A 72,089-nucleotide genomic window follows, 5' to 3' on the forward strand; every position below is an offset into this window, starting at 1 on the left:
GACAGTGTGTGTGTATGAGTGCTGACTGGTTAGTGACAGTGTGTGTGTATGAGTGCTGACTGGTTAGTGACAGAGTGTGTGTGTTAGTGCTGACAGGTTATTGACAGTGTCTGTATTAGTGCTGACAGGTTAGTGACAGTGTCTGTATTAGTGCTGACAGGTTAGTGACAGTGTGTGTGTATGAGTGCTGACAGGTTAGTGACAGTGTGTGTGTGTGTATGAGTGCTGACAGGTTAGTGACTGTGTGTGTGTGTGAGTGCTGACAGGTTAGTGACAGTGTGTGTGTGAGTGCTGACAGGTTAGTGACTGTGTGTGTATTAGTGCTGACAGGTTAGTGACAGTGTGTGTGTATGAGTGCTGACAGGTTAGTGACAGTGTGTGTGTGAGTGCTGACAGGTTAGTGACAGTGTGTGTGTGAGTGCTGACAGGTTAGTGACTGTGTGTGTATTAGTGCTGACAGGTTAGTGACAGTGTGTGTGTGTATTAGTGCTGACAGGTTAGTGACAGTGTGTGGTTGTGAGTGCTGACAGGATAGTGACAGTGTGTGTATGAGTGCTGACAGGTTAGTGACAGTGTGTGTGTATGAGTGCTGACAGGTTAGTGACAGTGTGTGTGTATGAGTGCTGACTGGTTAGTGACAGTGTGTGTATGAGTGCTGACAGATTAGTGACAGTGTGTGTGTATTAGTGCTGACTGGTTAGTGACAGTGTGTGTATGAGTGCTGACAGGTTAGTGACAGTGTGTGTGTGTGTATGAGTACTGACAGGTTAGTGACAGTGTGTGTCTGAGTGCTGACAGGTTAGTGACAGTGTGTGTATGAGTGCTGACAGGTTAGTGACAGTGTGTGTGTATGAATGCTGACAGGTTAGTGACAGTGTGTGGTTGTGAGTGCTGACAGGTTAGTGACAGTGTGTGTGTATGAGTGCTGACTGGTTAGTGACAGTGTGTGTGTGTATTAGTGCTGACAGGTTAGTGACAGTGTGTGTGTATTAGTGCTGACAGGTTAGTGACAGTGTATGTATTAGTGCTGCCAGGTTAGTGACAGTGTGTGTGTATGAGTGCTGACAGGTTAGTGACAGTGTGTGTGTGTATGAGTGCTGACAGGTTAGTGACTGTGTGTGTGTGAGTGCTGACAGGTTAGTGACAGTGTGTGTGTGAGTGCTGACAGGTTAGTGACAGTGTGTGTGTGAGTGCTGACAGGCTAGTGACAGTGTGTGTGTATGAGTGCTGACAGATTAGTGACTGTGTGTGTATGAGTGCTGACAGGTTAGTGACAGTGTGTGTGTGAGTGCTGACAGGTTAGTGACAGTGTGTGTGTGTGAGTGCTGACAGGTTAGTGACAGTGTGTGTGTATGAGTGCTGACAGGTTAGTGACAGTGTGTGTGTGAGTGCTGACAGGTTAGTGACAGTGTGTGTGTATGAGTGCTGACAGGTTAGTGACAGTGTGTGTGTATGAGTACTGACAGGTTAGTGACTGTGTGTGTATTAGTGCTGACAGGTTAGTGACAGTGTGTGTGTATTAGTGCTGACAGGTTAGTGACAGTGTGTGTGTATGAGTACTGACAGGTTAGTGACAGTGTGTGTATGAGTGCTGACAGGTTAGTGACAGTGTGTGTGTGTATTAGTGCTGACAGGTTAGTGACAGTGTGTGTGTGTTTGAGTGCTGACAGGTTAGGGACAGTGTGTGTGTATGAGTGCTGACAGGTTAGTGACAGTGTGTGTGTGTGAGTGCTGACAGGTTAGTGACAGTGTGTGTGTATGAGTGCTGACAGGTTAGTGACAGTGTGTGTGTGTGAGTGCTGACAGGTTAGTGACAGTGTGTGTGTATTAGTGCTGACAGGTTAGTGACAGTGTGTGTGTATGAGTACTGACAGGTTAGTGACAGTGTGTGTGTATGAGTACTGACTGGTTAGTGACAGTGTGTGTGTATGAGTACTGACAGGTTAGTGACAGTGTGTGTGTATGAGTGCTGACAGGTTAGTGACAGTGTGTGTGTATGAATGCTGGCAGGTTAGTGACAGTGTGTGTGTGTGTGTGTGTATGAGTGCTGGCAGGTTAGTGACAGTGTGTGTGTGTGTGTGTATGAGTGCTGGCAGGTTAGTGACAGTGTGTGTGTGTGTGTGTGTATGAATGCTGGCAGGTTAGTGACAGTGTGTGTGTGTGTGTGTGTGTATGAGTGCTGGCAGGTTAGTGACAGTGTGTGTGTATGAGTACTGACTGGTTAGTGACAGTGTGTGTGTATGAGTACTGACAGGTTAGTGACAGTGTGTGTGTATGAGTGCTGGCAGGTTAGTGACAGTGTGTGTATGTATGAGTGCTGGCAGGTTAGTGACAGTGTGTGTGTATGAGTGCTGACAGGTTAGTGACAGTGTGTGTGTATGAGTGCTGGCAGGTTAGTGACAGTGTGTGTATGTATGAGTGCTGGCAGGTTAGTGACAGTGTGTGTGTGTGTGTGTATGAGTGCTGGCAGGTTAGTGACAGTATGTGTGTGTGTGTGTATGAGTGCTGGCAGGTTAGTGACAGTGTGTGTGTGTGTATGAATGCTGGCAGGTTAGTGACAGTGTGTGTGTGTGTGTGTGTGTGTGTATGAGTGCTGGCAGGTTAGTAACCATTGCGAGTATATGAGTGCTGGCAGGTTAGTCACAGTGTGTGTGTATGAGTACTAACAGGGTTAGTGTGTGTGTGTGTGTGCTATCAGGGTTAGTTTGTGTATGTATAATCATGAGTGGCTGACAGGTTTGTGTTCCATAACAAAAAGAAAACTGCCCACCGTTTGTGACACACTGTGCAATTAATATTAAGGTTTTGACCCTTCACCTTCTGATCATTACTGTTAATCTCACAGTAACATGGCCTGAAGGGTTTTTTTTTTTCAAAAAAACCTTTTTAACAAAAAACCCTGCCCACTGACTGTGACACACTGCACAGATAATATTAAAGTGGTTGCCCTTTACATACTAACTGATGGTGGCCCAGTGCGCATGCGCTTGCGTGAGCCCCGGAGCGAGGGCTTTTTGTGGATTACTACAAAAGGGGCAGCTGTTGATGTTGATCGACAGCTCGCCCCGTTTTGTAGGCGTGGCCTTGGGGGAGGCTTCACAAATGGAGGCGTTCCCAAGCGACCGCCTGCCATTTGTGGGCGGCCCCACTGACATCACTAGTGATGTTAGTGAGAGAGCTTCTGGCTTTATTAGAGCCAGAAGCTCTCTGGGGCTTGCGGCCACGAGACTCTACCATAAGGGTCTCGTCGCAAGCCCTATGGTCGCGATGGACTTGACCATCGCGACCATCATCCTGGCCACTCGCAATAGCTGTGGGTGGTCACCCACAGCTATGCGAGCGACAGGAGGCCGCAACTAAAAAAAAACAGCGCCCGACCTGATTCAGAGCAAGCGCTCGCATTTTGCGAACGCATCTGAATCAGGCCCAGTGCTGGTAAAGTGACTGTGTGTAGGTGCACACTGCACGCTGATGTATGCTGCACTATACTCTGGTGATTATGTGCTGTGTCCAGACTCACAAGTGGCTGTGCTGGTAACGTGACTGTGTATAGGGGGCACACTGCACGCTGATGTATGCTGTGCTATACTCTGGTGATTAAGTGGCTGTGTCCAGAGACTCACAAGTGGTTGTGCTGGTAAAGTGACTCTGTATAGGGGGAACACTGCACGCTGATGTATGCTGCACTATACTCTGCTGATTAAGTGGCTGTGCTGGTAATGTGACTGTATACGGGGCACACTGCACGCTGATGTATGCTGCACTATACTCTGGTGATTAAGTGGCTGTATCCAGAGACTCACAAGTGGCTGTGCTGGTAAAGTGACTGTATACGGGGCACACTGCACACTGATGTATGCTGCACTATACTCTGGTAATTAAGTGGCTGTATCCAGAGACTCACAAGTGGCTGTGCTGGTAAAGTGACTGTATACGGGGCACACTGCACACTGATGTATGCTGCACTATACTCTGCTGATTAAGTGGCTGTGTCCAGAGACTCACAAGTGGCTGTGCTGGTAATGTGACTGTGTATAGGGGGCACACTGCATGCTGATGTATGCTGCACTATACTCTGCTGATTAACTGGCTGTGTCCAGAGACTCACAAGTGGTTGTGCTTGTAAAGTGACTGTATACGGGGCACACTGCACACTGTTGTATGCTGCACTATACTCTGGTAATTAAGTGGCTGTATCCAGAGACTCACAAGTGGCTGTGCTGGTAAAGTGACTGTATACGGGGCACACTGCACACTGATGTATGCTGCACTATACTCTGCTGATTAAGTGGCTGTGTCCAGAGACTCACAAGTGGCTGTGCTGGTAATGTGACTGTGTATACGGGGCACACTGCACACTGATGTATGCTGCTCTATACTCTGCTGATTAAGTGGCTGTGTCCAGACTCACAAGTGGCTGTGCTGGTAATGTGACTGTATAGGGGGCACACTGCACACTGATGTATGCTGCACTATACTCTGGTGATTAAGTGGCTCTGTCCAAAGACTCACAAGTGGCTGTGCTGGTAAAGTGACTGTGTATAGGGGGACACTGCATACTGATGTATGCTGCACTATACTCTGCTGATTAAAGTGGCTGTATACAGAGATTTACAATTGGCTGTGCTGGTAATGTGACTGTGTATAGGGGTCACACTGCATGCTGATGTATGCTGTGCTATACTCTGATGATTAAGTGGCTGTGCTGGTAATGTGACTGTGTATAGGGGGCACAATGCATGCTGATGTATGCTGTGCTATACTCTGATGATTAAGTGGCTGTATCCAGAGACTCACAAGTGGCTGTGCTGGTAATGTGACTGTGTATAGGGGGCACACTGCACGCTGATGTATGCTGCACTATACTCTGCTGATTAAGTGGCTGTGTCCAGAGACTCACAACTGGCTGTGCTGGTAATGTGACTGTGTATAGGGGACACACTGCACTCTGATGTATGCTGCGCTATACTCTGCTGATTAAGTGCTGTGTCCAGAGACTCACAAGTGGCTGTGCTGGTAATGTGACTGTGTATAGGGGGCGCACTGCACGCTGATGTATGCTGCACTATACTCTGCTGATTATGTGCTGTGTCCAGAGACTCACAAGTGGCTGTGCTGGTAATGTGACTGTATATAGGGGGCACAGTGCACACTGATGTTTGCTGCACTATACTGTGCTGATTAAGTGGCTGTGTCCAGAGACTCACAAGTGGCTGTGCTGGTAATGTGACTGTGTATAGGGGACACACTGCACTCTGATGTATGCTGCACTATACTCTCCTGAATAAGTGGCTGTGTCCAGAGACTCACAAGTGGCTGTGCTGGTAATGTGACTGTGTATAGGGGGCACACTGCACGCTGATGTATGCTGCACTATACTCTGCTGATTATGTGCTGTGTCCAGAGACTCAGAAGTGGCTGTGCTGGTAAAGTGACTGTGTAAGGGGGTACACTGCACTCTGATGTATGCTGCACTATACTCTCCTGAATAAGTGGCTGTGTCCAGAGACTCACAAGTGGCTGTGCTGGTAATGTGACTGTGTATAGGGGGCACACTGCACTCTGATGTATGCTGCACTATACTCTGCTGATTATGTGCTGTGTCCAGAGACTCAGAAGTGGCTGTGCTGGTAAAGTGACTGTGTAAGGGGGCACACTGACTACACTCTGATGTATGCTGCACTATACTCTGCTGATTAAGTGGCTGTGTCCAGAGACTCACAAGTGGCTGTGTGTACAAAAAAAAATAGTAAAAAAAAGAAAGTTTTAAGTTTTAAAAGAAAAAAATAATAATTATTATTTTTTGGTGCTGTTCCCCACTGTGTATATAGGCACAGTGACTCCTTGAACTAAGCCCTCTGTGTATAAAAGCACCATGACTCCATGGGCCTCAGCCCGATGTGTATACAAGCCCTGTGACTCCATGGGCCTTAGCCCTCTGTGTATAAAATGAATTAAAAGCACCATGACTCCGTGGACCTTAGCCCTCTGTGTATACAAGCACCAGGACTCTTTGGGCAATAGCCCTCTGTGAATACTAACACTGTGACTCGTAGGGCCTTAGCCCTCTGTATCCATAACACACAAGTACTGTGACTCAGTAGTGAGTGGCAGTGAGTGGTAATGTTTCATAGATGTTCTTTAAACTGTGGTATCTTTGTAGCTGCTCTGTCGCTTAGTAGCCAGCCAGCTCACTGCGGACTTTGGCCAATAATGGTGAAAATAATATTGTGAGCTGTGAGGTGGTCTAAATTGACTGTAAATTACTGGTAATTAATGTTATTGCGGTTAAAAATACTCTTGGAACAAAAAAAAACAAATTATGTGATTTTAGCTATTTTTAGCAATTTTTGTAAAAAAAAATCCAAATCCAATAGAAGTCACGGCAGGTTTGGCAAATCCAAATCCAAAGCTGATGACGAATCAGAGCCAAATCCAAATCCAGCAAAAATGGTCCGGTGCACATCCCTAGTTAGATGGTGATAGCCTGGGGAGAGGCAATGACCCATAAATGTAACCCTTTTGTAGATTAGGCCACGGAAACAGGCAGCTGAAAGGGAGCAGGTGAGACATGCACCAAAAATAGGGTAATCTCAGTGTTTAAATAGACCCAGGCTCTTTATACACAGTCCCAATCTCCTGCCCCACTTCAGGCTTGCCAACTATGTGGCTACCTCTTCCTGGAGAGGCAGCCAGCTCGGCACAGCTGGGGGTATCACAGTCTTCAGGGGGGGATGGGGCTGTGACCTCATGATCACATAATTGTGGCCCCACCCCTGGCAACATAATGCCTCTAATATCGGTATTGTGTTCCTGCTGTAGGTATATATTTTTTTCTAATATGTCCAGCGGGCGAGACGGAGGGAAAATTACCCACCAAGTGCCAACTTTTCTGGGAATTCAGGTGTGGCACTCAATTTTTGGGAGGCTTCCTGCCGAACCGGGAAAGTAGGCATGTATGCCCCACTTTTAAGCCCTGAGAGTCAGAACCACTTGTCTCATATACCCCAGGTGTATCCCCCCACCCCCGTGTTAAGGAAGGTGTTTCTACAGCACTCTTACGGCGCATCTAGATTTTCACAGTATAGCATTTTACCAATAGTACTACATCTAGATTTTCTTTTCCAAGTCTGCCCCAAAGAGTGAGGAGAATTTGAAATTCAGAATGGCCACGGCGAGCATCATTGCTCCATCACCCGCTTTTCTATTTTTAAAATGGTGCCACATTGCCATTTTTAAAATTACAAATCGATGGTGCAGTCAAAGGGATAGTGAGGCGGCAGGACATTGATGTTTTTCTTAGAGAAAACTTTGGCCAGGTCATGATATGGAGCCAGAACTGATGAGGTGAAATTATCCGCTGCACCACTATTGACAAATGTAGAGACGGAGACCTGCATGTTTGGTAATTGAATAACTGCGGTTATCAGGAAAGAATTTTCTGGGGAGACAGATGCAAGGCCTGGATGAACCTCCCCTAGTTCACCTAGAATCTGCCTTTCCCGACTTCAGAGGACAGAGGGCCTGATTCAGAGCCGGACGCTCTGACAGAACGCTCGTTCTGAATCAGGGCCGTCCTTCTGTTTTTTCAGAGCGGCCTCCTGGCCGCTCGCATAGCTGTGGGTAACCACCCACAGCTATAGCGAGCGGCCAGGAAGATGGTCGCGATGGTCAAGACCATCATGACCATCGGGCTTGTGATGAGACCCTTGTGGTAGGGTCTCGTTGCCGCAAGCCCCAGAGTGCTTTCGGCTTTAACATAGCCAAAAGCACTCCCACTGACATCACTTGTGATATCAGTGGGTCCGGCCCCAGACAGTAGGTGTTCTCATGGGAACCATCTGGGCAGCCATGCCCCCGGCCCACCCCCCAAAGGGGGCGTGCTGTCACTCAACATCGACAGCACGCCCCCTTTGGTACGAGACCCGGAGCAATGGAATGCCCATCGCTATCCGGATCTCGTGCATCGTATTTTGATGCCCAGGCAGGCCTGTGTTTGCAGCACCACCACCCCCCGAACCACCCCCTTTCACAAGCACATTCCTGTGTTACCACCCACAAACGGCACATTCTGTCACTGAAAGTAGCACTCAGTCTGTGTAGTACGAGTGCACAATTCCTGATCGCAGTGAATGGTTCGCGCATGCATATTTTGCAGCATAGGCATGTGCAGACAGGCGACAATTGCCCATAGCATGCGTCCGCGGCTTAGCGAATGGGTCTGAATCAGGCTGTAATGCAATGTTCTGGTAGCAACTAAGACTGTGAACTGCAACCAAGATGATCTGCTAACCACATATCCTAACACTGTCCCATTAAGTCACTTTCAATGTATCATATCCCACCTATTTAACTTTTCAAACCACTTTGCAATACAAGACCTCTTTGTTGTAGCACCTCATTTTGTGTATGTTTTTAGAAGACCATATTCATTTTATACAGCCAACACATTTCTTCATGTAGCACTACAATAACTAGCAATAATCAAATATCTGTCTCTTTACTTGGGCTTATACAGACTAACACAGATACACCTTTCCTTAGTAGCCTGTGCTTAGATATCTGTACCACACCCAACTTAACAAGACCAGAGAAAATACATTTGGTACATTTTTGCCAGATAAAGACCTTTTTTAATCTGCAACAAATTCAGTAACAGTTATGTTTGCTTGGATATAATCACACCGTGTATACACTTTATACATTCACTACCAGAAAAACTTTTTCCACATGTGCAAATAAACCAATTTTTAAAGGCTGGTTAACCTCACTCACCAAGTCAACAAGACAGCACCTGGTCACTGCCACGTGGATCGTGGCTAGCAGAAGGCTCCCCCGAATGACACCACTTTGTAAGATTATCCTTACAAAGAAACATGTATGATAGCAGTTGTAGATGGCTTTTACTGATGGAAATGTTATATCATCACATTTTCCAAACAGCATATGGCTCCTTAACACAAAGTTAACATTACCAGCTCTCTGTCATCTGGCCAACTAACTCAGTGTCAGGAGCACCTTCCCCCTGAATCCCACAATCCTTTATGCTTCACACAACATATATATATATATATACTCTGAGACATTAATGCAGTAGATCAACCACTAAGGCAGTAGATCGAACTGTGCATTCAGAGATACAAATGTCACAAATCCCTGAGGAGAGTCTAAGTGTGTCCACAAGTGCTATGTGTGAGCCTGACTTCTCAGAGAAGCCACCTTCAACAGTTTCTGCTCCCTCTATATTTGTAGGGATGAGAAGCATAAGTATTGCAGATGACATAGAAATTGAGGAAGCCAACATGGAATTGCAAGAGGATGAGGGGGATATTTGTGTACAAGTTGCTGATGCTGGCACTAATGAGGATATTGAGGATGAGGATGTTGTTTGTGTAAGTAAGGCAACAGCGAAAGCAGCTCTTGGCCAGGATAAGAAAAAGGCCATTGTCATGCCTGGGCATATGACCAACATATCCACCTCTTAACAACAAGCAGTTCAGCATCAGCTAACTCCATTCTCTCTACTAGATCAGCAATGATGTATCCAGGTTTGGTTTGAGTGTTGTATTGTGGGAAAGGAGGGGCAAGTGACAGCCAAATGACACACAAGAGGAACTGTAAAACAAAACAAATAAAAATTATCATGTAGGACACTAGAGGTGTGGTCCATCTCCTCAAGCTGCTGCCCGGTCTGGTGGCCATGAATGCAAATTCCACCATGATTGTTTTTGCCAAAATACAAGAGACACAAAGAGCAAACACCAGTCCAAAAGCGACTTGGCGTAGGAGACAATTCTCAGATTGAGGATATCCAATGAAAACTAAAGAGCAGAGGAAACACAAAGATAAGGACACCAGCAGAAGGCAGCTTAGAGAATAATTGTTAGCTTTTACTATAGGTGTGTCCTTAGAGTAGATAAAAAGAGTTAAAATACAAACAACAAAGACAGAGGACAGTATGCTTGTCACAGCCAATGCTGCTCCTAAGGGATCTTCATAGTGCAGATACTCTGTTGTCTTCTGTAGACATTCAGTTTTCTGGAGATTTGACCACTGGTCCCACGGACACTTCAGACAAACAACCGAATCTGAGAGATAAAATAGCTACATTATTACATGTTGCTTTTTTATGTTTTGTAAGTGAATAATGCAATAAAATTATTATAGTGAAATACTTTGGACATGGAAATATCTATATCTATTTATGCAAAAATTTGCCTTGATCATCTTATATATTTAATTACTAAAAATAGGAAAAAAAAAGTTGTACACAAGTATCTACAGTATTAATGGTCTATGTCAATTTTATTGAGTTGTCTGAATTATAAGTTTGGTCAAATCATTTTAAATTATTACAACTATGGCGTAAATGTAAATGGGTGCGGATTTCTGACTTCGGCGAACCCCGTGCGAGCCTGATGTTTTAAAGTACTGTAGCAGTTATTTAACAGGCAAAATCAACTTTAAAACATCGAGCAATCTCGCACAGGACTCGCCGAGGTCAGAACTCCGCACTATATTACATTTACCCTAATGGGGCATATTCAATTAAGTGCGAGAATAGCAAAAATACCACAGCTGTGGGGTTTTTCCTACAAGTGCAGGATTTTTGCTATTAAATTAGGTGCACTGTTTTTGCTATTTTGAGAGCCAGAAGGTTTTTATTTTTTTAGCACCTCCAGAGAAAGTTTGATTTTTCCAAAAATCATTAATTTCAGAAAATATCAGTGGGACTTGCTCTGGGACCCTGGCGACACGCCCCCTGAGGACTAATTAAGCAATTGGAAGTTACAATTAGCTTAATTAGTCCTTAATTACTCGCCTTCCGAAGCTGCATCTTCGCCATCCAGCATCGGGACCCGGTCTCCTGAAGCAGGTGAGTGTGTATGAGTGAGTGAGTTTGTATATGTGTGCGTGTGCCCCCTCCACCCATGTGTGCCCCCTCCTCCCTGTAATGGGCCTGAAGAACTGCATCTCCCAGCAGACCTTGCTACTCCCATCAGCCCCTGGAGCCTCAGAGCAGCCCCCTCCCCAGTGACAAGATGGAGGGGAGCCACGGAGACCCCCAAGCGGGTTAGTGTAATTATTATTATGCGGCGCAGGGTTTCAGAGCTGAAAACCCTGCAACCATATTTTTTTATTGGATACTGCGGGTATTGGGAGTAATCCAAAATTGGGCACGAGGGGTGCAAGGTTTATTACATCACTAAACCTCACGTCCAATTGGATATGCCCCAATGTCTTTCTGTGATGGTTTCACCCTACAACTGGTAGGATTTATGTTCAGACTCATGTCAGAACAAGTTATTTGTAGAACAAAATCTGTAAATAGCCCAGTAATTGATGTGCCTCTTTTTAATTCATTATTTTAAAGAAATACAGCAAAACCCATGAACATATAATAAATAAACCTGAACAAGGAAATGTAGAAATTGTACTACAGTCCAAAAGAACAGTGTCACCAGTAAATTCATTATCATGACATTGATGGAAAAACTTGGATTTGATTAGATATTAGTTTTGGAATAAATATAAAATCCCATTAAAATATACTGTAAAACACTGTATTTCCTTGAGCAAGTTTTCACCCACTGGTTGGCTGATGGTTAATCTAGCCCCGTGCATGGTCAAGACTAATTAACTAATAAGCTATAAATTAATTGTTATCCTGGAATGGTCAAACTCTGAATATTCCATAGCGTTGTAATATTAATAATGCATGATTTACTTCATCACAATTCTAGACCTATAAATGTCCATTCATTTATTAAGAACAGCATAAGATATATCCAGATCCAGAACAGCAACTTTACTGTCTTCAGTATCTCAGGAAGTATCAGCATGTCCTTCACTCACCTGTCTGGTTAGATATTTCTCCTTGTAGACAGGGGACACATTCAAAGCAACACACAGGTTGTCCTCTTATAGTCGCCTTCCTGGTACCTGGGAGACAGCTCTCACTGCAGACTGAGCGAGGGACCTGGTGATAGGACACAATGGTTAGAATTTTTTATTTTTTAATTAAACATAATTATAATTACAATTATCCTTAATTTCTATTACACCACATGGATTCTGTAGTACTTTACCTAGGAGTTAAAAATTTAACAATCTATCTAAGACTAATACAGACAAGTTATAAATGTAGACTTTCAAAATGTGAATGTCAGGGCTCAGCCGGGGATCGGCTCCCGCTTACCGCGCCGCCGGCTTCCCCTGTCATCCTGGGTGGTCGGGCAGCTTGCGTGACGGCGGGGGAGAAGCTGAGTATTCTCCCCGCATGCAGTGGCTTCCTGGTGGGCTGGTGTCCGGCATCGCAAGTCCGGACATGGGCGCCGCCATGACAGTCGGCCCATGTGACTGTATCCTTCTCCCTGATAGGTCCGTGATCAGCTGATGCTGTGCACCTGTCTAAGGGTTCCCCTGGGTATAAAACTGTTCCACAGGTTCCAGGAAATTACCTGAACATCGGTTGTCTAATAGCGTGCTTTAGTGAGTTCCCGGTCCAGGTTCCTATTTTCCTTACAGCAGCAGTGTTACCATCTTTACCTGTGTACCTTAAACGAATCTGGTGAATACCCGTGCAGCAGTGTTACCATCTTTACCTGTGTGCCTTAAACGTCTCTGGTGAATACCCGTGCAGCAGCGTTACCATCTTTACCTGTGTGCCTTAAACGTCTCTGGTGAATACCCGTGCAGCAGCGTTACCACCTTTACCTGTGTGCCGTAAACGTCTCTGGTGAATACCCGTGCAGCAGTGTTACCATCTTTACCTGTGTGCCTTTACGTTCCTGGTGAATACCCGTGCAGCAGCGTTATCATCTCCACCTGTGTGCCTTTACATCTCCAGTGAACATCCGTGCTACAGCGTATCCCACCTCTACCTGTGTGCCTTCTATCTCTGGTGAATTCTCAAGTAACTGTGAGTCGCTCCCCACTTGTAATCCTAATTATTGATCCTTGTGTCAAGGTGTATTACTGTACAGTGTTTTAAGGAATTGCTTTGTGCCTAAGCAGGCATAACCTCTCTGGGCCACGGGTGTAGTGTCTCTATCCCTGCAGGGCTTGGGTACCTGGTCAAAGGACCGCGACCTGCTCACGGGGTGCAGCTAAGCCCAAATCCCAATTGGGGGGGTCACTGGCGAACACCATCCTGTGGGTAAGACTCCGCACCTTTGCCCAGGTCTCGCCAACACTCAAGACCCGTGGATGAGGAGAACTTATATCCAGGCCCCTCGTCTCCGCTTCCTTCCCCAACTTAGGCCCACCACGTCCTCTCCTCCAGTCTCAGACGTGACAGTGAACAGGTGACATGTAGATTGATCATGGAGATTTTCATTGGTGAGGAAAGGATGCCTAATAGGGTGGGTAGAAAAAAAAATTTCTGCATCTATTGCGAGGGTCAAAAACAATTTGTGAGACCACTCGAGAAGATGATTGCGGTTTAGTTTTTCAACTAAGGAGGAGCCAGGGCCAGTACAGCTCGGAGGATTAACGATAGAGTCAACCATCGGAACACCATTGAATAATTTCCATTATTAGGATGGATTTGGATAAGGCTCTCGCTGATTCCAGTAGAAAGAAAACAACTCCCCCTCCTCCCCAACCTCCTAACTGTCCTATTTTTGGGACCCCTCAGGAGTTTGATGACATATGAAAAAGTAGTTTTTCAATTCCATGTCATTCAACACAACATTCTCTTAGATACACATCATAACCCGTCAACTGCAGAGGTCGCTAGGGCTGTTGCTAACAGAATTATAGCTGTATGGACAAAGCATCGTTACCTACTGTCACCCTGCAAACCATAGAAGCATGCGCTCAAACATGGCAACCTACTACTGCATTTTAGATGATATGGTTATGTTGAGCGCACTTACTATATGACCCTATATGGCGAACAGGGCGTGTATTATGCATCAAAACTATTATATTCTGCTACTTAACAACAAATAGCCTGAAAATAAGAGCTACTAGAGCACTCTGCGGTGGTGTTCTGCGATCATGCCTATAGGGCGTAAATACAAAATCTTTAGGCGATTTTGAAAAACTAAACGGCAATCATCTTCTCAAGTGGTCCCACAATTTTCTTTTTCGACCCTGGCAATTGACGCAGAAATATTTTCTCTTTTGACCCATATTGACATTCTGAATATCGACATTCTCTGTCAAATATAAAAGAGAGTCCTGATCACATGAGCTTATATTTTATAGGGAACATGGATCACACAAAGAGGGAGAGTGTACGGAGCTGTGTAATGCAGAACCTGATGAGCTAGGGGTGGTAGGCTTGAGTGAATAAATTAATCTTAAAGGCCATGTTGAAAAGCTGGTACAGTAAGTTAAAGTCAAGTCTGATTGAGATATTAGGGCATTCCATAATTTGGGGTAGACCATGTGAAATCCTAAAGATGAGAGTGAAAGGTTATGATCAAGGAGGAAGAGATGAGGTGGTCATAGGCAGACTGAAGTGTGGGTCAAAATTTGGCTGGAGTTTAGAAATGAGAAGAATTGTTAGGGACTTTCTTGGTGAGTAAGAGGAGCTGTGTATTATGGGGAGCCAGCCGAGCAGGAGAGTAGGGCAATAAAGGTAGAGTGACTAGGAAAATCAGGCATGTAGCAGTTCAGGGTATAAGTAAGGGGGCAAGGTGAGTTCCAGAAGCCTAGAGAGCAGTAGATTACAGTAATCGTAGGATGTATATTTTTCTAGGATGAGATACTGTAGTAGAGATCTGAGGAGAGAAAATGGGAGTGCCAGGTGGAGAAATTGTTGAGGTATTGGGAGACTTATGTTAACATTGTAACTACTGTACTGTTTGAAAAATATTGAAGAGGTGGATTGGTGGACCTTCAAGGAATAGAAGGAGAGAGACAATTCAGGGTAAATGACCTGAAAGGTGCAGCAATAGGAACGAAGGATCCGGGCCCTATCATGGCCAAATGTGAGTATGCCATAGGAGAGGGCTGTAGTAAATATGCTGTCAACAATAGATAGCCAGGTCTTGGTGATTGCTAGGAGGTTGAGAAAGTTAGAGATGAACGGTTATGTAGGTATATTTATTGCAATCTTACCTTGCATTCCAGAGGGTGTGTGAGTGGGAGAGGGAAAGGCATGGAGATATGTGTGTGTATTGTGTGTTTTTTTATACATTTCTCTATAGGTGAACTACAGGTACCAGTGGGCCTATAATGCCTGCATGCTGGTACTTGTGGTTCTCCAAGTACCATCATGCGGAGGAGTCTTGCTGGGACCTGTAGTTCCACTGTAAAGACAATGTTGTTACATATTTTTTTTACACACTACATACACTATCAACCTAGGGTGGTGGGGATATCAGCCTAGGCCAGGGGTGTCCTGGATAGGGGCACCCCTTCATTTGGGGGGTCCCCAATTCCAGAGGGCTCCCTGGCCTGGGCAGACTAGCGGTCAGGACTGACGATGTGGCTGGGGGCCCCAGTGAAAGAGCTCCCCTGGCTGTGGCATCAGCCCCCACTAGAAAGGGCTCCCCTGGCTGTGGCATCAGCCCCCCACTAGAAATGCTGTGGCTGGGGGACCCAGTGAAAGAGCTCCCCTGGCTGTGGCATCAGCCCCCCACTAGAAAGGGTCCAATGCTGGTATTTATTATAGGGGGACCCCTGCACAATTTTTTTCTCCCTATAATTAAAACCAGGGCTGGCCCTGCAGCCTGGTGCTGGTACCTAATATATGGTGGAACCCTACATGTTTTGTTCCCCATAATTTTAGGTACCAGGACAGGCTGGCAAGTCCGGGGCTGATTAGCTTTTTGGGGGGAGACCTCACTGAATTTTTTTATAAAAAATTTACCCTAAAAATAAAAAAAATTAAAAAACAGTCTGCACATATTTCACTGATACAGATTGTGCAGGCTGCTTGTTCGGGAGACAAATTCAGCGGTTTATATCGGGACTTCAAAACAGACAGGATTGACCAATTACACCATCAACCGTTTTTGATCGATCCTATCCGAATTTAAAAATTGGAAAAATTGGGACCAAATCGAATCTTAGTAAATTTTCCCCTGACAGTTAATTTCTATTTCAGATTACATGATTTGTGTGTGACAAATAACATTTAAGAAACTACTATGAGAATAATTAGGACTTAGGGTCTGATTCAGAGCCAGACGCTCTGACCAGAGCGCTCGCTCTGAATCAGTGCCCTCCTCCATGAAAAAGGAGCGGCCTCCTGGCTGCGCGCATAGCTGTGGGTGACAACCCACAGCATATGCGAGCGGCCATGATGATAGTCGCGATGGTCTTGACCATCGCGACCATCGGACTTGCGACGGAGATCCTGCGGTAGGGTCTCCCTGCCACAAGCCCTGGAGTGATTTTGGCTCTATCAGAGCCAAAATCACTCCCCATGACATCACTAGTGATGTCAGTGGGGCCGGCTTCAGACGGTAGGCGTTCCCATGGGAACGCCTCTGTCTGGCAGGCACGCCCCCGGCACGCCCACCAAAGGGGGCGTGCTGTCAATCAACATCGACAGCACGCCCCCTTTGGTGCGAGACCCGGAGCGATGGAAAGCCCGTCGCTCCCCGGGTCTCGCGCCTACGCAGTGTGGAACATCGACCCGCTTGCGAGGGTACTGCCGCTCACGAGCGGGTCTGAATGACCCCCTTAGCTCACGTTATTATTATCATATTGTGCATTGTTATATACATGTAATAAAGTTTAGTCTTATGTACTGTAGATATATGCTGTGTAGTAGAACAAAATGTAGTACTGTACTTTGTATTGCAAATTATTTTTAAAAAGGCTTATTGTAAAATGTCATTCATCTTCTCCTCAATATTACACTTTATAAATAAAAATGACAATCTTTACATGGTCCCACCTCTTTGTCCCCCATAGACCAGAACAGCTGACTTGAGTTGATGTTGATAAAATGACCAGAAGATGCAGCGGTGTCATAACGGCCGACCTTGACCGGTCCGATAGTCCCTTCTGGGGTCAGCTGCCAGTTCACAATGTCATGGACTGCTGGGATGTCCCCATTATCATCAAAATAAATATAACTTCCGCTGCTCAGGGTAACCCTCACATTCCTTATATAGTGCAGGAGCTGTAAGGAAGATTTTGTTTAAAATCCCCCCAAAAAACACTAAAACATATTAAAAAGATTGTACTTTATAAATGTGTATCTGCGTATATGCCTGTGTGTCTCTCTGTATGTGTATCGGACTATCTATGTCTCTATGCATCTATGTGTCTGTGTATGTATGTATGTATGTATGTATGTGTGTCTGTGCATATTTGTGTGTCTATATATCTGTGTGTCTGTGTATGTATGTGTGTCTGTGCATGTTTGTGTGTCTATGTATCTGTGTGTCTGTGTATGTATGTGTGTCTGTGCATGTTTGTGTGTCTATGTATATGTGTGTCTGTGTATGTATGCGTGTCTGTGCATGTTTGTATGTTTATGTATCTGTGTGTCTGTGTATGTATGCATGTCTGTGCATGTTTGTGTGTCTATGTATCTGTGTGTCTGTGTATGTAGGTGTGTCTGTACATGTTTGTGTGTCTATGTATCTGTGTGTCTGTATGCATGTCTGTGCTTGTTTGTGTGTCTATGTATCTGTGTGTCTGTGTATGTGTGTCTGTGCATGTTTGTGTGTCTATGTATCTGTGTGTCTGTGGGCCTGATTCAGTAAGGATCACAATTGCAAAGGTATATGCAGGTGGTCGATGGTCGCGATGGTAGATGGCTCAGGGCGGCTGGACAGCAGGATGGTTGGCTTGCAAGCCCAGAAGACAGTACGTACACACAATCTCAGTGCTGGCCACTCCCAGAAAACGGGGCGGATACGCCATGTTTCCGGGAACGCCGGCCACCCCCCGCCCTCTACCTTAAATGCCTAAGCCTGTCAATCAGGCAGAGGCATTCAAGGGCTTGCGTGCGATTGAGCAGGATTCATTCTTCACACTCACAGAATGGGTCCTGCGCACGTGCAGATTCCCAATAATCTGGAATCTGCATTCAGCATGCACTGCTGAATCAAGCCCTGTGTATGCTAATGTGCCTATGTATCTGTCGGGTCTATTTACTAAGCCTAGAGACAAAGTGAACAGAGATAAAGTACCAGCCAATCAGCTCCTAACTGCCATGTCACAGGCTGGGTTTAAAAAAATGAAAGTTAGGAGCTGGTTGGCAGGAACTTTATATCTGTCCACATTATCTCCATCCAAGGCTTAGTAAATACACCCCTGTGTGTCTGTGTATGTATGTGTCTGTGCATGCTTGTGTCTGTTATAAGTGTGTCTGTGTATGTATGTGTGTCTGTGCATGCTTGTGTTCTGTTATCTGTGTATCTGTGTATGTATTGTGTGTCTGTGCATGCTTGTTTTTCTGTTATCTGTGTATCTGTGTATGTATGTGTCTGTGCATGCTTGTATTTCTGTTATATGTGTGTCTGTGTATGTATGTGTCTGTGCATGCTTGTGTTTCTGTTATCTGTATGTCTGTGTATGTATGTGTCTGTGCATGCTTGTGTTCTATTATCTGTGTATCTGTGTATGTATGTGTGTCTGTGCATTCTTGTTTTTCTGTTATCTGTGTATCTGTGTATGTATGTGTCTGTGCATGCTTGTGTTTCTGTTATATGTGTGTCTGTGTATGTATGTGTCTGTGCATGCTTGTGTTTCTGTTATCTGTATGTCTGTGTATGTGTTTGTGCATGCTTGTGTTTCTGTTATCTGTGTGTTTGTGTGTGTATGTGTCTGTGTATGCTTGTATTTCTGTTATATGTGTGTCTGTGTATGTATGTGTGTCTGTGCTTGCTTGTGTTTCTGTTATCTGTGTGTCTGTGTAAGTATGTGTCTGTGCATGCTTGTGTTTCTGTTATCTGTGTATCTATGTATGTATGTGTGTCTGTGCATGCTTGTTTTGCTGTTATATGTGTGTCTGTGTATGTATGTGTCTGTGCATGCTTGTTTTTCTGTTATCTGTATGTCTGTGTATGTATGTGTTTGTGCATTCTTGTGTTTCTGTTATCTGTGTGTTTGTGTATGTATGTGTCTGTGTATGCTGGTATTTCTGTTATATGTGTGTCTGTGTATGTATGTGTGTCTGTGCATGCTTGTGTTTCTGTTATCTGTGTATCTGTGTATGTATGTGTCTGTGCATGCTTGTGTTTTTGTTATCTGTGTGTTTGTGTATGTCTGTGCATGCTTGTGTTTCTGTGTATGTATGTGTCTGTGTATGTATGTGTCTGTGCATGCTTGTGTTTCTGTTATCTGTGTATCTATGTATGTATGTGTCTGTGCATGCTTGTGTTTCTGTTATATGTGTGTCTGTGTATGTATGTGTTTGTGCATGCTTGTGTTTCTGTTATCTGTGTGTCTGTGTATGTATGTGTCTGTGCATGCTTGTGTTTCTGTTATCTGTGTAACTGTGTATGTATGTGTGTCTGTGCGTGCTTGTTTTTCTGTTATCTGTGTATCTTTGTATGTATGTGTCTGTGCATGCTTGTGTTTCTGTTATCTGTGAATGTGTGTATGTATGTGTGTCTGTGCATGCTTGTGTTTCTGTGTATGTATGTGTCTGTGTATGTATGTGTCTGTGCATGCTTGTGTTTCTGTTATCTGTGTATCTGTGTATGTATGTGTGTCTGTGCATGCTTGTTTTTCTGTTATCTGTGTATCTATGCATGTATGTGTCTGTGCATGCTTGTGTTTCTGTTATATGTGTGTCTGTGTATGTATGTGTTTGTGCATGCTTGTGTTTCTGTTATCTGTGTGTCTGTGTATGTATGTGTGTCTGTGCATGCTAGTTTTTCTGTTATCTGTGTATCTATGTATGTATGTGTCTGTGCATGCTTGTGTTTCTGTTATATGTGTGTCTGTGTATGTATGTGTTTGTGCATGCTTGTGTTTCTGCTATCTGTGTGTCTGTGTATGTATGTATCTGTGCATTCTTGTGTTTCTGTTATCTGTGTGACTGTGTTTGCTTGTGTTTCTGTTATCTGTATGTCTGTGTATGTATGTGTCTGTGCATGCTTGTGTTTCTGTTGTCTGTGTATCTGTGTATGTATGTGTCTGTGCATGCTTGTTTCTGTTATCTGTGTGTTTGCGTATGTATGTATCTGTGCATGCTTGTGTTTCTCTTATCTGTGTGTTTGTGTATGTATGTGTCTGTGCATGCTTGTGTTTCTGTTATCTGTGTAACTGTGTATGTATGTGTGTCTGTGCGTGCTTGTTTTTCTGTTATCTGTGTATCTTTGTATGTATGTGTCTGTGCATGCTTGTGTTTCTGTTATCTGTGAATGTGTGTATGTATGTGTGTCTGTGCATGCTTGTGTTTCTGTTATCTGTGTATCTGTGTATGTATGTGTGTCTGTGCATGCTTGTTTTTCTGTTATCTGTGTATCTATGTATGTATGTATGTGTTTGTGCATGCTTGTGTTTCTGTTATATGTGAATGTGTGTATGTATGTGTGTCTGTGCATGCTTGTTTTTCTGTCATCTGTGTATATGTGTATGTATGTGTCTGTACATGCTTGTGTTTCTGTTATATGTATGTCTGTGTATGTATGTGTCTGTGCATGCTTGTGTTTTTGTCATCTGTATGTCTGTGTCTGTGCATGCTTGTGTTTCTGTTATCTGTGTATCTGTGTATGTATGTGTATCTGTGTATGTATGTGTCTGTGCATGCTTGTGTTTCTGTTATCTGTATGTCTGGGAATGTATGTGTGTCTGTGCATGCTTGTGTTTCTGTTATCTGTGTATCTGTGTATGTATGTGTCTGTGCATGCTTGTGTTTCTGTTATCTGTGTATGTATGTGTGTCTGTGTATGTATGTGTGTCTGTGCATGCTTGTGTTTCTGTTATCTGTGTATCTATATATGTGTGTTTCTGTGCATGCTTGTTTTTCTGTTATCTCTATGTCTGGGTATGTATGTGTGTCTGTGCATGCTTGTGTTTCTGTTACCTGTTTATCTGGGTATGTATGTGTGTCTGTGCATGCTTGTGTTTCTGTTACCTGTTTATCTGGGTATGTATGTGTGTCCGTGCATGCTTGTGTTTCTGTTATCTCTATGTCTCGGTATGTATGTGTGTCTGTGCATGCTTGTGTTTCTGTTATCTCTATGTCTGGGTATGTATGTGTGTCTGTGCATGCTTGTGTTTCTGTTACCTGTTTATCTGGGTATGTATGTGTGTCTGTGCATGCTTGTGTTTCTGTTATCTGTATATCATGGTATGTATGTGTCTGTGCATGCTTGTGTTTCTGTTACCTGTTTATCTGGGTATGTATGTGTGTCTGTGCATGCTTGTGTTTATGTTACCTGTATGTCTGGGTGTATATGTGTGTCTGTGCATCTGTGTATATCTCTGTGAAACGTATGTTTAACTGTGTATCACTACGGGCCTGAGTCATTACGGATCGCAACTGCAACAGTGTAGGCTGATCTGCCAATGGTGCGAACTGCACATGTGTAGATGATCGCAGTGTGCGTGCATGAGTTGACTTTGCGCTCGCACTGCGATCACCTACACAGATACAAAGCCATCACAGATCAAGGGATGGAACGTCAGCATTTGGGGGTGGGGACAGGGGAGTGGTCAGAGAAACACAGGTGTGGCTGTCCATTTCACTGCTGTTGCATGGTTGTGCATAAATTTGCCAATGTGTGATGAGGTTAGCTATTTCTGAGTAAGGTCAGACCTGCTGTAATTCTGTGTGAGGGTCGGATGTTACTCAATGTTCCCGATGTATACGCAGGACTGCAAAGTATTACGGATGTGAAATAGCGGCAGTGGGCGTCTCGATTTTAGAGGCTGTGCGATTTAATTCATTAGCATATTTTCGCAGCAGATCTGCCTGCATAATCGCAGCCATGATCGTAATAGCAAAACGCCCTATATCTCTGTATCGCTATATCTATGTGTTTCTGTATCGCTATATCTATGTGTCTCTGTATCTTTGCATTTCTGTGTTATATCAGTGTATCTGTGTGGGTTTGTGTATTCTTGTGAGTCTGTGTAACTGTGCCTGTTTATATGTGTATATGTGTCTGTGTATCTGCGTACTGTATATCTGTCTCTGTGCGTCTGTTTGTGTATCTCTGTGTATCTATGTATGTCTGTGTGTCTATGTATGTCTGTGTATCTGTGTATGTCTGTGTATCTGTGTATCTGTGTATGTCTGTGTATCTATGTATGTCTGTGTATCTGTGTATGTCTGTGTGTCTATGTATGTCTGTGTATCTGCGTATGTCTGTGTATCTCTGTATGTCTGTGTATCTATGTATGTCTGTGTATCTGTGTATGTCTGTGTATCTATGTATGTCTGTGTATCTGTGTATCTGTGTATCTGCATATGTCTGCGTATCTGTGTATCTGTGTATCTATGTATGTCTGTGTATCTGTGTATCTCTGTATGTCTGTGTATCTGTGTATCTGTGTATCTGTGTATGTCTGTGTATCTCTGTATGTCTGTGTATCTGTGTATGTCTGTGTATCTGTGTATGTCTGTGTATCTGTGTATCTCTGTATGTCTGTGTATCTGTGTATCTATGTATGTCTGTGTATCTGTGTATCTCTGTATGTCTGTGTATCTGTGTATCTGTGTATCTGTGTATGTCTGTGTATCTCTGTATGTCTGTGTATCTGTGTATGTCTGTGTATCTGTGTATGTCTGTGTATCTGTGTCTGTAAGGCTGCATAGCCTGTGGCTGCATTAGTCAGTGTTAGATTCAAAGTATTAGATTCTAAGTGTAATTACAAGATGATAACTAAAATGGAGTTACGCCGGAAATCTTATTAGCAATATGTGCACCATGCAATGACTGATGTGACTTCTCTTTCCCTGAATTTCAGGTAAATTGTCACTACTGTCCAATCAGATGCTGTTATATTGATTGCAAAGCACAGCTTTGGACATTTATTTTAGGTAAATTGTCACTACTTTTATATTAGGAGCAATTTCTATAAAGGAAGTTTTTTTTTTTTATTGTGTATCTGATGGTCTCTCCCCCTTCTCACAAATTGTTTATCTTAGACTTTATTGCATCCCAATTTAGTGTGTGTTGAGCTCTGGGGGTGTGGTGGGTTCCCAATCAGTGAGCATGCAGACACATGTTTGTAACTATAGTTATTAGTGATCAGTAAGGCTGCATAGACGTAGGCTGCCATAGTCCATGTTAGATTCAAAGTGTAATTACAATTTGATAACTAAGATGGAGTTACGCTAGAGTTAAACTGGAGGAAAACTGAGGGAAAACATCCTCAAAGCCAGAACACTTTCTGAGTGACATCTAGCAACATACTTATGTGAGTTACCGAATTCACCATCTGTTGCTGTATGTATATCCAGGAAACTCCTTACTGCTCTCACTGCTTGGACATTGCAAGTTCTCCCCTATCTGCTGCTGCTCTTGTTGATTGATCTTTGTTGTTCAAAACACCTCGGACTGGATGGTCTCTGTACATTGTAATTATTACCTTCATACTGTAGAAAATCTTGTTTGCATTGTCTTTTTCCATTGCATCACATCCATCCTCATTAATCATTCTTTTAATAACTAATTCCTTCACCCACTGCTCACATACCTATCTTTATATTTCACTTTCGAAGCTGCGCTCATACATTAGCAGCATTATTCTTGTACCTGTATTTTTGAACATTTAACAACTTTTATCCACACTGTCTCTACATCACACTTTCTCTACATCACACTGTCTCTACATCACACTGTCTCTACATCACACTGCCTCCACTCCAGTTTTCATCTCACTTATTACCTCATCCACAGCATGAACAGCCTTTCTTCAAACACCCCCCATATTCAGTGTCCACATAATCCTCTACTTTATCCACCCCAATCCTCCCCCTCTTGTCTCCTCCACTTGCTGTTCTCCCTTTTTTCTCTCATCAGTCTGCTTTCCAACCCTCTGCTTTGTTCCTCTGCCTTACCTGTTCCTCCACTCTCTACCACCTCCCTCCCTCCATGGCCTTGTTACCCCACCACTAAGCCCCATTCCCTCCTGGTTCTGCCTGTCACCTCCAGGGCTGCCAAGAGAAATTCTGGGCCTGGGTACTGCAACATCCTGTGGGGCCACAGCATGTTGGGCATGGCTGCACCCATTTGTGGGTGGGTCTAGCATGTGAGAAGCACCCACTCACAGAAGCATGGCATAGCACCCAGCAGCTGGGACTAAAGTATTCACTACTGTATTAGGATGGCAGGACAGTCCCATAATAGCTGCATTATTAGATGGATGTATATAGATGCAAAAATGCAACACACAAAAATTAAAGTGCTACAACTTTATTTTGTACATCTCTCTTGTAAGTAACACATAAACAAAATCTATTTTCTGTCATAGAGACAGATGAATGAAGGACTTCATTTTGACATAACATCAGGTCATCTTAAACACACACATTCCACAGCACATATCCTAACCCACTGCTCCATGCTCCTTCCTCCATATCTACCCCATCTGTGTCGCCCCTGTATATCTGCCCCTCCCATTTAGAATGTAAGCTCTCATGAGCAGGGCCCTCGTCCCTCACGTGCTTCTCCTTCCCCTACTCATGTACTCCTTACTCTCCAATTGGAACCTAACACTTGGTTTCTGAGGCCCTGCTGCTTGTATTATACAGCTATGTACTGTATATAAACTATGTCCTTGTCCAGCATTGTTTTGTATTACTATTAACTGTTTTTCTTGTGTGCTCATTTATGTATGGTGTAAGGCACTGTGGAACCGTTGTGGCACCATATTAATAAAGGATAATAATAACAATGTCTATGTATCTGTGTATGTCTGTGTATCTGCATATATCTGTGTATCTGTTTATGTCTGTGTATCTGTGTATTTCTGTGTATCTGCATATGTCTGTGTATCTGTCTGTCTGTGTATCTGTGTATGTCTGTGTATCTGTCTATGTCTGTGTATCTGTGTATTTCTGTGTATCTGTGTACAGTATATCTATGTATTTATGGATGTCTGTGTATCTGTGTATGTCTGTGTATCTATGTATTTCTGTGTATCTGTGTATGTCTGTGTTTCTATGTATGTCTGTGTATCTGTGTGTGTCTGTGTATCTGTGTGTGTCTGTGTATCTATGTATGTCTGTGAATCTGTCTATGTCTGAGTATTTGTCAATGTTTGTGTATCTGTGTATTTCTGTGTATCCATACATATCTGTGTATCTATGGGCTTCATTCAGAGGCGGCCGTATGGTCTACGACCGCACGGCCTCCTCGATGTTTGTCCAGTGCGCATGCGCACGAGGGAGCCGGCTCCCTCGCGCGCATGCGTGAGACCCGCTACGACCAACAGCGTCGGTCGTAGCGGGTCTCTTTCCAAAGGGGGCGAGCTGTCGATGTTGATAGACAGCTCGCCCTGTTTGGAAGGCGGGCTGGGGGGGTGGCAGCCCAAACGGAGGCGTTCCCATGGGAACGGCTACCATTTGGGGGAGGCCCCACTGACATCACTAGTGATGTCAGTGGAGAGCTTCCGGCTCTGACAGAGCCAGAAGCTCTCCGGGGCTTATGACAAGTGAGACCCTACCCTAGGGTCTCGTCGTAAGCCCCGATGGTCACGATGGTCTATGACCATCGTGACCATCACCCTAGCGGTCGTTAGAGCTGTGGGTTTAAACTAGGGGTGTGCACCGGCCACTTTTCGTGTTTTGTGTTTTGGTTTTGGATCTGGATCTTTCTTCGTGTTTTGGATCTGGATTGGTTTTGCCAAAACCACCCTTGCGTGTTTTGGGTTCTGGGTTTTGTGTTTTGGATCTGTATTTTTTTGAAAAAAAGCATAAAAACAGCTAAAATCACAGAATTTGTAGGTTTTTCTGCTCCTATGCTATTATTAACCTCAATAACCTTAATTTCCACTCATTTCCAGTCTATTCTGAATACCTCACACCTCACAATAGTGTTTTCATGTCCAAAAGGTTGCACCGAGGTAGCTGGATGACTATGCTAAGCGACACAAGTGGGCGGCACAAACACGTGACCCATCTAGGCGTGAAACTGCAGTGGCAGACAGGATGGCATTGAAAAACTAGGCCCCAAACTGTACATAATGCAAAGAAAAAAAAGAGGTGCAAGATGGAATTGTCCTTGGGCCCTCCCACCCACCCTTATGTTGTATAAACAGGACATGCACACTTTAACAAACCAATCATTTCAGCGCCAGGGTCTGCCACACAACTGTGGCTGAAATGATTGGTTCGTTTGGGCCCCCACAAAACAAGCTGGCAATTTATCTGTCCCTGCACAAACTGGCTCTACGGAGGCAAGATGTCATCCTCATCCTCCTCATCCACCGATTCCTCACCCTCTTCAGTGTGTACATCCTCATCCTCACAGAGTATTAATTCGTCCCTGCTGGAACCACAGGTCCCTCTGTACGTTCTGGAGGCTGGTCTCCCTGGAAGAGTTGATAATTCATTTTATGAACATCATCTTCTCCACATTTTGTGGAAGCAACCTCCTACGCCTTTCGCTGACAAGGTTCCCGGCTGCACTAAACACTCTTTCGGAGTACACACTGGAGGGGGGGCAACTCAGGTAAAATAGAGCCAGTTTGTACAGGGACCTCCAAATTGCTTCTTTTTCCTGCCAGTACAGGTACGGACTGTCTGACATGCCTACTTGGATGCTGTCACCGATGTAATCCTTTAACAGACAGACGCACGCTTGTCGCTGCTGCTTTGAGGATTCAAGTGCGGCTACAGCCCACACAATTCACAAAGACAGAAAAAAAAAAGAATATTTTTATTGTTTGTGGAGCACACTTTGAGGGTTACACCACCCTTTAACAGACAGACGCACGCTTGTCGCTGCTGCTTTGAGGATGCAAGTGCGGCTACAGCCCACACAATTCACAAAGACAGAAAAAAGAAGAAGAATATTTTAATTGTTTGTGTAGAACACTTTGAGGTGTCACCACCCTTTAACAGACAGACGCACGCTTGTCGCTGCTGCTTTAAGGATGCAGGTGCGGCTACAGCCCACACATTTCACATAGACAGAAAAAAAAAGAACAATATTTTAATTGTTTGTGTAGCACACTTTGAGGGTGTCACCACCCTTTAACAGACAGACGCACGCTTGTCGCTGCTGCTTTGAGGATGCAAGTGTGGCTACATCGCACACAAGTCACAAACACATTAAAAAAATAGTTTTTTATTTTTTGGAACACTTTGAGAGTTACACCACCCTTTAACAGACAGACGCACGCTTGTCGCTGCTGCTTTAAGGATGCAGGTGCGGCTACAGCCCACACATTTCACAAAGACCGAAAAAAGAAGAATATTTTTATTGTTTGTGTAGCACACTTTGAGGGTGTCACCACCCTTTAACAGACAGACGCACGCTTGTCGCTGCTGCTTTAAGGATGCAGGTGCGGCTACAGCCCACACAATTCACAAAGACAGAAAAAAAAAGAACAATATTTTAATTGTTTGTGTAGCACACTTTGAGGGTGTCACCACCCTTTAACAGACAGACGCACGCTTGTCGCTGCTGCTTTGAGGATGCAGGTGGAATCTAGACGGGATTTGGAACCGAGGACACACTACCTCCATCAATTGTCTAAATCCCACTGCACTAATGTCGGATACCGGACGCACGTCTAACACCAACATAGCAGTCAAGGCCTCAGTTATACGTTTTGCTTCAGGATGACTGCTGTCGTACTTCATCCTCATCGCTAGGGACTGTTGGAGGGTCAATTGTTTAGTAAAAGTAGTGATGTTCCTACTTCCTCTCTGGGATGATGAACAACTCCCAGCAGCAGCAACAGCACTAGGAGGAAGTGGTTCTTGATCTTTCCCTATTTTATTTTTATCGGAGAAAGTTTGGTCCTGTTATATTGATATATATACGTGCGGCTAAAGCGCACACAAACACAGAAAATATTATTTTATTTTTGCTGGAGAGTAGTGCACTTTGTGGGTTACACCACCCTTTAAGAAATGAGCCAGCCGGCCCTTTACTTATGGGACACAGGCGCACGCTTGGCGCTGCTCCTTTGTTGATGCACGTGCAGCCACAGTGCACACAATTCACAAACACAGAAAATAATTTTTTTTTTGGTTTGGACTGGAGTGTACTTTCGGGGGTTACAGCACCCTTAACGGTCAAGCCAGCCGGCCCTTTACTTATGACACAGGCGCACGCTTGGCACTACTTTGTTGATGCACGTGCGGCTACTGCGCACACAATTCACAAACACAGAAAATAATTTTTTTTTTGGTTTGGACTGGAGTGTACTTTCGGGGGTTACAGCACCCTTAACGGTCAAGCCAGCCGGCCCTTTACTTATGACACAGGCGCACGCTTGGCACTACTTTGTTGATGCACGTGCGGCTACTGCGCACACAATTCACAAACACAGAAAATAATTTTTTTTTTGGTTTGGACTGGAGTGTACTTTCGGGGGTTACAGCACCCTTAACGGTCAAGCCAGCCGGCCCTTTACTTATGACACAGGCGCACGCTTGGCACTACTTTGTTGATGCACGTGCGGCTACTGCGCACACAATTCACAAACACAGAAAATATTTTTTTTTTTGGTTTGGACTGGAGTGTACTTTCGGGGGTTACAGCACCCTTAACGGTCAAGCCAGCCGGCCCTTTACTTATGACACAGGCGCACGCTTGGCACTACTTTGTTGATGCACGTGCGGCTACTGCGCACACAATTCACAAACACAGAAAATATATTATTTTTTTAGCACTTGGGGGGAGCACCCCTGATGGACAGAGCACCCCCTGGACAACACTGCAGCACTCCTTTAGGACTGGGACACTGCACAGGACTTTGGAGTGGACACAGCCCCTATGGAGAACTGACTGCACAACACAGTCCAGCCAGCCCCTATGGACTTTGAAGTAGTGGACACAGCCCCTATTAACAACAGCAGCACAGCACAACACAGCCAGCCCCTATGGACTTTGAAGTAGTGGACAACAGCAGCACTACACTACACTACACTACACAGCCCTAACTCCCACCCTCCCTCTTCACTGTCCACAGCCGAGTGAGAAAATGGCGCCGACGTGGGTACCTTATATAGGATCCAAAACCCGCGAGACTCGGAAGGCGGGATGATGACGTTTTGCCTCGATTTCAGATCCGAGTCAGGCGGGAAAAGTCGAGCCTGATTCGGATCGGACTCGGATCGGGGGGGCTCGGGGGGGTTCGGATTTCAGAAATCCGAACCCGCTCACCCCTAGTTTAAACCCACAACCTAACGACTGAAACAGAGGCGGACGGTCAGGATGCAAGCGGCCGCCCACTTTCTGAGTGACCGCTTGCATCCTCCGACCTCCTCTGAATGAGGGCCTATGTTTGTTTGTGTATTTGTGTACGTCTGTGTATCTGTGTATAGTATATCTGTGTATTTATGTATGTCTGTGTATCTATGTATTTCTGTGTATCTGTGTATGTCTGTGTACCTATGTATGTCTGTGTATCTGTGTGTGTCTGTGTATCTGTCTATATCTGTGTATCTGTGTAATTCTGTGTATCCATGCATATCTGTGTATCTATGTATGTCTGTGTATTTGTGTATGTCTGTGTATCTGTGTATCTATGTATTTCTGTGTATCTGTATATCAATGTAGGTCTGTGTATGTCTGTATCTGTGTGTATCTGTGTATCTATGTATGTCTGTGTATCTATACATGTCTGTATTTCTGTGTATGTCTATGAATGTCTATATATCTATGTATGTCTGTGTATCTATTTATGTCTATGTATGTATGTCTGTGTATGTCTGTGTATCTGCATATGTCTGTGTATGTATGTCTGTGTATCTGCATATGTCTGTGTATGTATGTCTGTGTATCTGCATATTTCTGTGTATATGTGTGTGTATGTATGTCTGTGTATCTGTGTATGTCTGTGAATCTGTGTACATCTGTGTATCTATGTATGTCTGTGTATGTATGTCTGTATATCTGCATATGTCTGTGTATCTGTGTATGTCTGTGTTTCTGCATATGTCTCTATGTATGGCTGTGTATCTGCATATGTCTGTGTATGTCTGTATATCTGCATATGTCTGTGTATGTCTGTATATCTGCATATGTCTGTGTATGTATGTCTGTGTATCTGTGTATATATGTGTACCTGTATATGTCTGTGTATGTATGTCTGTGTATCTGCATATGTCTGTGTATGTCTGTGTATCTATGTATGTCTGTGTATCTACTTATGTCTGTGTATCTGTGTATGTCTGTGTATCTACTTATGTCTATGTATCTGTGTATGTCTGTGTATCTATGTATGTCTGTGTATTTATGTATGTCTGTGTATCTGTGTATCTATGTATTTCTGTGTATCTGTGCATGTCTGTGTATCTATGTATGTCTGTGTATCTGTGTGTGTCTGTGTATTTATGTATGTCTGTGAATCTGTCTGTTTGTGTATCTATGTATTTCTGTGTATCCATGTATATCTGTGTAATTATGTATGTCTGTGTATCTGTGTATGTCTGTGCATCTGTGTACAGATTATCTGTGTATTTATGTATGTATGTGTATCTGTGTATGTCTGTGTATCTATGTATTTCTGTGTATCTGTGTATGTCTGTGCTTCTATGTATGTCTGTGCATCTGTGTGTCTGTGTATCTATGTATGTCTGTGACTCTGTCTATGTCTGTGTATCTGTCAATGTCTGTGTATCTGTGTATTTCTGTGTATCCATGCATATCTGTGTATCTATGTTCTTTTGTGTATTTGTGTATGTCTGTGTATCTGTGTATAGTATATCTGTGTATTTATGTATGTCTGTGTATCTATGTATTTCTGTGTATCTATGTATGTCTGTGTATCTATGTATTTCTGTGTATCTGTGTATGTCTGTGTATCTATGTATTTCTGTGTATCTGTGTGTATCTGTGTATTTCGGTGTATCCATGCATATCTGTGTATCTATGTATGTCTGTGAATTTGTGTATGTCTGTGTATCTGTGTATAGTATAGCTGTGTATTTAGGTATGTCTGTTTATCTGTGTATCTATGTATTTCTATGTATCTGTGTATCTATGTAGGTCTGTGTATGTCTGTGTATCTATGTATGTCTGTGTATCTGTGTATGTCTGTGTATCTATGTATGTCTTTGTATCTGTGTTTGTCTATGTATTTATGTATGTCTGTGTATCTATACATGTCTGTCTATCTGTTTATGTCTATGAATGTATGTGTATCTTTGTATGTCTGTGTATCTATTTATGTCTGTGTATCTGTGTATGTCTGTGTATCTATGTATGTCTGTGTATCTGTGTGTGTCTGTGTATCTATGTATGTCTGTGTATCTATACATGTCTGTGTATCTGTGTATGTCTATGAATGTCTGTGTATCTATGTATGTCTGTATGTCTAAGTATCTGTGTATGTCTGTGTATGTCTGTGTATCTGTGTTTGTCTGTGTATGTATGTCTGTGTATGTCTGTGTATCTGCATATGTCTGTGTATCTGTGTATGTATGTGTATGTATGTCTTTTTACCTGCACATTTCTGTGTATATTTGTATGTATGTATGTCTGTGTATCTGTGTGTCTGTGAATCTGTGTATGTCTGTGTATCTATGTATGTCTGTGTATGTATGCCTGTGTATCTGCATATGTCTGTGTATGTCTGTATATCTGCGTATGTCTGTGTATGTATGTCTATGTATCCGTGTATGTCTGTGTACGTGTGTATGTCTGTGTATGTATGTCTGTATATCTGCTTATGTCTGTGTATGTGTGTGTATCTATGTATGTCTGTGTGCCTATTTATGTCTGTGTATGTCTATGTATCTGTGTATGTCTGTGTATCTGTGTATGTCTGTGTATCTGTGTATGTCTGTGTATCTATGTATTTCTGTGTATCTGTGTATGTCTGTGTTTCTAAGTATGTCTGTGTATCTGTGTGTGTCTGTGTATCTATGTAGGACTGTGGATCTGTCTATGTCGGTGTATCTGTCAATGTCTGTGTATCTGTGAATTCCTGTCTATTCATGCATATCTGTATATCTATGTTTGTTTGTGCATTTTTGTATGTCTGTATATCTTTGTATTGTATATCTGTGTATGTATGTGTGTCTGTGTATCTATGTATTTCTGTGTATCTATGTATGTCTGTGTATGTCTGTGTATCTATGTATGTCTGTGCATCTGTGTGTGTCTTTGTATCTGTCTATGTCTGTGTATCTGTGTATTTCTGTGTATCCATGCATATCTGTGTATTTTTGTATGTCTGTATATCTGTGTATAGTATATCTGTGTGTTTAGGTATGTCTGTGTATCTGTGTATCTATGTATTTATGTGTATCTATGTATGTCTGTGTATGTCTGTGTATCTGTGTATGACTGTGTATCTATGTATGTCTGTGTATTTATGTATGTCTGTGTATTTGTGTGTGTCTGTGTATCTATGTATGTCTGTGTATCTATACATGTCTGTGTATCTGTGTATGTCAATGTATGTCTGTGTATCTATGTATGTCTGTGTATCTATTTATGTCTGTGTATTTGTCTATGTCTATGTATCTGTGTATGTCTGTGTATCTGCATATGTCTGTGTATCTGCGTATGTCTGTGTATGTATGTCTGTGTATCTGCAAATTTCTGTGTATATGTGTGTATGTATGTCTGTGTATCTGTGTATGTCTGTGAATCTGTGTATATCTGTGTATCTATGCATGTCTGTGTATGTATGTCTGTGTATCTGCATATGTCTGTGTATCTGTGTATGTCTGTGTTTCTGCATATGTCTGTGTATGTCTGTATATCTGCGTATGTCTGTGTATGTATGTCTGTGTATCTGTGCATGTCTGTGTACCTGTGAATGTATGTCTGTGTATCTGTGTATGTCTGTGAATCTGTGTATATCTGTGTATCTATGTATGTCTGTGTATGTATGTCTGTGTATCTGCATATGTCTGTGTATCTGTGTATGTCTGTGTATCTGCATATGTCTGTGTATGTCCGTATATCTGCATATGTCTGTGTATGTATGTCTGTGTATCTTTGCATGTCTGTGTACCTGTGAATGTATGTCTGTGTATCTGCATATGTCTGTTTATGTCTGTGTATCTGTGTATGTCTGTGTATCTACATATGTCTGTGTATCTGTGTATCTATGTACGTCTGTCTATCTATTTATGTCTGTTTATCTGTGTATGTCTATGTGTCTGTGTATGTCTGTGTATCTATTTATGTCTATGTATCTGTGTATGCCTGTGTATCTGCCTATGTCTGTGTATATGTGTATGTATGTCTGTGTATGTATGTCTCTGAATCTGTGTATGTCTGTGAATCGCTGTATGTCTGTGTATCTATGTATGTCTGTGTATGTATGCCTGTGTTTCTGTGTATGTCTGCGTATGTCTGTGTACCTGCATTTATCTGTGTATCTGCATATGTCTGTGTATCTGTGTATGTATGTCTGTGAATCTGTGTTTGACTGTTTATCTGTGTATGTCTGTGCATCTGTGTATGTCTGTGTATCTGTGTATGTCTGTGTATGTATATGACTGTATGTCTGTGTATCTGTGTGTGTTTGTATCTGTGTATATATGTCTGTGTATCTGTGTATGTCTGTGAATCTGTGTATGTCTTTGCATCTGTGTATGTCTGTGTATGTCTGTGTATGTATGTATGTCTGTGTATGTCTGTATGTTTGTGTATTTGTGTATGTGTGTGTATTTGTGTATGTCTGTGAATCTGTGTATTTCTGTGTATCCATGCATATCTGTGTATCTATGTATGTCTGTGTATTTGTGTATGTCTGTGTATCTGTGTATAGTATATCTGTGTGTTTTGGTATGTCTGTGTATCTGTGTATCTATTTATTTCTGTGTATCTATGTATGTCTGTGTAAGTCTGTGTATCTATGTATGTTTGTGTATCTGTGTATGACTGTGTATCTATGTATGTCTGTGTATCTATATATGTCTGTGTATCTATGTATGTCTGTGTATCTGTGTGTGTCTGTGTGTCTGTGTATCTACAGCCCACACAATTCACAAAGACAGAAAAAAAAAGAACAATATTTTAATTGTTTGTGTAGCACACTTTGAGGGTGTCACCACCCTTTAACAGACAGACGCACGCTTGTCGCTGCTGCTTTGAGGATGCAGGTGGAATCTAGACGGGATTTGGAACCGAGGACACACTACCTCCATCAATTGTCTAAATCCCACTGCACTAATGTCGGATACCGGACGCACGTCTAACACCAACATAGCAGTCAAGGCCTCAGTTATACGTTTTGCTTCAGGATGACTGCTGTCGTACTTCATCCTCATCGCTAGGGACTGTTGGAGGGTCAATTGTTTAGTAAAAGTAGTGATGTTCCTACTTCCTCTCTGGGATGATGAACAACTCCCAGCAGCAGCAACAGCACTAGGAGGAAGTGGTTCTTGATCTTTCCCTATTTTATTTTTATCGGAGAAAGTTTGGTCCTGTTATATTGATATATATACGTGCGGCTAAAGCGCACACAAACACAGAAAATATTATTTTATTTTTGCTGGAGAGTAGTGCACTTTGTGGGTTACACCACCCTTTAAGAAATGAGCCAGCCGGCCCTTTACTTATGGGACACAGGCGCACGCTTGGCGCTGCTCCTTTGTTGATGCACGTGCAGCCACAGTGCACACAATTCACAAACACAGAAAATAATTTTTTTTTTGGTTTGGACTGGAGTGTACTTTCGGGGGTTACAGCACCCTTAACGGTCAAGCCAGCCGGCCCTTTACTTATGACACAGGCGCACGCTTGGCACTACTTTGTTGATGCACGTGCGGCTACTGCGCACACAATTCACAAACACAGAAAATAATTTTTTTTTTGGTTTGGACTGGAGTGTACTTTCGGGGGTTACAGCACCCTTAACGGTCAAGCCAGCCGGCCCTTTACTTATGACACAGGCGCACGCTTGGCACTACTTTGTTGATGCACGTGCGGCTACTGCGCACACAATTCACAAACACAGAAAATAATTTTTTTTTTGGTTTGGACTGGAGTGTACTTTCGGGGGTTACAGCACCCTTAACGGTCAAGCCAGCCGGCCCTTTACTTATGACACAGGCGCACGCTTGGCACTACTTTGTTGATGCACGTGCGGCTACTGCGCACACAATTCACAAACACAGAAAATATTTTTTTTTTTGGTTTGGACTGGAGTGTACTTTCGGGGGTTACAGCACCCTTAACGGTCAAGCCAGCCGGCCCTTTACTTATGACACAGGCGCACGCTTGGCACTACTTTGTTGATGCACGTGCGGCTACTGCGCACACAATTCACAAACACAGAAAATATATTATTTTTTTAGCACTTGGGGGGAGCACCCCTGATGGACAGAGCACCCCCTGGACAACACTGCAGCACTCCTTTAGGACTGGGACACTGCACAGGACTTTGGAGTGGACACAGCCCCTATGGAGAACTGACTGCACAACACAGTCCAGCCAGCCCCTATGGACTTTGAAGTAGTGGACACAGCCCCTATTAACAACAGCAGCACAGCACAACACAGCCAGCCCCTATGGACTTTGAAGTAGTGGACAACAGCAGCACTACACTACACTACACTACACAGCCCTAACTCCCACCCTCCCTCTTCACTGTCCACAGCCGAGTGAGAAAATGGCGCCGACGTGGGTACCTTATATAGGATCCAAAACCCGCGAGACTCGGAAGGCGGGATGATGACGTTTTGCCTCGATTTCAGATCCGAGTCAGGCGGGAAAAGTCGAGCCTGATTCGGATCGGACTCGGATCGGGGGGGCTCGGGGGGGTTCGGATTTCAGAAATCCGAACCCGCTCACCCCTAGTTTAAACCCACAACCTAACGACTGAAACAGAGGCGGACGGTCAGGATGCAAGCGGCCGCCCACTTTCTGAGTGACCGCTTGCATCCTCCGACCTCCTCTGAATGAGGGCCTATGTTTGTTTGTGTATTTGTGTACGTCTGTGTATCTGTGTATAGTATATCTGTGTATTTATGTATGTCTGTGTATCTATGTATTTCTGTGTATCTGTGTATGTCTGTGTACCTATGTATGTCTGTGTATCTGTGTGTGTCTGTGTATCTGTCTATATCTGTGTATCTGTGTAATTCTGTGTATCCATGCATATCTGTGTATCTATGTATGTCTGTGTATTTGTGTATGTCTGTGTATCTGTGTATCTATGTATTTCTGTGTATCTGTATATCAATGTAGGTCTGTGTATGTCTGTATCTGTGTGTATCTGTGTATCTATGTATGTCTGTGTATCTATACATGTCTGTATTTCTGTGTATGTCTATGAATGTCTATATATCTATGTATGTCTGTGTATCTATTTATGTCTATGTATGTATGTCTGTGTATGTCTGTGTATCTGCATATGTCTGTGTATGTATGTCTGTGTATCTGCATATGTCTGTGTATGTATGTCTGTGTATCTGCATATTTCTGTGTATATGTGTGTGTATGTATGTCTGTGTATCTGTGTATGTCTGTGAATCTGTGTACATCTGTGTATCTATGTATGTCTGTGTATGTATGTCTGTATATCTGCATATGTCTGTGTATCTGTGTATGTCTGTGTTTCTGCATATGTCTCTATGTATGGCTGTGTATCTGCATATGTCTGTGTATGTCTGTATATCTGCATATGTCTGTGTATGTCTGTATATCTGCATATGTCTGTGTATGTATGTCTGTGTATCTGTGTATATATGTGTACCTGTATATGTCTGTGTATGTATGTCTGTGTATCTGCATATGTCTGTGTATGTCTGTGTATCTATGTATGTCTGTGTATCTACTTATGTCTGTGTATCTGTGTATGTCTGTGTATCTACTTATGTCTATGTATCTGTGTATGTCTGTGTATCTATGTATGTCTGTGTATTTATGTATGTCTGTGTATCTGTGTATCTATGTATTTCTGTGTATCTGTGCATGTCTGTGTATCTATGTATGTCTGTGTATCTGTGTGTGTCTGTGTATTTATGTATGTCTGTGAATCTGTCTGTTTGTGTATCTATGTATTTCTGTGTATCCATGTATATCTGTGTAATTATGTATGTCTGTGTATCTGTGTATGTCTGTGCATCTGTGTACAGATTATCTGTGTATTTATGTATGTATGTGTATCTGTGTATGTCTGTGTATCTATGTATTTCTGTGTATCTGTGTATGTCTGTGCTTCTATGTATGTCTGTGCATCTGTGTGTCTGTGTATCTATGTATGTCTGTGACTCTGTCTATGTCTGTGTATCTGTCAATGTCTGTGTATCTGTGTATTTCTGTGTATCCATGCATATCTGTGTATCTATGTTCTTTTGTGTATTTGTGTATGTCTGTGTATCTGTGTATAGTATATCTGTGTATTTATGTATGTCTGTGTATCTATGTATTTCTGTGTATCTATGTATGTCTGTGTATCTATGTATTTCTGTGTATCTGTGTATGTCTGTGTATCTATGTATTTCTGTGTATCTGTGTGTATCTGTGTATTTCGGTGTATCCATGCATATCTGTGTATCTATGTATGTCTGTGAATTTGTGTATGTCTGTGTATCTGTGTATAGTATAGCTGTGTATTTAGGTATGTCTGTTTATCTGTGTATCTATGTATTTCTATGTATCTGTGTATCTATGTAGGTCTGTGTATGTCTGTGTATCTATGTATGTCTGTGTATCTGTGTATGTCTGTGTATCTATGTATGTCTTTGTATCTGTGTTTGTCTATGTATTTATGTATGTCTGTGTATCTATACATGTCTGTCTATCTGTTTATGTCTATGAATGTATGTGTATCTTTGTATGTCTGTGTATCTATTTATGTCTGTGTATCTGTGTATGTCTGTGTATCTATGTATGTCTGTGTATCTGTGTGTGTCTGTGTATCTATGTATGTCTGTGTATCTATACATGTCTGTGTATCTGTGTATGTCTATGAATGTCTGTGTATCTATGTATGTCTGTATGTCTAAGTATCTGTGTATGTCTGTGTATGTCTGTGTATCTGTGTTTGTCTGTGTATGTATGTCTGTGTATGTCTGTGTATCTGCATATGTCTGTGTATCTGTGTATGTATGTGTATGTATGTCTTTTTACCTGCACATTTCTGTGTATATTTGTATGTATGTATGTCTGTGTATCTGTGTGTCTGTGAATCTGTGTATGTCTGTGTATCTATGTATGTCTGTGTATGTATGCCTGTGTATCTGCATATGTCTGTGTATGTCTGTATATCTGCGTATGTCTGTGTATGTATGTCTATGTATCCGTGTATGTCTGTGTACGTGTGTATGTCTGTGTATGTATGTCTGTATATCTGCTTATGTCTGTGTATGTGTGTGTATCTATGTATGTCTGTGTGCCTATTTATGTCTGTGTATGTCTATGTATCTGTGTATGTCTGTGTATCTGTGTATGTCTGTGTATCTGTGTATGTCTGTGTATCTATGTATTTCTGTGTATCTGTGTATGTCTGTGTTTCTAAGTATGTCTGTGTATCTGTGTGTGTCTGTGTATCTATGTAGGACTGTGGATCTGTCTATGTCGGTGTATCTGTCAATGTCTGTGTATCTGTGAATTCCTGTCTATTCATGCATATCTGTATATCTATGTTTGTTTGTGCATTTTTGTATGTCTGTATATCTTTGTATTGTATATCTGTGTATGTATGTGTGTCTGTGTATCTATGTATTTCTGTGTATCTATGTATGTCTGTGTATGTCTGTGTATCTATGTATGTCTGTGCATCTGTGTGTGTCTTTGTATCTGTCTATGTCTGTGTATCTGTGTATTTCTGTGTATCCATGCATATCTGTGTATTTTTGTATGTCTGTATATCTGTGTATAGTATATCTGTGTGTTTAGGTATGTCTGTGTATCTGTGTATCTATGTATTTATGTGTATCTATGTATGTCTGTGTATGTCTGTGTATCTGTGTATGACTGTGTATCTATGTATGTCTGTGTATTTATGTATGTCTGTGTATTTGTGTGTGTCTGTGTATCTATGTATGTCTGTGTATCTATACATGTCTGTGTATCTGTGTATGTCAATGTATGTCTGTGTATCTATGTATGTCTGTGTATCTATTTATGTCTGTGTATTTGTCTATGTCTATGTATCTGTGTATGTCTGTGTATCTGCATATGTCTGTGTATCTGCGTATGTCTGTGTATGTATGTCTGTGTATCTGCAAATTTCTGTGTATATGTGTGTATGTATGTCTGTGTATCTGTGTATGTCTGTGAATCTGTGTATATCTGTGTATCTATGCATGTCTGTGTATGTATGTCTGTGTATCTGCATATGTCTGTGTATCTGTGTATGTCTGTGTTTCTGCATATGTCTGTGTATGTCTGTATATCTGCGTATGTCTGTGTATGTATGTCTGTGTATCTGTGCATGTCTGTGTACCTGTGAATGTATGTCTGTGTATCTGTGTATGTCTGTGAATCTGTGTATATCTGTGTATCTATGTATGTCTGTGTATGTATGTCTGTGTATCTGCATATGTCTGTGTATCTGTGTATGTCTGTGTATCTGCATATGTCTGTGTATGTCCGTATATCTGCATATGTCTGTGTATGTATGTCTGTGTATCTGTGCATGTCTGTGTACCTGTGAATGTATGTCTGTGTATCTGCATATGTCTGTTTATGTCTGTGTATCTGTGTATGTCTGTGTATCTACATATGTCTGTGTATCTGTGTATCTATGTACGTCTGTCTATCTATTTATGTCTGTTTATCTGTGTATGTCTATGTGTCTGTGTATGTCTGTGTATCTATTTATGTCTATGTATCTGTGTATGCCTGTGTATCTGCCTATGTCTGTGTATATGTGTATGTATGTCTGTGTATGTATGTCTCTGAATCTGTGTATGTCTGTGAATCGCTGTATGTCTGTGTATCTATGTATGTCTGTGTATGTATGCCTGTGTTTCTGTGTATGTCTGCGTATGTCTGTGTACCTGCATTTATCTGTGTATCTGCATATGTCTGTGTATCTGTGTATGTATGTCTGTGAATCTGTGTTTGACTGTTTATCTGTGTATGTCTGTGCATCTGTGTATGTCTGTGTATCTGTGTATGTCTGTGTATGTATATGACTGTATGTCTGTGTATCTGTGTGTGTTTGTATCTGTGTATATATGTCTGTGTATCTGTGTATGTCTGTGAATCTGTGTATGTCTTTGCATCTGTGTATGTCTGTGTATGTCTGTGTATGTATGTATGTCTGTGTATGTCTGTATGTTTGTGTATTTGTGTATGTGTGTGTATTTGTGTATGTCTGTGAATCTGTGTATTTCTGTGTATCCATGCATATCTGTGTATCTATGTATGTCTGTGTATTTGTGTATGTCTGTGTATCTGTGTATAGTATATCTGTGTGTTTTGGTATGTCTGTGTATCTGTGTATCTATTTATTTCTGTGTATCTATGTATGTCTGTGTAAGTCTGTGTATCTATGTATGTTTGTGTATCTGTGTATGACTGTGTATCTATGTATGTCTGTGTATCTATATATGTCTGTGTATCTATGTATGTCTGTGTATCTGTGTGTGTCTGTGTGTCTGTGTATCTATGTATGTCTGTGGTGTATCCATACATGTCTGTGTATCTGTGTATGTCAATTAATGTCTGTGTATCTATGTATGTCTGTGTATCTATTTATGTCTATGTATTTGTGTATGTCTATGTATCTGTGTATGTCTGTGTATGTCTGTGTATCTGCATATGTCTGTGTATCTGTGTATGTCTGTGTATGTATGTCTGTGTATCTGCATATTTCTGTGTATATGTGTGTATGTATGTATGTCTGTGTATCTGTGTATGTCTGTGAATCTGTGTATATCTGTGTATCTATGTATGTCTGTCTATGTATGTCTGTGTATCTGCATATGTCTGTGTATCTGTGTATGTCTGTGTTTCTGCGTATGTCTGTATGTATGGCTTTGTATCTGCATATGTCTGTGTATGTCTGTATATCTGCGTATGTCTGTGTATGTATGTCTGTGTATCTGTGTATGTCTGTGTACCTGTGTATGTATGTCTGTGTATCTGCATATGTCTGTTTATGTCTGTGTATCTGTGTATGTCTGTGTATCTGCGTATTTCTGTTTATCTGTGTATCTATGTATGTCTGCCTATCTATTTATGTCTGTTTATCTGTGTATGTCTATGTATCTGTGTATGTCTGTGTATCTATTTATGTCTGTGTATCTGTGTATGTCTGTGTATCTGCCTATGTCTGTGTATATGTGTACGTCTGTGTATTTATGTCTGTGTATGTATGTCTGTGTATCTGTGTATGTCTGTGAATCGGTGTAAGTCTGTGTATGTATCTATGTCTGTGTATGTATGCCTGTGTATCTGTGTTTGTCTGCGTATGTCTGTGTATCTGCATTTATCTGTGTATCTGCATATGTCTGTGTATCTGTGTATGTATGTCTGTGAATCTGTGTATAACTGTTTATCTGTGGTTGTCTATGCATCTGTGTATGTCTGTGTATCTGTGTATGTCTGTGTATGTTTATGTCTGTATGTCTGTGTATCTGTGTATGTGTGTGTATCTGTGTATGTATGACTGTGTATTTGTATATGTCTGTGAATCTGTGTATGTCTTTGCATCTGTGTATGTCTGTGTATGTCTGTGTATGTATGTATGTATGTATGTCTGTGTATGTCTGTATGTTTGTGTATTTGTGTATTTGTGTGCTTCTGTGTATGTCTGTGTATCTGTATATGTCTGTGGATCTGTGTTTGTCTGTGTATGTATATATCTCTGTGTATCTGTGTATGTCTGTGCATCTGTGTATGTCTGTGTATCTGTGTATGTGTGTGTATATGTGTATGTCTGTGTATCTGTGTATGTCTGTATGTCTGTGTATCTGTGTATGTGTGTGTATCTGTGTATGTCTGTGAATCTGTGTATGTCTGTACATCTGTGTATGTCTGTGTATGTCTGTGTATCTGTTTATGTCTGTGTATCTGCATATGTCTGTGTATGTCCGTATATCTGCGTATGTCTGTGTATGTATGTCTGTGTATCTGTGCATGTCTGTGTACCTGTGAATGTATGTCTGTGTATCTGCATATGTCTGTTTATGTCTGTGTATCTGTGTATGTCTGTGTATCTGCATATGTCTGTGTATCTGTGTATCTATGTACGTCTGTCTATCTATTTATGTCTGTTTATCTGTGTATGTCTATGTGTCTGTGTATGTCTGTGTTTCTATTTATGTCTGTGTATCTGTGTATGCCTGTGTATCTGCCTATATCTGTGTATATGTGTATGTATGTCTGTGTATGTATGTCTCTGAATCTGTGTATGTCTGTGATTCGCTGTATGACTGTGTATCTATGTATGTCTGTGTATGTATGCCTGTGTTTCTGTGTATGTCTGCGTATGTCTGTGTACCTGCATTTATCTGTGTATCTGCATATGTGTGTGTATCTGTGTATGTATGTCTGTGAATCTGTGTTTGACTGTTTATCTGTGTATGTCTGTGCATCTGTGTATGTCTGTGTATCTGTGTATGTCTGTGTATGTATATGACTGTATGTCTGTGTATCTGTGTATGTGTTTGTATCTGTGTATATATGTCTGTGTATCTGTGTATGTCTGTGAATCTGTGTATGTCTTTGCATCTGTGTATGTCTGTGTATGTCTGTGTATGTCTGTATGTCTGTGTATGTCTGTATGTTTGTGTATTTGTGTATGTGTGTGTATTTGTGTATGTCTGTGAATCTGTGTATTTTTGTGTATCCATGCATATCTGTGTATCTATGTATGTCTGTGTATTTGTGTATGTCTGTGTATCTGTGTATAGTATATCTGTGTGTTTAGGTATGTCTGTGTATCTGTGTATCTATTTATTTCTGTGTATCTATGTATGTCTGTGTAAGTCTGTGTATCTATGTATGTTTGTGTATCTGTGTATGACTGTGTATCTATGTATGTCTGTGTATCTATATATGTCTGTGTATCTATGTATGTCTGTGTATCTGTGTGTGTCTGTGTGTCTGTGTATCTATGTATGTCTGTGTATCTGTGTATGTCAATTAATGTCTGTGTATCTATGTATGTCTGTGTATCTTTTTATGTCTATGTATTTGTGAATGTCTATGTATCTGTGTATGTCTGTGTATGTCTGTGTATCTGCATATGTCTGTGTATCTGTGTATGTCTGTTTATGTATGTCTGTGTATCTGCATATTTCTGTGTATATGTGTGTATGTATGTCTGTGTATCTGTGTATGTCTGTGAATCTGTGTATATCTGTGTATCTATGTATGTCTGTCTATGTATGTCTGTGTATCTGCATATGTATGTGTATCTGTGTATGTCTGTGTTTCTGCGTATGTCTGTATGTATGGCTTTGTATCTGCATATGTCTGTGTATGTCTGTATATCTGCGTATGTCTGTGTATGTATGTCTGTGTATCTGTGTATGTCTGTGTACCTGTGTATGTATGTCTGTGTATCTGCATATGTCTGTTTATGTCTGTGTATCTGTGTATGTCTGTGTATCTGCGTATTTCTGTGTATCTGTGTATCTATGTATGTCTGTCTATCTATTTATGTCTGTTTATCTGTGTATGTCTATGTATCTGTGTATGTCTGTGTATCTATTTATGTCTGTGTATCTGTGTATGTCTGTGTATCTGCCTATGTCTGTGTATATGTGTACGTCTGTGTATTTATGTCTGTGTATGTATGCCTGTGTATCTGTGTATGTCTGCGTATGTCTGTGTATCTGCATTTATCTGTGTATCTGCATATGTCTGTGTATCTGTGTATGTATGTCTGTGAATCTGTGTATAACTGTTTATCTGTGGTTGTCTATGCATCTGTGTATGTCTGTGTATCTGTGTATGTCTGTGTATGTTTATGTCTGTATGTCTGTGTATCTGTGTATGTGTGTGTATCTGTGTATGTATGTCTGTGTATTTGTATATGTCTGTGAATCTGTGTATGTCTTTGCATCTGTGTATGTCTGTGTATGTCTGTGTATGTATGTATGTCTGTGTATGTCTGTATGTTTGTGTATTTGTGTATGTGTGTGTTTCTGTGTATGTCTGTGAATTTGTGTTTGTCTGTGCATCTGTGTATGTCTGTGTATCTGTATATGTCTGTGGATCTGTGTTTGTCTGTGTATGTATATATCTCTGTGTATCTGTGTATGTCTGTGCATCTGTGTATGTCTGTGCATCTGTGTATGTCTGTGTATCTGTGTATGTGTGTGTATATGTGTATGTCTGTGTATCTGTGTATGTCTGTATGTCTGTGTATCTGTGTATGTGTGTGTATCTGTGTATGTCTGTGAATCTGTGTATGTCTGTACATCTGTGTATGTCTGTGCATGTCTGTGTATCTGTTTATGTCTGTGTATCTGTCTATGTATGTATGTATGTATGTATGTGTGTGTATCTGTGTGTGTCTGTGTCTCTATGCAGGACTGGCAACAGAAATCTTGGGGTCAGGCACACTGATATCTCTGGGGCCCCGCCTTGACCCTTGCATCCACATATGCCTCCCCTGCATTTGCCAATACATGTAGCCACAACACATTATTATCATACATGCTTGCTGTAGGCTCCTGATTTTTTGCGGTAACCCCCTGCACCCCCAGAAGAATAGGCACCTCTCCCATGTTCCGCCCACTTCCTAGTGAAGTGTGCAGAATGGAGAGATTTTCTCGGGGGATGGCGTTTGGGCACGTAGGTGGTGGAGCTGAATGATGTGATTCTATAAAAATTGCTTAATTTGGCCCCACCCCCTAGTTAAATATGCAGTATTCACAGCAATTTACAGTGAGGGGGCAGGGCCTAGTGTTGCAATTGCCTGCCCCTGTCCCTCATCACCACCCACCTGCTTCTCCTCCCCTGGCTTCTCCCAGGGAGGATAAGCTCAAAGTAGGTAAGTTTGATTATATTTTGATTTTAATGGTGCAGGTTCAGGCTGCTGCTGCACTACCAGTCACTGGGGACTGGCTCATGGCTGGAACTGCCAGCCACGGAGGGGCAGGTATCTGTAGAAGGACTGGAGTAGTGGTGCTGCAGGTCAGCTGACAGACAGTGCAGTGCTTCACAGGGCAGAGTGGCAGTGAAGGGCCTGCACAGCATCATGTATAATGATGTTGTGAGTCGCAGTACTGGTACAGACAGTCAGTTATGGAGGTAACTGGGGTAGGCTGCAGTACTTCGCTGGACGAGAGGCCGGAACCTTATCGGGTGCTGTTGACCCTTTTAGTTCCCCTGAACCTCAGGGCCCCTCTAATCCTCGGGGTTCCTCAGGGCTAGGGACAGGTGTGTCTGTTGTACCCACCTGTCGCCAAGCCTGTATTTATGTCCCTGTCTGTCTGTGTATTTATCTATGAGTATCTGTAAGAGTGCATGCTTGTGTGTCTAGTACAGGGGTTCCCAACCACGGTCCTCAAGGCACACTAACAGTCCAGGTTTTAGGGATATCCATGATTGTGCACAGGTGGTTTAATCAAAATAACTGAAAATATATATTTTCACATATAAACCATAAAATGTACTGTATACTTATACCCTAATATATGTGAAAATATGCCAGATGCATTATTTTTGTTACCATTGCTGTGTTATTGCACTTGGGACCTCCATCCCTTTGGATGGAGGTCCCAAGTCTTTGGTTTGTTATGCATGGATGCTTTTTACATATTACAGTATATCTTTATATTTGTCATTGTAGTCAGATTCTTGTAATAAAAAACTGAATTTAAAAAAATAAAGTTTCTGGATTCTAGAGGATGGTCAATCAAACTGAAGGGTGAGGTCACTAGCCCAGGTTCGTAATTGAGGAAACATGCAAAGCGGTCAGCATCACAGGCAGAGAAGCAATGTCAGGAGCAAGCAGTATCTGGTACATGGATATTCCAACCAGGGAAAAGGACTGGCATTGTGATGTCAGAGTGTGGCTTACATACATAGGTTCTAATCAAACTACGCACCCCCTTGATGTCAGAGGTCAGATGACCAATCCATTTTTTATGGCCAATGCCGTGCTTTCAATCCTAGAGGGACCCTGAACAGGAAATGGCAATAGGGCAGGCAGAAGAATGTTGGAGAGAGATCCACATGATCAAAGAAGCAGAATAATGGTCACCTGGTAATATTTGGCTAGCGACAGGCCACCACCTCTGCAATAAGTAAGTAATAATTTCCACTTTCTGAAAGAGGTGTATTCCATCTCATTGGTTTCTACATTGTGTCTGGTCATGGCAAACACATCAATATTAAAATCAATTATCCCCCCACTTACCATCATCATTCCAATCAACAATCTATGAGGGTCAACCAAGCTTTTGAAAAATCTGTTAGCATGTATATAACTTTCAACTAGGACAATTGCGTAAATCTATTCATTTTACTCATAATAACAACTATAAAAGTATTCCAACATGATTCCATTTTTTATTTTCGATGGAGTTAATCCTCAATTATCTTCTCTCACTTCCTTACCCTCTTCTGAAATCCCATATGCTGACATTTTCTTCCAGTTTAATTGTCATTCTTGTGGCTTTCCAATTATAGATTCCAAGGTCTCTATCAATTCCAAATGACTTTCATATTTCATTAATGAAACCCTTGGTAATAACTCGCTTTTCTTTCAGTCTTCCTGTTTACTTCTCCTGTTTTGCAATTGTTGACTCAAAACTCTGCATGGTAATATTGTATTATATCTCTTAGGCTTTGGCTCAGAAGAATATAATTGGATAAAGTCAGATCTACATGCTAAAGCCTTCTGAAAGATATCCACAAGAAATATCCTGGTAAACATTTTTAGGTGGGTGATCGGAGCCCACCCGGGTGCCTGGCATGGTCAACTGGCTCCTCAGTTTTTTAAAATTGCTGTCACTGGTGCTTTGTGGTGGCAAAATGCAAATAATTTTCTGCCTATTTAGGTCACCCTGTGCACCATTCGGTGCAAAAATATTAATTTGCATACTGGACAACAGGCCTTTCTGAACCTATGCCAAAGCCCAAGCCCAATTACTGTAAAATTGTGCTGAAGACGCTACCCTATGCTATATAAAACCATTTTCATAATAATACAATTTTGTACCACGCTACTTTACCAGCTGCTCACAAGAGCAAAGTGCCTCCAAAAACAAAATAATTTGGGGAAAGATATCGCTTGCACTAGGTATATATATCTGAATAATTAGTTGTATATCTGCCTGGTTATATATATATATATATATATATATAATGTGTTCTATATGTATTTACTGTGGTGCAGTAATATCTCTCACCATTTTAATCCCAGACATAACTTTACCTGCCATGGCTTAAAATTCAAAATGTATTTGCAGATTGTGTCTGAAATGTTTTCTTCTCTTGAGGTGCAGTTTATCAGGTCTTCCAAAGCTTTGGCCACAACATGGACAGCAGCATAATAGCCATGGGTAGAGCTTAAACTGCTGGTGTAGCTGAAGCTGTTCTTGATGCTATCTATACTCTCTGCTCCTGTGCACTCCTTCACTGTGGGATCCAAAGAACCACTTATGTTTTTCTGATACGGAAATTTACAGCTGAAAAGTTTCTCCCAATATAAGTTCACCCAGGACTCCAGCAAAGAAGGACGGACATTACTGAGGTAGTCACTAAATCCTGGAATCACTCTGTTGTTTGTAAATAAACCAATGGACCCTGATAATATTTGAGCAAAGCCTCCAGCTGAGAACAAATTAGACATTGACCAACCATCATTAGCAATAAAAATCTTTCCTTTGATTTCCTGTTTCAACATCTCACTCATGACAGGAACCATTTCAACTTCAGTAGAGAAGATAACAACAACCTTGACAGATGATTCTTTAATGACCTTGACTATGTGGGGAGCGTTCCGGTCTGGTTGAGATAAACGGATATATTCAGTGAAGGCCACACAAGCCCCAGCCTTCATTATCTCTTGTCTGATTGGCTGAATTCCCTGAAGACCATAATCATTTTCTGCAGCCAACAGACCGACCCAGGTCCAACCAAAGTACAGAATAAGCTTAGCCAGTCCCTTAGACTGTCCCGTATCACTGGGAACAGTCCTGAGAAATGAGGGGAAATTATTCGATTGCTTAGGAGAGAGATAGTTGATAATGCACTGATCTGGAAAAAAAACAAAATTGCCCATGTGTACAGTAACACAGTGATATTGCGGTCTTCATTAAAACATTATGGATAGATGTACGAATCCTTGAACAAAGGGAAAGTGGAGAGAGATAAAGAACCAACCAATCAGCTCTGGTCACTTTATAGACTGCGCTTGAAAAATGACAGTTTGGAGCTGATTGGTTGGTACTTTATTTATCTCCATTTTATCTCTCTCCAAGGGTTAGTACATCTACCTCTAAATCATGTGAACCCTGTTTGCTCCACCAAATTAGATTGCATGCCTACAGTATGTTGTATGGACCTAGGTATACTCTGAACTACTAAATGCCTCAACTTTTCACATATTGCACCTCTATCACAAAATGAACTTGCGCCAATTGTACAAGTTTATCTAATTTCAGTCTACAAATTACAATTTATGGTGTTGAAAATGTGTCCTTTCAATCAATAAAAAATAACAATTAGAGACCATCAAATTAATTACAGTGTAAATTGTAAGTAATATTTGATTAGATTCAGGGATATGTCTATTCTTTTGACTATTGGACACTGGTAATGAATTATTGATACACATATATACGTACTGTGAGGGGCACTCAGCTGAACCCAGAGGTTCATTCTAATATCCTAGTATTTTAGCAATGATAATCTCCATTCCTTAAGCAGTTAAACTAAAATAAAAGCAAAGCAATGAATGCTCCATAACAGTAAAAGTCAGCTACTACAGGGCACATAATTAATGTATTCTTACCTGAGGATATCTGAAGACACCTAAAATATTTGCAACCATTATTGAGCTTGTGGATAAGGCTGATCCTATGACAGCACTGAAGGCTGATTGCCCACGACACCTGTAGTTGGGGATGACCATGCTGGATTCAGATAACAAGTGTAAAGCTCCTTGTACCTCATAGTGAGGCACTTTACACGTCTTATACACCTGTAATCCTAACGTCATGTTACCGAGGACACTGGGGTTCATGTTAATCTCTTTTACAGCAAACTTGATAGTTAGAAGTTGTTGGTAGGAGTCCAACCGGAATCTTCAGGACATAATATAAATAAAAGATTGTGGAAGTAAAAACTGTTATAACTACACAGAACAAAGTACATTAAGAGAAGCACATGGAAAAGTAAGCAGTGAACTAGCAGTCCGGTGGGAACCCTGGAGACCCAAGAGTCCCTGTAGTGATATTTATAGAAATAGATAGATAGATATGAGATAGATAGATAGATAGATAGATATGAGATAGATAAATAGATAGAAATTAGATAGATAGATAAATAGATAGACAGATAGATAGATATGAGATAGATAAATAGATAGATAGAAATCAGATAGATAGATAAATAGATAGACAGATAGATAGATATGAGATAGATAGATAGATAGATAGATATGATATAGATAGATATATATGAGATATATAGATAGATAGATAAATAGGATATAGATAGATAGATAGATAGATAGATAGATAGATAGACAGATAGATAGGAGATAGATAGATAGATAGTTAGATAGATATGAGATATATAGATAAATAGATATGAGACAGATAGCAATGAGATAGATATATAGATAGATAGATAGATAGATAGATAGATAGATAGATAGATAGATAGATTTGATATAGATAGATAGACAGATAGAAGGATATAGATAGATAGATAGATAGATAGATAGATAGATAGATAGATAGACAGATATGAGATAGCTATATACATAGATAGATAGATAGATAGATAGATTTGATATAGATAGATAGATAGATAGACAGATAGAAGGATATAGATAGACAGATAGATAGATAGATAGATAGATAGACAGATATGAGATAGATATATACATAGATAGATAGATAGATAGATAGATAGATAGATAGATAGATAGACAGACAGATAAAATTCAGAATAAATAAAACAAATGCTTAATTAAAACTTAATAATTTTGAATATCTGTATCTCTCAAAACATGCCTGAAGAATAATTACCCCAACACACCAAAAAAGCTGAGCGCTAATCAAAAACCAATCCCACTATATCACCATACAGCAGCACACACCAGTAGGTTGTGTATACCTACTAAAAAACAAATTTTCCCAGGAAAATCTGCAATAACCACAGAAAATGACCAAATAGTGGTGCGCTAATAAAAAATGATTAAACACACTAAAATAGAATTGACAGGGCAGAATTTAAACCAAGACGCCAATATTTTGCTCAATATATTTTATATCAATAACAAGTATCAAATAACAATATACATATACCAAACACACATAAAAATGTATAAAATATAGACCACAATTCGGATCCTCATATATCTATACTAGGACCTAACATTTAGTCCATAGTGTCACAGTTAAGTATTAGTATTTTAAAATCACTTGACTCTCACCAGACTTGTAAATATAAGGAAGTTCTTATGATAGTCCCACGGACCAATTTTCTTCAGTTTTAATAAAAGCGGGATATTCACAATGATAGTCTTTTATAATAAAGAACTTTTGGTGTGGACAATCCCAATCAGCCCGCATGCATAGTTTGAAGGCTCCGGTTTGAAGGTACATAAAGGCTCCGGTAACGTCAACCTGTGACCGCCTTTCTGCAGCTGCTGGCACACTCCGACTGCTGGAGATAAACCTCCGTTTGATTTCCAAGTGATCGGCTTCAGTGATGTACAGAGGCACTAATTAAGTCAGCCTGTGACTGCCTCTCTCTTACCACCCGTGTGCTGCTAGTCCTGGGAGTCCGTCTCAGTTAGCATATATGCGGCTCACTGTATCTATGCAGCAAAACTTCCAATCAAAGCAAGATGATGTCTGGCAAGAAGTAACAACACAATAGCAGTTATCCCTGATGCGTTTCGCTTCCGCCTTTGATAAAGCTTCCATAGGCGGAAGCGAAATGCATCAGAGATAACTACTATTGTGTTGTGAATATCCCGCTTTTATTAAAACTGAAGAAAATTGGTCCGTGGGACTATCATAAGAACTTCCTTATATTTACAAGTCTGGTGAGAGTCAAGTGATTTTAAAATACTAATACTTAACTGTGACACTATGGACTAAATGTTAGGTCCTAGTATAGATATATGAGGATCCGAATTGTGGTCTATATTTTATACATTTTTATGTGTGTTTGGTATATGTATATTGTTATTTGATACTTGTTATTGATATAAAATATATTGAGCAAAATATTGGCGTCTTGGTTTAAATTCTGCCCTGTCAATTCTATTTTAGTGTGTTTAATCATTTTTTATTAGCGCACCACTATTTGGTCATTTTCTGAAGAATAATTAAACAGATATAACTAATATCAACATAGATAGTGCTGTAAGCTATGCACAGTAAGTAAATACACAAAGGAGCTATATACCAGTGTACTGTCCAATGTAAAGACAATTTTTTCAAAATATTTAATCTATGTTCTGAAATCTGCAATTTACAGTGTAAGCGAAGAAGAGGAAGCAAAGCATAATAGTGGTTTATAACTTTGTACAAATTTATGTTGCTGATGTCCAAGGAATTATAGGTTTGAAAAGTATGTACTGTAAAATTATGGTGATATAATACATTTCCTTATTTTTGATTGGTGCATTTACAAAAAATTATATAATGAGTAGATGTGTGTTACTGGATCACAATATCCCTGTAATCACTGCACTCAGTATTCATGTAAATCTATAGAATCTTAGGTACTTAATTATAGCAGACCCAGGTGACTAAGGAGCAAAACAATGAACTAGTAAGGTTCAAGGCTGGTGGTAACAAAGAGTAGGAAATAAAAAAAATGAGGTCGGGGCAATGGCAGTCAGACTAACCATCACCATTCCCAGTTCAGTCGATTAACTGGAAGAACATTGAAAAACAAGTTGGGTCAACCAGGAGCATGGCTAGGATAAAATAAATTGGCCGGAGATCTGCAAGTAGAACTCCCCAGCTCCCACTATAATATTTCCAGATGCCCCATTGAGAGACAGCTTCAACTGGGAAACAGCTCATGATGATTAAGGGGGTGATTTATCAAAGCCTGGAGAGAGATACAGTGAATAAAGACAAAGTACCAACCAATCAGCTGCTAGCTGTCATTTTTCAAACCGAAGGGGCGAGATGTAATAGGGTCCAAATTTTCTGTGCGGGATGAACTTGGACCTTCTCGCACATTTAAAAGTCCGAGTTTGTCACACAACTCGCCAAATGCGATAGGCTGAGAACTTGTGATTTTGAGGCTATTACATTGTATGTGTGTGAGTTTACTCGTATGAAAACTCAGACCTGAAAACTCTGTGGAATCCAGACCGCTCCAAACATCGGGGATCGAGTGCACCCGAGCTGCGGCTCGGGTGCTCCTGCCGACTCAGATTCCACTGCGAGGCCGAACATCAGCCTCCTGAAATCGGATCCTTCATGAGAGGCGAGAGTGCCGGATTCTTGCGAGAGGCGAGAGTTCGCCTCTACATAAGGCGCTGAGACCGTCACTCGGCGCCATTCACTTCCACGCTCTGCACACTGCCACTGCTCTACTAATTGTACTGGCTGTGACAGGGACAAGCGGCTTTGCTGGCAAAGTGACTGTGTATAGGGGGTACACTGCATGCTGATGTTTGCTGCGCTATACTCTGCTGATTAAGTGGCTGTGTCCAGAGACTCACAAGTGGCTGTGCTGGTAATGTGACTGTGTATAGGGGGCATACTGACTGCACGCTGATGTATGCTACATTGCTGCGCTATACTCTCCTGATTAAAATGTCGAGGCTCACAAATGGCTGTGTGTACAAAAAAAAAAAGTTAAAAAATGATAGTTAAAAGTTTAAAAAGAAAAAAAAAGAAAACATATTTTTTGGTGCTGTACCCCACTGTCTATACAGGCACCGTGACTCCGTTGGCCTTAGCCCTCTGTGTATAAAATAAATGAAAAGCACCATGATTCCGTTGGCCTTAGCCCTCTATGTATACAAGCACCATGACTCCGTGGGCCTTAGCCCTCTGTGTATAAATTAAAAGCATTGTGACTCCATGGGCATTAGCCCTCTGTGTATAAAAGCACCGTGACTGCTTGGCCATTAGCCCACTGTATACAAGCACTGTGACTTCTTGGGCATAAGCCCTCTGTGTATACAAGCTCAGTGACTGCTTGAGCCTTAGCCCTCTGTACACAAGCACTGTGACTTCTTCAGCATAAGCCCTCTGTGTATACAAGCTCAGTGACTGCTTGAGCCTTAGCCCTCTGTACACAAGCATTGTGACTTCTTGGGCATAAGCCCTCTGTGTATACAAGCACCGTTGCTTAGTAACCAGTCAGCTCACTGCAACTTTTGGCCAATAATGGTGAAAACAATATGATAAGTTGTGAGGTGATCTAACTTGACTGGAAATGAATGGAAATTAATGTTATTGAGGTTAATAAATAATACAGATCCAAAAACAAAAACCAAAAAACAAAACACAGAAGGGCTGTTTTTGAAAACCAATCCAGAACCAAAACACGAGGATATACAGATCCAAAAAGAAAACCAATACTCGGGGGTCGGCGCACATCATCCATGTTAATGTAAATGCAGAAGGAGGTGTCAGACACCTTCTACATTTGCGAGCACCATTACAACCACTGCGACCGATGGTCTCCAATGGTTGCTCCATTGGCCAGGCTGCGGGAACTGAAGCTTCTCACAGCCTGACCAGGTGCTGGTCATTTTGGAGTTCAGGAATCTGCATTGACCATGACCTTGTCCCTCCAAAAAACGGGGCTGAATTGCCCCCGTTTCCAGGAACAGTGATAAGCTTTACAGCTGCTCCACCATGAAACTCCGCAGCATGTCAATTGTGCTGTGCCTTGGGGAGGGGGGGAGTCTGCAGCTGTAATCATAGGACACATTCTGCACATGCCCAGAATTGGTACAGAACAGCCTCAGTCCCTTAACCATTGGAGATGTACGTTCATCATCGGAGGAGATCCGGACAGGTTCAGGTCATGGTTCTGATCTTCTCGCGGTTTGGAATTTGGATTTTAAATCCTAATTTCGGATTGTAAAAATTACATGATTTTAGCTGTTTTTAAAAACTTTTTAGAATTTTTAAAGACAAAAATAAACCCAGATCCATACAGTGTGTACCATGAAAATATATTTGTATGTGACCAATATACACAACTATTTTTTTATTAAACGTATTTGCAGTGCACTTGATTGCATACATCATGGCAGGAAGATGCCCTGTGCTGCTGCTGCTCATATTTGCCCACCCCATCAATTTGGTGGTTCAGAATTTTCTTTAAAAAAATTGAAAGGACATGCAGGAGATGCTGTCTGTGGCCATTACAATTTCTGGAATTGCATAAACCATAAAATTAAATGTCAGGCAGCAATTCCCCAATCAGCACATAATGCAATGAAAAAAGGTGCAAGATGGAATTGTTCTTGGGACCTCCAACCCACCCTAATGTTGTATATATGAAACAGGACATTCACAGTTTAACAAACCAATCACTTCAGTGACAGGGATTGCCACTTTTGGTTGAAACAATTGGTTTGTTTGGGCCCCCCACAAAACAAGCTGCCAATGCGCAGTGGACCTTGGTGGCAATGATCCCATACACAAATTGGCTTTACAACATAGGTAAGATCTGATGTCATCATCGTCATTCCAATCAGTGTGTACATCTTCTTCTTCACACAATATTAATTTGTACCCGCTGGAATCCAGCATTATGGCACTTGTGTATTTTTTTTTACTTAATTGCTGGTAAAGGTCTTCCTTGTAGAATTTGTAATTCATTTTGATGAACATCATCTTTTCCACAAGTAACCTCCTACGCCGATCACTGACAAAGTTCTCGGCTGTGCTGAAAACTCTTTCAGAGTACACACTGGAGGGTGGACAACTTAAATAATGCAAATCCAGTTTGTGTAAGGGACTCCAAATTGCCTTTTTTTCCTGCCAATAGTGAAACAGACTGTGTGATGTGCCTATTTGGATGCTATACCTAAAATAATCATCCACCATTCTCTGAATGGTGACCGTATCAGACAAAGACACAGTAGACATGTCACTCATTGTAGGCAGTTCTTTCAGACCCAACCAGATGTCATTAGGTTTTGCTGACTGATCTGCATCACCACCAGCAGTGGGACTCTTAGGAAAATTTAGTTTTTTCCTTGCAGCTGCAGAAACTGAAGGAGGAGATGCTGCCATGTCACGTGCCGCTTGAGCTGACAATTTTTTCACCAACAGCTCTTTACATCTTTTCAGATTTATGTCCATTGGAAAGAAAGACACAAGGTAAGACTTAAACCTAGAATCAAGTATGGGCGCCAAAATATAGTGATCTGATTCCTATAGATTGATGACCCTTGGATCTTGGCAAAGCGAATGAAGGGTTTGATCTACAAGTCCGACATACTTAGTGGAATCACTCCATTTTAGCTCATCCTTCAGTTTCTCCAGCTGCTTTTGCAAAAGTCTAATTAGGGGAATGGCTTGACTCAAGCTGGCAGTGTCTGAACTAACTTCACATGGGGCAAGTTCAAAGGGTTTGAGAACCTTGCACAACATGAAAATTATTCTCCACTGTGCATAACTAAGGTGCATTCCCGCTCCTCTCCCTATGTCATAGGACGTAGTGTAGCCTTGGATGGCCTTTTGCTGCTCCTCCATCTGCTGAAGCATATATAGGGTAGAATTCCACCTAATTAAACCTCTTGCTTCAGCTGATGGCAGGGCAAATGCAGCAGTACTTGCTGGTACTGCAATCTTCGACACACAGTTGCTGAATTTTGAAAATGTCCCGAAATCTTTCAGGCCACAGAGAGCATCTCCTGCACACCCCTGTCATTTAAAAAAAAATGTTGCACCACCAATCTAATTGTGTGAGCAAAATATGGGATGTGTTTGAATATGCGCACATGTAATGCTCGCACAATATTGCTGGCATTGTCAGAAATTACAAATCCCGAGGACAGTCCAAGTGGGGTAAACCATTTTGTAATGATTTTCCTGAGTTTTTCTAAGAGGTTCTCAGTGGTATGCCTTTTAGTGAAACTGATGATACACAGAGAAGCCTGCCTCTGAATGAGCTGGCATTAGTTAGATGCTGCTGCTGTTTGCACTGTTGGAGGCAATACACCTACCCAGTGGGCTGTCACAGTCATGTAATATTTAGTTTGCCTTGTCCCACTTGTCCACATATCTGTTATTAAGTGGACACTGGGCACAGCGGTAATTATGAAATTGGATGCAGGACAACGTCCAATCACGATTGAGGATGTTGATGATGATGCATGTGTTGGTGGTGGAGATTGCAGGCGCTTGGATCCAGAGAGAAGGGAGCAGATACTGTAGGTGACACTTGACTGATTGTTGTTATGATTTTTTTAGCCAAAGTTTCTAAATTTGAAAAACACTTTTCAATTTGATGAATGTGCTGCAAGTGAAATTACAGGGAGGAGGTTACTAGATGGTTAAGGTCCTTAGCTCTACTCACTGTTACTTGGCAATGGCTACAGATAGCTTGACAGCTGTTGTCCAGATTTGGGTGGAAATGATTCAACACATGAGATGTGGATTTTTTGGTTCTTTGCCCAAGCATGACAACAATGGGATTTTTCCCACCATGAGCAACATCTGTTGCGTGGTTTACAGTTTTTACACAAACATCCTCGGAAACAACATCCTCATCATCATCAACACCATCCTTGTTAGCGCCAACTACAGAAATATCCTCCTCATCCTCCTGGTGCAATTCCACAGAGGCATCCTTGATTTCTATGTCAGCATGTTGACTTATGCTGCTTATCCCCACATTTGCAGAGGACACACAAATGGTGGAAGGAGGATCCTCTTCAAGTACAGTATTAGAAAGGTCAGGCTTACACATGGCAACCGCAGACACACTTGGACTCTCCTCAGGTATCTGTGACTTTTCTGAGCACACAGTTGGTTCATGTGCCTTAGCGATTTAAATTTTTTTCACACTTCTACAGGGAGAAGTGTTTAAATCATCATAAGATGCAAAACCACCAGTCATTAATAAAGGCCAAGACCTTATCCTTTCCTTGCCACTTCGTGTAGTAAATGGCATAACGCTAACTTAGCTTTTAATTTTTTTCTTTAACACTGTAAAACATTGCTTGCTTGATTTTAGATGCTTTGACTTAAGCTTTGTATGCCCTTGGGCATCGGTTTTAGTAGATGATGTAGATGGATTAGTATCATCATGACTGGTGGCACTGGAAGCATCTCCACCACTAGTATGTGGTTCCTGCACTCTTCTCAACTGATCGTTCTCCATATTATTACCAAACACGAATGAAGTGGGGTACAGCACACATGTCAATTTGTACCAATTTTTAATATTACACTGCGGTATTAATGACCTAAAGTGTGACAATACTTTTAATGAGTACACTGTGTTTTCCACATACAGTGTGAATATATTTTTTACAAATACACTGCGTTTTCCACTTACAGTGTGACAAATTTTTTTATAAAAACACTGCATTTTCCAATTACAGTGTGACAATATTTTTTACAAATTCACTGCGTATTCACTAACAGTGTCAATATTTTATACGAATACACTGCGTTTTCCCCTTACAGTGTGACAATATTTTTAACGAATACACTGCGTTTTCTACTTACAGTGTGATGATATTTTTTACAAATACACTGATTTTTCCACTTACAGTGTTACAATATTTTTTACGAATACACTGCATTTCCACTAACAGTGTTAATATTTTTTATGAATACACTGCGTTTTCCACTAACAGTGTGACAATATTTTTTACAAATCCACAGCATTTCCACTAACAATGTCAATATTTTTTAACGAATACACTGCGTTTCCATTTACAGTGTGACAATATATTTATGAATACACTGCATTTTCCACTAACAGTGTGACAATATTTTTTACGAATACACTGCATTTACACTAACAGTGTCAATATTTTTTACGAATACACTGCATTTACACTAACAGTGTCAATCATTTTTATGAATACACGGCGTTTTCCACTAACAATGTGACAATATTTTTTATGAATACACTGCATTTACACTAACAGTGTCAATCATTTTTATGAATACATTGTGTTTTCCACTTACAGTGTGATAATATTTTTTACGAATACACTGCGTTTTCCACTTACAGTGTGATAATATTTTCTACGAATACACTGTGTTTTCCACTGACAATGTCAATATTATTTATAAATACACTGCGTCTTCCACTTACAGTATGACAATTTTTTTACGAATACACTGCATTTACACTAACAATGTCAATATTTTTTACGAATACACTGTGTTTTCCACTTATAGTGTGACAATATTTTTTACGAATACACTGTGTTTCCACTAATAGTGTCAATATTATTTACAAATACACCCATGCATCTCATTCCCCTGGATGAACACAATCAGAAACCCTTGGACCCTTGGATGCAGCCCCTGCACTAAAAACACAACAACACCTGGATAGAAACAGCAGCCCCTGGATGTACACAGCAGCCACTGCACCGGAATGGACACAGCAGAGATGGACACAGCAGACCCTGGATAGACACAGAGCCCCTGCCCTTGATGGACACAGCAACCCCTGGATGGACACAGCAGAGATGGACATAGCAGACCCTGGATTGACACAGAGCCCCTGCCCTAGATGGACACAACAACCCCTGGATAGACACCACAGCCCCTGGTTGTACACAGCAGCCACTGCCCCTGGATGGACACAGCAACAGCAACCCCTGGATGGACACAACAGAGATGGACACAGCAGACCCTGGAAAGACACAGAAACCCCTGCCCTTGATGGAAACCAGCAACCCTTGGATGGACACAGCAGCCCCTCTTGGATGACTCACAGCCCTGACAGCTCGGGACTCAACAAGCAAATTGCACCGATCACCGCAGGGGAGGGACTTTTATACAATCCAAAACCTGCAAAAACACGACACAGCAGGCTGATGATGTTTTGCCTCACTTTGAGATCTGAGTCAGGCAGGAAATCCTGAGCCGGACTCGGATCTTGCCTCGAATCTGCAAATTCGGGTTGGACGGGTTCTTGGAGAACAGGACCCGCTTATCTCTAATTACACAGCCACTTGTTTGTGGCTCTGCAATTCCGTCCATCTCTGAGTCAGGCCCTCAGCTTCTACAATTCAAATTTAGCAGCCCCTTTTCCAATAAAGCACAATGTGCTCACCTGTGCTCTGTTACAATCTGGTGTAATCAGCAAAGATGGATGCGTATGAGACAGAGAGCAATACAAGAACTCCACATGCAGCAGAACATAATACATTACTGTAAGAGGTTACAAAGCAATATTATACAACAGCACAATGAGTTGAATCACAGCAGAGTTCAGAGACAAGTGGCTTGCATATCTACATTGTTAAGTCCCCCCACATCCAAATAAAAATCCCAAATCATTATGATATACGGCTATAAGGAAAGTTAATTTTGGGGGATTTACAAAAAAATTCGTACAGTATCTAGTAGGGGTGAGCGGGTTCGGATTTCTGAAATCCGAACCCCCCCGAGCCCCCCCGATCCGAGTCCGATCCGAGTCAGGCTCGACTTTTCCCGCCTGACTCGGATCTGAAATCGAGGCAAAACGTCATCATCCCGCCTTCCGAGTCTCGCGGGTTTTGGATCCTATATAAGGTACCCGCGTCGGCGCCATTTTCTCACTCGGCTGTGGACAGTGAAGAGGGAGGGTGGGAGTTAGGGCTGTGTAGTGTAGTGTAGTGTAGTGTAGTGTAGTGTAGTGCTGCTGTTGTCCACTACTTCAAAGTCCATAGGGGCTGGCTGTGTTGTGCTGTGCTGCTGTTGTTAATAGGGGCTGTGTCCACTACTTCAAAGTCCATAGGGGCTGGCTGGACTGTGTTGTGCAGTCAGTTCTCCATAGGGGCTGTGTCCACTCCAAAGTCCTGTGCAGTGTCCCAGTCCTAAAGGAGTGCTGTAGTGTTGTCCAGGGGGTGCTCTGTCCATCAGGGGTGCTCCCCCCAAGTGCTAAAAAAATAATATATTTTCTGTGTTTGTGAATTGTGTGCGCAGTAGCCGCACGTGCATCAACAAAGTAGTGCCAAGCGTGCGCCTGTGTCATAAGTAAAGGGCCGGCTGGCTTGACCGTTAAAGGGTGCTGTAACCCCCGAAAGTACACTCCAGTCCAAACCAAAAAAAAATTATTTTCTGTGTTTGTGAATTGTGTGCGCAGTAGCCGCACGTGCATCAACAAAGTAGTGCCAAGCGTGCGCCTGTGTCATAAGTAAAGGGCCGGCTGGCTTGACCGTTAAGGGTGCTGTAACCCCCGAAAGTACACTCCAGTCCAAACCAAAAAAAAAATTATTTTCTGTGTTTGTGAATTGTGTGCGCAGTAGCCGCACGTGCATCAACAAAGTAGTGCCAAGCGTGCACCTGTGTCATAAGTAAAGGGCCGGCTGGCTTGACCGTTAAGGGTGCTGTAATCCCCGAAAGTACACTCCAGTCCAAACCAAAAAAAAAATTATTTTCTGTGTTTGTGAATTGTGTGCGCAGTAGCCGCACGTGCATCAACAAAGTAGTGCCAAGCGTGCGCCTGTGTCATAAGTAAAGGGCCGGCTGGCTTGACCGTTAAGGGTGCTGTAACCCCCGAAAGTACACTCCAGTCCAAACCAAAAAAAAATAATTTTCTGTGTTTGTGAATTGTGTGCGCAGTAGCCGCACGTGCATCAACAAAGTAGTGCCAAGCGTGCGCCTGTGTCATAAGTAAAGGGCCGGCTGGCTTGACCGTTAAGGGTGCTGTAACCCCCGAAAGTACACTCCAGTCCAAACCAAAAAAAAAATTATTTTCTGTGTTTGTGAATTGTGTGCGCAGTAGCCGCACGTGCATCAACAAAGTAGTGCCAAGCGTGCACCTGTGTCATAAGTAAAGGGCCGGCTGGCTTGACCGTTAAGGGTGCTGTAACCCCCGAAAGTACACTCCAGTCCAAACCAAAAAAAAAATTATTTTCTGTGTTTGTGAATTGTGTGCGCAGTAGCCGCACGTGCATCAACAAAGTAGTGCCAAGCGTGCGCCTGTGTCATAAGTAAAGGGCCGGCTGGCTTGACCGTTAAAGGGTGCTGTAACCCCCAAAGTACACTCCAGTCCAAACCAAAAAAAAAATTATTTTCTGTGTTTGTGAATTGTGTGCGCAGTAGCCGCACGTGCATCAACAAAGTAGTGCCAAGCGTGCGCCTGTGTCATAAGTAAAGGGCCGGCTGGCTTGACCGTTAAAGGGTGCTGTAACCCCCGAAAGTACACTCCAGTCCAAACCAAAAAAAAATAATTTTCTGTGTTTGTGAATTGTGTGCGCAGTAGCCGCACGTGCATCAACAAAGTAGTGCCAAGCGTGCGCCTGTGTCATAAGTAAAGGGCCGGCTGGCTTGACCGTTAAGGGTGCTGTAACCCCCGAAAGTACACTCCAGTCCAAACCAAAAAAAAAATTATTTTCTGTGTTTGTGAATTGTGTGCGCAGTAGACGCACGTGCATCAACAAAGTAGTGCCAAGCGTGCGCCTGTGTCATAAGTAAAGGGCCGGCTGGCTTGACCGTTAAAGGGTGCTGTAACCCCCGAAAGTACACTCCAGTCCAAACCAAAAAAAAATTATTTTCTGTGTTTGTGAATTGTGTGCGCAGTAGCCGCACGTGCATCAACAAAGTAGTGCCAAGCGTGCGCCTGTGTCATAAGTAAAGGGCCGGCTGGCTTGACCGTTAAGGGTGCTGTAACCCCCGAAAGTACACTCCAGTCCAAACCAAAAAAAAAATTATTTTCTGTGTTTGTGAATTGTGTGCGCAGTAGCCGCACGTGCATCAACAAAGTAGTGCCAAGCGTGCACCTGTGTCATAAGTAAAGGGCCGGCTGGCTTGACCGTTAAGGGTGCTGTAACCCCCGAAAGTACACTCCAGTCCAAACCAAAAAAAAAATTATTTTCTGTGTTTGTGAATTGTGTGCGCAGTAGCCGCACGTGCATCAACAAAGTAGTGCCAAGCGTGCGCCTGTGTCATAAGTAAAGGGCCGGCTGGCTTGACCGTTAAAGGGTGCTGTAACCCCCAAAGTACACTCCAGTCCAAACCAAAAAAAAAATTATTTTCTGTGTTTGTGAATTGTGTGCGCAGTAGCCGCACGTGCATCAACAAAGTAGTGCCAAGCGTGCGCCTGTGTCATAAGTAAAGGGCCGGCTGACTTGACCGTTAAAGGGTGCTGTAACCCCCGAAAGTACACTCCAGTCCAAACCCAAAAAAAATTATTTTCTGTGTTTGTGAATTGTGTGCGCAGTAGCCGCACGTGCATCAACAAAGTAGTGCCAAGCGTGCGCCTGTGTCATAAGTAAAGGGCCAGCTGGCTTGACCGTTAAGGGTGCTGTAACCCCCGAAAGTACACTCCAGTCCAAACCAAAAAAAAAATTATTTTCTGTGTTTGTGAATTGTGTGCGCAGTAGCCGCACGTGCATCAACAAAGTAGTGCCAAGCGTGCGCCTGTGTCATAAGTAAAGGGCCGGCTGGCTTGACCGTTAAAGGGTGCTGTAACCCCCGAAAGTACACTCCAGTCCAAACTAAAAAAAAATTATTTTCTGTGTTTGTGAATTGTGTGCGCAGTAGCCGCACGTGCATCAACAAAGTAGTGCCAAGCGTGCGCCTGTGTCATAAGTAAAGGGCCGGCTGGCTTGACCGTTAAGGGTGCTGTAACCCCCGAAAGTACACTCCAGTCCAAACCAAAAAAAAAATTATTTTCTGTGTTTGTGAATTGTGTGCGCAGTAGCCGCACGTGCATCAACAAAGTAGTGCCAAGCGTGCACCTGTGTCATAAGTAAAGGGCCGGCTTGCTTGACCGTTAAGGGTGCTGTAACCCCCGAAAGTACACTCCAGTCCAAACCAAAAAAAAAATTATTTTCTGTGTTTGTGAATTGTGTGCGCAGTAGCCGCACGTGCATCAACAAAGTAGTGCCAAGCGTGCGCCTGTGTCATAAGTAAAGGGCCGGCTGGCTTGACCGTTAAAGGGTGCTGTAACCCCCAAAGTACACTCCAGTCCAAACCAAAAAAAAAAATTATTTTCTGTGTTTGTGAATTGTGTGCGCAGTAGCCGCACGTGCATCAACAAAGTAGTGCCAAGCGTGCGCCTGTGTCATAAGTAAAGGGCCGGCTGGCTTGACCGTTAAAGGGTGCTGTAACCCCCGAAAGTACACTCCAGTCCAAACCAAAAAAAAATTATTTTCTGTGTTTGTGAATTGTGTGCGCAGTAGCCGCACGTGCATCAACAAAGTAGTGCCAAGCGTGCGCCTGTGTCATAAGTAAAGGGCCGGCTGGCTTGACCGTTAAGGGTGCTGTAACCCCCGAAAGTACACTCCAGTCCAAACCAAAAAAAAAATTATTTTCTGTGTTTGTGAATTGTGTGCGCAGTAGCCGCACGTGCATCAACAAAGTAGTGCCAAGCGTGCACCTGTGTCATAAGTAAAGGGCCGGCTGGCTTGACCGTTAAGGGTGCTGTAACCCCCGAAAGTACACTCCAGTCCAAACCAAAAAAAAAATTATTTTCTGTGTTTGTGAATTGTGTGCGCAGTAGCCGCACGTGCATCAACAAAGTAGTGCCAAGCGTGCACCTGTGTCATAAGTAAAGGGCCGGCTGGCTTGACCGTTAAAGGGTGCTGTAACCCCCAAAGTACACTCCAGTCCAAACCAAAAAAAAAATTATTTTCTGTGTTTGTGAATTGTGTGCGCAGTAGCCGCACGTGCATCAACAAAGTAGTGCCAAGCGTGCGCCTGTGTCATAAGTAAAGGGCCGGCTGGCTTGACCGTTAAAGGGTGCTGTAACCCCCGAAAGTACACTCCAGTCCAAACCAAAAAAAAATTATTTTCTGTGTTTGTGAATTGTGTGCGCAGTAGCCGCACGTGCATCAACAAAGTAGTGCCAAGCGTGCGCCTGTGTCATAAGTAAAGGGCCGGCTGGCTTGACCGTTAAGGGTGCTGTAACCCCCGAAAGTACACTCCAGTCCAAACCAAAAAAAAAAATATTTTCTGTGTTTGTGAATTGTGTGCGCAGTAGCCGCACGTGCATCAACAAAGTAGTGCCAAGCGTGCGCCTGTGTCATAAGTAAAGGGCCGGCTGGCTTGACCGTTAAAGGGTTCTGTAACCCCCAAAGTACACTCCAAACCAAAAAAATATATATTTTCTGTGTTTGTGACTTGTGTGCACTGTGGCTGCACGTGCATCAACAAAGGAGCAGCGCCAAGCGTGCGCCTGTGTCCCATAAGTAAAGAGCCGGCTGGCTCATTTCTTAAAGGGTGGTGTAACCCACAAAGTGCACTACTCTCCAGCAAAAATAAAAAAATATTTTCTGTGTTTGTGTGCGCTTTAGCCGCACGTATATATATCAATATAACATAAATGGAGGACCAAACTTTCTCTGATAAAAATAAAATAGGGAAAGATCAAGAACCACTTCCTACTAGTGCTGTTGCTGCTGCTGGGAGTTGTTCATCATCCCAGAGAGGAAGTAGGAACATCACTACTTTTACTAAACAATTGACCCTCCAACAGTCCCTAGCGATGAGGATGAAGTACGACAGCAGTCATCCTGAAGCAAAACGTATAACTGAGGCCTTGACTGCTATGTTGGTGTTAGACGTGCGTTCGGTATCCGACATTAGTGCAGTGGGATTTAGACAATTGATGGAGGTAGTGTGTCCTCGGTTCCAAATCCCGTCTAGATTCCACCTGCATCCTCAAAGCAGCAGCGACAAGCGTGCGTCTGTCTGTTAAAGGGTGGTGATACCCTCAAAGTGTGCTACACAAACAATTAAAATATTGTTCTTTTTTTTTCTGTCTTTGTGAAATGTGTGGGCTGTAGCCGCACCTGCATCCTTAAAGCAGCAGCGACAAGCGTGCGTCTGTCTGTTAAAGGGTGGTGACACCCTCAAAGTGTGCTACACAAACAATTAAAATATTGTTCTTTTTTTTTCTGTCTTTGTGAATTGTGTGGGCTGTAGCCGCACTTGCATCCTCAAAGCAGCAGCGACAAGCGTGCGTCTGTCTGTTAAAGGGTGTTGTAACTCTCAAAGTGCTCCAAAAAAATCAAAAAATTTTTTTTAATGTGTTTGTGACTTGTGTGCGATGTAGCCACACTTGCATCCTCAAAGCAGCAGCGACAAGCGTGCGTCTGTCTGTTAAAGGGTGGTGACACCCTCAAAGTGTGCTACACAAACAATAAAAATATTCTTTTTTCTGTCTTTGTGAATTGTGTGGGCTGTAGCCGCACCTGCATCCTTAAAGCAGCAGCGACAAGCGTGCGTCTGTCTGTTAAAGGGTGGTGACACCCTCACAGTGTGCTACACAAACAATTAAAATATTGTTCTTTTTTTTTCGGTCTTTGTGAAATGTGTGGGCTGTAGCCGCACCTGCATCCTTAAAGCAGCAGCGACAAGCGTGCGTCTGTCTGTTAAAGGGTGGTGACACCCTCAAAGTGTGCTACACAAACAATTAAAATATTGTTCTTTTTTTTTCTGTCTTTGTGAATTGTGTGGGCTGTAGCCGCACTTGCATCCTCAAAGCAGCAGCGACAAGCGTGCGTCTGTCTGTTAAAGGGTGTTGTAACTCTCAAAGTGCTCCAAAAAAATCAAAAAAATTTTTTTAATGTGTTTGTGACTTGTATGCGATGTAGCCACACTTGCATCCTCAAAGCAGCAGCGACAAGCGTGCGTCTGTCTGTTAAAGGGTGGTGACACCCTCAAAGTGTGCTCCACAAACAATAAAAATATTCTTTTTTTTTTTCTGTCTTTGTGAATTGTGTGGGCTGTAGCCGCACTTGAATCCTCAATGCAGCAGCGACAAGCGTGCGTCTGTCTGTTAAAGGATTACATCGGTAACAGCATCCAAGTAGGCATGTCAGACAGTCCGTACCTGTACTGGCAGGAAAAAGAAGCAATTTGGAGGTCCCTGTACAAACTGGCTCTATTTTACCTGAGTTGCCCCCCCTCCAGTGTGTACTCCGAAAGAGTGTTTAGTGCAGCCGGGAACCTTGTTAGCGAAAGGCGTAGGAGGTTGCTTCCACAAAATGTGGAGAAGATGATGTTCATAAAATGAATGATCAACTCTTCCAGGGAGACCAGCCTCCAGAACGTACAGAGGGACCTGTGGTTCCAGCAGGGACGAATTAATACTCTGTGAGGATGAGGATGTACATAACACTGAAGAGGGTGAGGAATCTGTGGATGAGGAGGATGAGGACGACTTCTTGCCTCCGTAGAGCCAGTTTGTGCAGGGACAGATTAATTGCCAGCTTGTTTTGTGGGGGCCCAAACGAACCAATCATTTCAGCCACAGTTGTGTGGCAGACCCTGGCGCTGAAATGATTGGTTTGTTAAAGTGTGCATGTCCTGTTTATACAACATAAGGGTGGGTGGGAGGGCCCAAGGACAATTCCATCTTGCACCTCTTTTTTTTCTTTGCATTATGTACAGTTTGGGGCCTAGTTTTTCAATGCCATCCTTTCTGCCACTGCAGTTTCACGCCTAGATGGGTCACGTGTTTGTGCCGCCCACTCGTGTCGCTTAGCATAGTCATCCAGCTACCTCGGTGCAACCTTTTGGACATAAAAACACTATTGTGAGGTGTGAGGTATTCAGAATAGACTGGAAATGAGTGGAAATTAAGGTTATTGAGGTTAATAATAGCATAGGAGCAGAAAAACCTACAAATTCTGTGATTTTAGCTGTTTTTATGCTTTTTTTCAAAAAAATACAGATCCAAAACACAAAACCCAGAACCCAAAACACGGAAGGGTGGTTTTGGCAAAACCAATCCAGATCCAAAACACGAAGAAAGATCCAGATCCAAAACCAAAACACAAAACACGAAAAGTGGCCGGTGCACACCCCTAATATATATATACCCACATAGCTGCATACCCTGATGACAAGGCCATTTCGGCCTTGAAAAGTCGGCTGATTAAAACAGAATACATTGTTTACAAGTCCGAATGAGTGCCGCCTGCTTCTTATTGTAGGAGCTATGCTGGGTATACATTTTCTTTAGGAAGGCACCACAGCAGTTAATATTAAATTACCCGGAGTGCCCTTCTACTTGCAAGTATATATATATATATATATATATATATATTAGAGATGTGCGCCGTCCCCCATGTTTTGGTTTTGTATCTGTATCTCCTCTGGTTTTGGATCTGGATTGGTTTTGCCAAAACCGCCCTTCCGTGTTTTGTTTTCGGTTTTGGATCTGGATTTTTTTTTTAAAAATCATGAAAACAGCTAAAATCACATAAAATGGGCCTGTTCTTGTTCCTACAGTATTATTAATCTCAGTAACAGTTATTTCCACTCGTTTCCAGTCAATTTTGACCACCTCACAGCTCACAATATTGATTTTTTCATCTAGTTATAGGCTAAAAGGTTGCATCCGGCTAGTTGGCTGTCACGATTCCTAGGCGGAATCAAAACTGAGTGATAAATAGAGTTGAGGACTGTGCAAAGATGATGGTTGGGGTACCCCTTGAGGATTGAAGAATTGATAGTTGATAATTGATACAGTCACTGACTGAAGGAGAAATTGATAGTTGATAATTGGTGCAGCCACTGGCTGAAGTAAGAATTGATAGTTGATAGTTGGCGCAGACACTGGCTGAAGTAAGAATAGTTGTTACTTGATAATTGGTGCAGCCACTGATTGAAGTAGGAATTGATAGTTGGCGCAGCCACTGGCTGAAGTAAGAATAGTTGATACTTGATAATTGGTGCAGCCAGAGGCTGAAGTAAGAATTGATAGTTGATAGTTGGCGCAGACACTGGCTGAAGTAAGAATAGTTGATACTTGATAATTGGTGCAGCCAGAGGCTGAAGTAAGAATTGATAGTTGATAGTTGGCGCAGACACTGGCTGAAGTAAGAATAGTTGATACTTGATAATTGGTGCAGCCACTGACTGAAGTAGGAATTGATAGTTGATAGTTGGCGCATCCACTGGCTGAAGTAAGAATAGTTGATACTTGATAATTGGTGCAGCCACTGGCTGAAGTAAGAGTTGATAGTTGGCGCAGCCACTGGCTGAAGTAAGAATAGTTGATACTTGATAATTGGTGTGGCCACTGGCTGAAGTAAGAATTGATAGTTGATAGTTGGTGCAGCCACTGGCTGAAGTAAGAATTGATAGTTGATAGTTAATTGTTCATGCAGCCTCCGGGCTGAGTAGTAGTGGAATACAGAGCTATGATTAGGAACCAGTCCTGCAACAGCCTTGAGGGCTGGAACGCTTGGCAAGTTGCGGCCGTTACAGCCTTGAGGGCTGGTGAGGAGTGATGACAGGTGGCCTTTGGACCGTGAAGCAAAATTTGGCCTTTGGGCCGTGTAGCAGCCTTGAGGGCTGAGAATCCTTGGCTGAATGTCACTGTTGTGCGACTTGTGCCGCCTGGTTGACACAAGCAACAGTCCACTTGATTTTGCACACTTGATGCTGATGTGCGGCTTGTGGCACCCGGTTGACACAAGCAGCAGGACACTGGATTGCAAACAATGGGTGCCGAGGTGCGGCTTGTGCCACCTGGATGACACAAACGGCAGGAGCAAAACAACGCAGACTGGGGAACTGGATACTCAACTTGAACCGGAGACTCACAGCAGAACCAGAAACACATGTGCACGCTATCACTGGCACCTGAGCAATGCATCAGCAAGGTAGAAAAAGAATGACGCACCAATCCTGTTCCAGCAGAGGTGATGTCAGCCAGATGGCCACCCCATCAATTTGGTGGTTCAGAATTTTTATTTTTTTTAAATGAAAGGGGCATGCAGGAGATGCTGTCTGTGGCCATTACAATTTCTGGACATTCATAAACCATAAAATTAAAAATATCAGGCAGCAATGCCCCAAACAGCACATAATGCAAGGAAAAGAGGTGCAAGATGGAAATGTCCTTAGGCCCTCCAACCCACCCTTATGTTGTATATATGAAAATGAACATTCACAGCTTAACAAACCAATCACTTAAGCCATAGGGACTGCCACTTGTGGCTGAAATGATTGGTTTGTTTGGCCCCCCACAAAACAAGCTGCCAATGTGCAGTGGACATTGGTGGCAATTATCCCATACACAAACTGGCTTTAAAATACATTAGATGTCGTCATTGTCTTCCCCATCAGTGTATGCATCCTCCTCTTCTTCACACAATATTAATTCGTCCCCGCTGGAATCCACCATTACAGACGCTTCTGTTTTTTTTTTTACTTAATTGTTGGTAAAGGTCTTACTCGTGGAATTTGTAATTCATTTGGATGAACATCATCTTTTCCACATTTTGGGGAAGTAACCTCCTACGCCGATCACTGACAAGATTCCCGGCTGCACTGAAAACTCTTTCAGAGTACACACTGGAGGGTGGGCAACTTAAGTATAGCAAAGCCAGTTTGTGTAAGGGACTCCAAATTGCCTCTTATTCCTGCCAGTATTGAAACGGACTGTCTGACATGCCTATTTGGATGCTATCCCTAAAATAATCATCCACCATTCTCTGAATGGTCACGGTAGACATGTCACTCATTGTAGGCAGTTCTTTCAGACCCAACCAGATGTCATTAGGTTTTGCTGACTGATCTGCATCACCACCAGCAGAGGGTCTCTTAGGAAAATGTAATTTTTTCCTGGCAGCCGCAGAAACTGAAGGAGGAGATGCTGCCATGTCATGTTCCGCTTGAGCTGACAATTTTTTCACCACCAGCTCTTTGCATCTTTTCAGATTTAAGTCCATCAGAAAGAAAGACACAAGGTATGACTTAAACCTAGGATCAAGTATGGTCGCCAAAATATAGTTATCTGATTGCAAGAGATTGACGACGCTTGGATCCTGTCAAAGTGAATGAAGGACTTGATCTACAAGTCCAACATTCTTAGTGGAATCACTCTGTTTCAGCTTCTCCTTCAGTTTCTCCAGCTGCATTTGCAAAAGTGTGATTAGGGGAATGACCTGACTTAAGCTGGTAGTGTCTGAACTAACTTCACATGTGGCAAGTTCAAAGCAGGGCCGGATTAACAATGGGGCGGGTGGAGCTACAGCTCCAGGCCCTCCCATGAAAATAGGCCCACACCACCAAGGAGGATCCGCTGCAGACAGGAACAATTTTTTTTCCTGTTAGGGGAGGACCTCGGACGGCCGCTTGTTCTTTCAAACCGCACCCCCAACCACCACCTCCAGTCCACACCCCCCTCCCAATCCCGCCCACCCGGGAGAACGAGTCTTGGCTGCCTGAGCGGCGCAGTGGAAGGCTTCACTTCACAAGCTCTTCCTGCGCCGCGTAGGGTATCTCAGCTCCTCCTCTACACCATGTGATATCAAGCCGCGTGACGTCACATAGATGCTACCATGCGGCCTGCGCCGGGCTCTCGTGGTGGACTAAGGAGGAGACACGCCGACAGCTCATGACCTGACCTTTCTGTCAGTGCCAGTGGGGAGAAGACCGGAGCCGAGGCAGAGGAACAGACAATAGAGAAGGTAAGTGAACTACGTGAAGGTGGAAACGTGTGCAGACAGTGGGAAGGGGAGAACACTATAATGGACACTGAGAGGGGGCATAGTAATGGACACAGAGGGGGATGGCAGTGACACATACTAATGGACACAGAGGGAAGAGGACATAATGATGCACACAAGGGTGGGACATAACAATAGACACAGAGGGGAAGCATAATAATGGACACAGGGAGGGGAGCATAGTAATGGACACAGAGGGGGATGGCACATACTAATGGACACAGAGGGGTGAGGACATAATGATGCACAACTGATGGTACATGATAATAGACAAAGAGGGGGGGCATAATAATGCACACAGCGGGATATAAAAATGGATACAGAGGGGGATGGCATATACTTAAGGACACAGAGGGGGCATAATAATGGACATAAAAGGGGGGTAATAATGGACACAAAGATGGGGCATAATAAAGAACACGGGGGGACATAATAATGGACATAGAGGGGGCAATAATGGACACAGAGAGGGGGCATAATAATGAACTCGGGGGGACATAATAATAGACATTGAGGGGGGTAATAATGGACACAGAGAGGGAGCATAATAAAGAACACAGGGGGACATAATAATAGACATTGAGGGGGGTAATAATGGACACAGAGAGGTGGCATAATAATGAACTCGGGGGGACATAATAATAGACATTGAGGGGGGTAATAATGGACACAGAGAGGGAGCATAATAAAGAACACGGGGGGACATAATAATAGACATTGAGGGGGGTAATAATGGACAGAGAGGGGGCATAATAATGAACTCGGGGGAATATAATAATGGACACATTAGGGGGGGCATAATAATGGACTCGGGGAAATATAATAATGGACACCGAGGTGGGGCTTAATAATGGGCACGGGGAGGGGCATAATAATGGACACATGGGACATAATAATGGACACAGAGTGAGGGGGACATAATAATGGACACAGAGGGGCAGGACATAATAATGGACACAGGGAGGACATAATCATGGACAAAGGGGGACACATAATAATGGACAAAGGGTGGGAGGACATAATAATGGATGCGGGGGGGACATAATAATGGACATAAGTGAAGACATAATAATAGATACAGAGGAGAGGACATAATAATGGACACAGAGGAGCCAGAGAGAACATAATAACGGACACAGAGGAGGCTTAGAGTAAATAATGATGGACACAGAGGAAGAGGAAGGGGACACAACACAGAACATACAGATGACCCCCTCAACTGTATGTTCTGTGTTGTGTCCTCCTTCCTCCTCCTCTGTGTCCATCATTATGGACACAGGGTAGCACAAGACAAAACAAACAGATAAGGAGGTAGCACAAGACAGAACATACAGATGAGGTTGGGAGCTTAGTGCAACACATATTATTATTATTAACAGTTTCTTATA

At 42.4% G+C, this 72,089-nt stretch overlaps 1 protein-coding gene across 1 annotated transcript; it reads right to left on the reverse strand.

Moving 5' to 3' along the window:
- Positions 1-7,241: 7,241 nt before the first annotated feature.
- On the reverse strand, positions 7,242-59,284 carry LOC148525522 (extracellular calcium-sensing receptor-like). Its single transcript, XM_088470851.1, is given in 10 exon segments — positions 7,242-7,394; positions 8,776-8,953; positions 9,479-10,088; positions 11,857-11,980; positions 16,862-17,089; positions 47,314-48,095; positions 48,098-48,137; positions 48,895-49,186; positions 59,017-59,092; positions 59,185-59,284. Coding segments are annotated over 10 exon segments (2,583 nt in total).
- Positions 59,285-72,089: the final 12,805 nt, after the last annotated feature.

Source organism: Taudactylus pleione, unplaced genomic scaffold (assembly GCF_031769625.1).
Source record: "Taudactylus pleione unplaced genomic scaffold, aTauple2 ptg000105l, whole genome shotgun sequence".
In the NCBI taxonomy this organism is placed as follows: Eukaryota; Metazoa; Chordata; class Amphibia; order Anura; family Myobatrachidae; genus Taudactylus; species Taudactylus pleione.